This window comes from Telopea speciosissima, chromosome 10 (assembly GCF_018873765.1).
Source record: "Telopea speciosissima isolate NSW1024214 ecotype Mountain lineage chromosome 10, Tspe_v1, whole genome shotgun sequence".
Taxonomy (NCBI): Eukaryota; Viridiplantae; Streptophyta; class Magnoliopsida; order Proteales; family Proteaceae; genus Telopea; species Telopea speciosissima.
In genome coordinates, this window is record NC_057925.1 from 3,993,927 (window position 1) to 4,066,015 (window position 72,089).

Consider the following 72,089-nt stretch of genomic DNA (forward strand, 5'->3'; position numbering starts at 1 on the left):
TGAAATTTTCTCTTCTTTTCCTATTTTTGGCTTAAGTTCTTAGTTTTGATTTCAAGTTCTTAGTTTTGATTTCATAAGTCTAGTTTAATGGTTGTAATAGTTTTAGTTTAAAGCTTCCTAGTCTAAGTTCCTATGTTGATGACAAGACATGGAGATTTAGAAGAGGAAGCCATGGTGAGTTTATTCAAGTATTCAAGCACATCAAGGTATCTCATTCTCTAAACCCTTAATCTCATTCTCCCTTTCCTATATCTCTCTCTATCTTCTTCTTCTTCTCCCTCTATTTCTTTTATTTTTTTTATATGGTTGTGGTATGTGGATGCACTTTTATTCCCTTATTTCTTTTTATGTGATTATGAAGTGTGGCTGCGTTTTTGTTATTCCTTTCAATTCGCTTTAGTTTGATAGGTTAGATGCTCATGTGTTAGGACGCCAATTTAATCCCTTAATTTTGTTAGATGCTTATGAGTTAGGATGCATTAATTTTTATTAGTTTAATTAGTTTAATTTAACACTTTAATTTGGTCCACTTTGCATTACTTTTAAGTTAATTAAATAGAGTGGCGTATATCTCCTCGTGTTCGACCCGTAACTACGATTGACCCGTACGCTTGCGGTATTATTTTAACTCAAACAAGTTTTTGGCGCCGTTGCCGGGGAGATTATTGACCACTTTATTTTTTTGATTTTTAAGTAATTCGAAATGCTTTAGTTTTTTCTCTTTCTCCTCTTTCTTTTTTTTCTTTTTTTTTTTTTTTTTAAAAAAAAAAAAATAATAAAAATTTGAAAACCTCCTCTTGTTTCTTTTCTGTTTCAATAGTGTGCGCCCAATCTAAAGTCCTTCATATGCCCAAACCCAGCCAATCTTGGTGCCCCTTGATTCATTGGGTGGTTTGGATTGGCATGTGGCTTATCTTTGGAGGTGACCACTCTTGATAATAGGAAAGCGACATAGTGAGAACGTTGGAAACATAAACGTATAGTAGTCCTCCACCCTACATCAGAATCCATTTGGAGTCGCCCGTAGGTGGCTCGTGAAGACTATACGGGTTCCCTTGCTGTCAACCTATATGGCAACCTTACAGCTTTGGAACCATTGTTTCGATTTCTGAGGGATAGATGCACTGTCTACCTTGGGCTCCCTCTTGTTTTTAGTTTTTTTTTTTTTCTAGTATTTTATTTTTCTTTAAACTTTTTTTTATGGGAGACCTCAATTTGGGATAGGTGATTAATTTAGAATAATGGGAGATACACTTCCTTATAAGACTTTGGGGGAAAGATGGACCTATGCTAAGGCAACCATGATTTTGGAGGAAATGTTTAAACAGGTTAGGGAAGCCAAAAGTAGTGAGATAGAGAACAATTTTGCACCACCCCAGTACAATTTTGCTCCCCAATCCAACTATGGACTTTCGGGAAATTTTGATTGGTCACATCCCCAGACTATCCATGTTATGGAAGGATGCCCTAATCTTTATGGGGGTAGCAATGATGATGAGAATGTGAGTCCTCAATTTCAATATAATTCTTTTGGCACTTATAATCACGGGTGGAGTGATCATCCCTATTTCTCGTGGGATCAATGGAATAACCAAGCTGGACCACCCAATTTCCAATATCATGGTCAGTATGGTCCTCCAATGCCCAACCCTCCATTGAATCTCAATGGGCCACCTCTCCTTGAACCATACCACCAACCCCCTGAATTTCAGAACATGGGTGAGGAGGCCAGACTGAATGAACTTGAGAAATACATAGATCTTCTCACAACAAGCCAAAATACTATGGAGAAGCAACTCTCTCAACTGATCACCATGGTGCAAGAGGAGGAAACGGGTACATTACCTAGTCAGCCTGAACCGCCCCATCCCCAGTTTAATGATATTGAAAGTCCACCACCCCAATTTGAGGTTAATGAGAGTCACTCCCAACAAGATGCTTTTCATGACAATTTATTTGTTGAGATTGAGTCTCCTAAAGATATTAGTGAAGCGAGATTTGATGAGCTACCTCGGGAAGCCCAACTTTTTTCTGAAATTTATGAGTTTAGTGAGCCTAGTGTTTTTATTGATTTAGAATCAGATTTTCATGATAACATAGAAACCCAGGAAATTCGATCTCCCCCTCTCTCTTTGGAAAACTTAGATAATTGTCATTTTGAGGATTTCATTGTCTCACATGTTGATTTGTCCAAACCTCCGAGGTTTGACGATTTTATTGAGGAGGACAATGTTAGTCATAATGCCTTTCAAGGTTATTTCCATGATCCTTATTTGGCAAACCAAGTTATGCAAAGAGCGGATAGTTGTATTACCAGGATTGATTTGAGTAAACCTCCAATTTTTGATGATTATTTAGATGAGGTTATTCATAATCATTTTTATGCTTATTGTGATCCATTTTTGATTGGTTTTTCAAAGAATGATAGGTGTTCTATATTGCAAACGGGAGAGGAGGGACGGATTTATGGCCTGAGTTTTAATGCCTTCATTTTCCACTGTCCCATGAGGATAGATTTTTCTATTGGATATTTCTCAGTTGTTCTTAACTTCCATATTATTTCTCGCTTTACTAAAATTCATGGTCGAGTGTTTTCTGGGTCTGAAGCTATTTCTCCATTTACTGGCCATGGATTGAGATTTATGTTGCTGCTCCTAGTACTTTTTGTAGAGCTCATGACTCTTCATGATCCTCTTTGTTGATTATATCCGGTAAGCCCCTTCATCTCCTCCCTTATCCTTATTCTTTCTTTTATGCATGCATTGAGGACACTGCATGAATTAAGTGTGGGGGGGATGTTGGGCTTAATTGGTGAATTTTGATTATGACAATAGTTTGGTTTTGTGCATATGTCTCTTTGATTGCAAAGCGAGAGAAAGAGGGAATTAGGTGTCCTAGCATGCGAAATAATAAAAAATCCCTTTTCAAGGACGGTAATTGGTTTGTATCCGGTTAGAGGGATTGAATTGAAAAATATGAGTGTTATTTCATTTGATAGCTAGATTCCTCTATGTGTTTTATGGACCCTTTGATCTTTTGGCTAGTAGTTGAGACCAATTTGTTTGTGGCAAGGCAAGGCATGAAAGTGGAAGTGAATGAAAAAAAGAAAAAGAAAAAAAACAAGGAATAGAAAAGAAAGTGGAATTCCTTGGGATTAGACAGGGCACTGTGCCTCATGAAGCAGGGTGACTTGATCGAAATTCCTTGGAAGAAAACTCAAAAAAAAAAAAAACTCTTGCATCAATGTCTCAATGTCTTATGGATATATGCAAAAAGCGAAGCTACCAAGTATTGGGTGTCTGGTGTATGCTCCACCATGTCATTCAGAGAACAGTAGTGGAGTAGAAATAGAGTTTGTGGTTGAGAAAGAAAAAAACTTTTGCCTTAATGCCTGAAAAAAAAAAAAAAAAAAGTATGGTCAACAATACTCAATGCCTAAGTCTTTGGTTCCATCGATGCTAAGGGGGGTTTACTTGAAGGTGAGTAATGTTCAGAAAATATGAGGAGATCCCTTGAACTTGATGCATGCTTGTTACTTGAATTGATGTGGGGTGATAAAATTCAAGTGTGGGGGAACCTTTGACTCCTTGATCTTTAGTTGAACACTTTTTGGGATTATGTACACTGTCCTACTTATGCCATGATTAAAATTTACAGCACTCATTTACAATTGAATTTTGGGAGTATATTCACTGCAAACACCCACGAGACACAACTTGTCCACTAGGGGTAACCTAGGGGTTCAAAGGCTTGTTGCACATGCTAAGTGCAACCGTGATTCCTACGAAAGTGAGTTAGGATTTTCTGCATTCTAGATTAGTTTTTCTTTTGCTTTACTTGAGGACAAGTAACGTTCAAGTGTGGGGGAATCTGATGAGCACATTTATGTGTGAAATCTTAGGGCATAAAGCATACATTTTACCATATTGGACAGAGTTACTCGGTGCTTTCTTATGCTTTTCAGGTTTTAGGTGAATTCTTGTGAAAATGGAGGAGATGATGCTAAGGAAATGTTTTTAACGTGTTTAAATGTGTTAATGGCTTGGATGCATAGCCCATCGAGTCGGCTTCGCAACGGTTTAAACGGCACATGATTCCGAGTTGAAACGAAGAAGTTACGGCCTTTCCGTAACGAAGCACGAAAATGGTCTATAGGGGTTTATTTGTAATTATTGACAGTCGACTGGGGACAAAGTGAAGCGAAAGTTCAGATTGCAGGGGCCTTAACAGAATTATTAGAAGTTACATTTCTTGTACCCGAAAGATTCCATTTGGAGGGCTTTGGACAGTCCAACTTCAACTTGAGATATCTTGGGCTCCCGAACTCCAAATTGGACGAAATTTGGGTCTATTTTGGGTGATTTTTCGCAAGGAACACAATGGTGAGGCCTATATAAGCACCCCATGCTCCACGTTTCCTGAAGGATAGAATGGGTATTTTATTTATTCTTGAAGGAATCCTAGTCATCACCCTTACTCTCTCTCTCCTCCAACTTCTCAAGGGCACTTCTGAAATTCTACTTGGGATAGACTTATTTTGAAAGATATTCTCACCTATGGAAAGTTGAAAAATCAAAGATGCTTTGATTTTATTGCTTGGAGAAGATATCTACAAGAAAGGAAATAAGACTTGTTAGAATTGGAAGTTTACTTTTCAGAAATAGAAGGTCCATGTAAACAATCTTCTCTTCTTCTTCTTTCTATTTTTTCTTTTTCTTAGGATTCAAGGCATTGTAAAAGAGGAAGGAGAAGAGAATATTCTCTTTTCTTAGGGAATATTTCTCCTACACTTCCCTCTTCTCCCTTCTCTTCTCTTCCCCTATAAATACCCATTGCCCTTTGGGTTGTAAGAAGTTAGTAGTTTTTAGTTCAGTTTTTAGCTAGTTTCTAGTTCAATTTTAATTCAGTTTTTTAGTGTAATTTTTATCTCATTCACTTAGTGAAATTTTCTCTTCTTTTTCCTATTTTTGGCTTAAGTTCTTAGTTTTGATTTCAAGTTCTTAGTTTTGATTTCATAAGTCTAGTTTAATGGTTGTAATAGTTTTAGTTTAAAGCTTCCTAGTCTAAGTTCCTATGTTGATGACAAGACATGGAGATTTAGAAGAGGAAGCCATGGTGAGTTTATTCAAGTATTCAAGCACATCAAGGTATCTCATTCTCTAAACCCTTAATCTCATTCTCCCTTTCCTATATCTCTCTCTATCTTCTTCTTCTTCTCCCTCTATTTCTTTTATTTTTTTTATATGGTTGTGGTATGTGGATGCACTTTTATTCCCTTATTTCTTTTTATGTGATTATGAAGTGTGGCTGCGTTTTTGTTATTCCTTTCAATTCGCTTTAGTTTGATAGGTTAGATGCTCATGTGTTAGGACGCCAATTTAATCCCTTAATTTTGTTAGATGCTTATGAGTTAGGATGCATTAATTTTTATTAGTTTAATTAGTTTAATTTAACACTTTAATTTGGTCCACTTTGCATTACTTTTAAGTTAATTAAATAGAGTGGCGTATATCTCCTCGTGTTCGACCCGTAACTACGATTGACCCGTACGCTTGCGGTATTATTTTAACTCAAACAGAAAGGTTTGCTCTAAGACACGTACTTCCGTGCAGATTCTAAGGTCTGAGAATGAATGGGAATAGTGTTAGAAGTACATAGGTGGGTCCCATAAAAGATCCCTACAAATGAATGTGATTTGGGCCAAGACAGTAGGAACGGAGCCAGATAGGTGAATCCGGTCGTGGATCCGCCCAGGCCATGCCCTAAAAATATATGGAACGGACTCACGGGCGGATGCGGAACGTGAGTCCGCTCATAATTCAGTTCCAACCCTGAGACACGCCCGAGAGCAATTTATGTAAAACCCATGCCCAAAAATACGGGCTAATTTTGAAATTTTGTTGAAGGTCCAAAACCTGAGGTCAATGGCACCAGTACCTTGTGGAGCGTTGAACGAATGGTCAAGAAAAATAACATAATGTAATGCCCGCATCTTTGTATTAAAATTTTTCCCATTAACTTTGGTTTCTAACTAGTGCATCACTGGCCTAACCTGGAGATCGATAAACAATAAAACAACTTAAATTTGTAATATAGGGGCATTAGGGTAATTATATCAACTCATAAAAAATTAAGTTTTGACAACGTGAAATAATTCTTAGGATCAATAAATTATTGAGAAGAACCTTAAAACGAAACCTATACAACTAACGAAAGTCAATTCCACGTTTCCTACACAAAATTTTGATCAAAACAGTAAGAACAAAAGGATAAAGTAATTTATTCTTCAAAAGATAGCAAATTAAAGTCTTAGCCCAATTGGTTGTTACTTTGGCTATTTAAGTGGGAGGTTGAAGGTTCAAATCCCCAACTATGTATACTTTTACATATACATAAAAATTTAAATAAGTTAAATAAAAGACATGTGGTGAGGTGGAAATTCAATTTTAAAAATAAATATGTATGTGGGGCCCACCTAAAGTGGTAGCCACGTGGCACACTCAAGCAGTGACATATGTTGCATGTTGAACATGCATACAATAGTTGGAGGCCACATGGCATCCCATGTGGAAGGATCTTATTGGTGAGAATTAAGAAATCAAATTAATAAATAGGTGGCAAGTTGGGATAGGCTAGATATAATTGAAATAAAACATAAGACAAATGGGTAATCAAGTCTTTTCAGTTTATAAGGGTACCTTAGTCAAAGAAGAAGACTAATCACTATTGGTGAAAAATGGAGGCAAGGAAGGGTAGGATTGGAATTTCATAGGTTTGGGACTTAAAGACATTTCATTTAAAGTATGGGGGCATTGATGTCCTTACACATTTAGAAGGGTACCCAAAATACTAAATAAAGAAAATATAATATATTGGCTATACAAGGATAAAGAAGGGATAAAATTATCTTTTCATAAATCAAATCTAAACAAAAAAATAAAAAAATAAAATAAAGTATAAAAGGGAACCCATCTTCGTTGGTTTTAGTTTAGCAAAACTAAAAAGAAGAGACAAAGAAGAGAAAGAGAAGCAGAAGAAAGAAAAGAAGAGAGGAAGAAGAGAAAGAGAAAGAGAAAGAGAAGAAGAAGAAGAAGGAGCCTTGCTCACCTCTTGCGCTCAAGACTCAAGGTAAGCACCACTAGAATCCAACCTTCTCATCTCATAAACTTCCTTATAAAATTCTGTTTTGGGAAAACAGTTACAGAATTGAACCCAAACTCCTACCTTACATGCTACCGTGTATGAAATGCTTAAATTGGTAGCTAGGATGCATGATCCTCTTGCATAAACTCCCCCTCCTACCTCCTACCTTCTTCTCAAACTTGGAATGTATTTGAACTTAAGTTCCAGTCATGATTTGGCTAACCATCGTGTTAAACTATGAATGTAAGCCATGATTTGCAAGATAGAGCCGCGGATCCATACATGCATGTTAAATTCCAACAAAAATATCAAATTCTGCTACTCTACAGATTGACCTTCTCTTAGTTAAAATGATATAAATCCACCATCTGAACTTCATTTATCTTGGTTCCAATTTTTTTAGAAACTACACTCATAGGGATGCATTTTGTTGGAAGACACCATTACCTAGTTATGTCTCTAAGTTAGTTAAAACTTCATTTCAAGTTGCCGTCAAAATCGGATCCTGCTGTCTTGACAGATTGACCTTTGCATAATAAAAATAGCATATCTTCATAATCCAACCTTCATTTTCTTTGGTTCTAGTTTTGCTAGAAACTAGATTCATAGAGCTTCTGCTTTTCTTGGTTAAACCGTCTCTTACAATCAAAGTTGTTGCAAGGCATGTTGAAATGGGATTTTTATCAGGACCAATGTAATTTTTTCCTCCACTTTGTCCTTCTAAAGAAGTTCTTTTGGGCTGCAGAACATGTAAAACTTGTTATTGTAGCTCTAGATAGGAGACAAAATCCCACTAGAGGCCAAGCAATAGGATCTAATACTGCTGGTTTGGCTGGGCAGAATTAGGGTTTTTAGGTTAAATTCTAGGGTTAGGTATGGGGAATGGGGTAAGTTATATCTGATTTTAATAGGCAGGCTTAGGGGAAGCTATTAAAAGAGACTCTAACAAATTTTGAATCAAAATTCAATTTCCAGAATTTTTAGGGTTAGGGTTTGGGTTTTAGGGAAACAGCCAAGTAGTCAAAACTAGGGTTTATAATGGGAATCTGACCCAGGGGTTAGGGTCGAGTGTTCAGGTGTGTAGGAGGGAGTTTCGAATGTAATATGGACAGATTCTGATGGGTGGTTAGCTCTAGACAGAAATTAGGCTATTTAGGGTTTTTTTTTGTGGTTTTAATGGTGGTAGGGGAATCTAGGGTTTTGGTGGATATTTGAGACTGCAGGTCTGGTCGAGTGGAGGGGTTGGTATGAGGTGGCTGTGGTCTGATTTTTATGAAAAACAGATGAAGGATGAAGGCTGGACAGGTTCTAGATGAATTAGGGTATATGGGATTCAAACTAAAAATAGAATGGGAATTGATTGGGAGGGAGGATGAATGGAAAACAGAATTTAATCATTCAAACTTACTGCAGGAGTCCACCGGCAGCAGCTTGAAATTTGAAGGAACCTCCCGATCTTCTCGATGCAAGGAGTCGCAGAAGTCCACCCACCCTATCCACCTTGAGATCCACAAGGATATGCACTCACAAAGGAGCAGGAGCAGCAGCAGTAAGTCTTTTTTTTTAATTCAAAATTCAATGTGGGGGAGCCTCCAAGTCCTAATACAAATTAAAGTCTTCTCCTTCACAAAATCGTGGAAGGGAGATGTTTAAATCTAAAACTAATAATTTAAAACAGTAAAAAACCTATTTAACCCTACTAACTTGAGTTAAAAGATATCTAACTTAAAACAACTAATTTAAAAGAAGATTCCATATTAGCCAATAGGATTTAAGGACCTATTAACCAATAGGAACACTTCACTTAAATTAGACCAATTGAACCAATTGGGTGCAACCAATTATAAACCGGTTCAATCTAAAAACAGGAAAATAAACGAAGTATGGAGAATAACCAGCAAATAAACCTACTCTACGGCTCCCTAATCAAGCCCTAAGTTCAGGACTTCTTCTTCTTCCTACTTGGAACTGCATGAGATTTGAGTGAGGGAGAAAGAGGGCGAGCCAGAGGCTACAAATAGGCATCCGACATTTAACTCAGATTTCAGTTCGTAAACTCTAAATACGGAACCCAAAACTCAATTTCCTGAACCCACATTGTTTGATTCGATGTTCAGTTAAGAGCGATAGAACCTGAAGCTACTACGACTGATAGGACTTTTACCATATTTTGATTTGAAGCTTTAGGATTAAATAGCAGACTCAAAGTTCTCTGAAACCCAACCAACCATAACCGAAATCAATAAGACAACAACCATGAATGAAATAAAAATTTACTAAAGTCAATACTGGCAGAATCTACAAGACCAGGTTTGAGTTCAAGTCAATATCTTATATCAGCAAGGTTTAATGAAGATAGGACACTGGGGTTTGGCTCACCCTACGACAGAGAATTTACTGAGATTGATCAATTTCTTCTTAGTCGGTAAGGGCGTTAGTAGCAGGAAATAAATAATAAACAGAGTAATAGTAATACAATGAAGAAAAATTGAAAGAAATTGAATTTTAGAGGTGGATTAAAAGAAGAAGATGCATTAAGCAAAGAATAATGAAGAAACCTGACCTGGAATAGAAGAATATGTTATAAACGATGAGCAGTGTAGAATGAAGAAAATCCTGACCAAATCCTTGGCACGCAGCAACGTACGAAACCCAACAAAAAAAATCTATTATTCTACTCTAAACCCAACTCAGAATACAATGCCTGCTTGGAATGATAGCAAAGACCGATCGAAATTGATCGAATAGACCAAAACTAGAAAATCAATAAAATTTGATATTTTTATATTTTTTTCTATTTATATATGAAAAATTAAGATTGAACTGATAAAAAACCGATAAGAGATTGATAGGTGACCATTAAGGATCCGTTTGGTTGTAAGGGGGATTAAAGGGCAGGGAAGTGAAATTTTCATGCTTAAAAAAAGAATTTTTGTAATCATTATCTCATGTGACAATATCACTAACTCCAAATCATTCTATATATGGTTATTAGTTCCTAAACCCTAAATATGGAACCCAAAACTCAATTTCGTGAACCCACATTGTTCGATCCAATTCCAGTTCCCAAAACCCTGCAAATAGGCATCCTTGCAGCAAACCCATTTCAGATCGTTAACCTTAAATATGGATGAAATTAGATTCTAGGCATGGAGAGGGAGTGGGCAAGCGAGAAGCTGCTGGGAGGGGGGACCTCAGGTTTGCAAAATCGGGAGTAGCAGGCACCAAGGTTTCAGTCATAAGGGTCACGCACGAGAGAGAGGGAGACGATCTTGATTTCAATGCTGCTTGTGACAACTCTTAAAGCAAGCTCTGAAGAAGACAACTGTGAGAGTTGAGGTGGGATTTATAGGGGTTGAGGGTATTTTATAGGGAATACAGGCCTTAAGTAGAGTTGATGTGGGATTTATAGGGCTTGTTTGAAAATGTTTCTGTTGTTTTTGTGCTGAGAAACAGCAGAAACAGTTTTTTCCATTTCTGTGCAGAGGAACAGCTTTTGTAGCGTTTGGTAAACCTGTTCTGGAAGCATTTGCAGAACACAATTGAAACAGTAATGGTGTTTGATAAAATCTGTTTCCAAAAACATTTTCTTATACTGTTACTATAGTTGTCATGGCGTCACGGCGATCCAAGTCGGTGGAGGGGTGTCACGTCGATATATCGACATGTTGTCCGCCATGGCGTTGCCATGGTGATCATGTCGACCATGTTTTATTTTTTATTTTCTCTATTTTAAAAGTCATTTAGTATGCTATGATAGATATCCTATAACATAAAAAATCAACATGAAAGTGTACTACTAATATACTATGGTTTAATTCATGAAAGTGTAATATCCATTAGTGTATATGAAAGTATGAAAACATAGATTACGCTATCAAATAATTGAAAGCAATAGTCTCTGTGTGTGTATGTGCGGTTGTGTGCAAAGTAAGAAGAATAAAAAAAAAAAAAAAACACCTTCTTTGTGACTGTACATGCCATAGTTGTCACGGCGTCACGGCGATCCAAGTCGGTGGAGGGGTGTCACATCGATATATCGACATGTCGCCCGCCATAACGCCATGGAGATCATGTCGACCATGTTTTATTTTTTATTTTCTCTATTTTTATTGTCATTTAGTATGCTATAATATATATCCTATAATATAAAAAATCAACATGAAAGTGTAGTACTAATATACTATGGTTTAATTCATGAAAGTGTAATATCCATTAGTGTATATGAAAGTATGAAAACATAGATTAGCCTATCAAATAATTGAAAGCAATAGTCTCTTTGTGTGTTTATGTTTGGCTGTGTGCAAGGTAAGAAGAAGAAAAAATAAAAAAAAACACCTTCTCTGTGACTGTGCAAGCCTGCAACTGCAAGGCAAGAAGAAAAAAAAAAAAAACAGAGAGAACTACTGGTTGTAATAAATCCCCCCCCCTTTCTGTCTCTCGACTCTCTCCCTGTCTCTGTGTGTGTATGTGTGGCTGTGTGCAAGGCAAGAAGAAAAAAAAAACACCTTCTCTGTCTATGAGCAAGCCTGCAACTGCAAGGCAAGAAGAAGAAACATAAAATCGAGAGGTCTATGATTGTTTGTAAGCCTGTAACTGCAAGGCAAGAAGAAGAAAAAAGAAAAAAGAAAAAACTGAGAGGACTGCGACTGTGTGCAAGCCTGCAACTGCAAGGCAAGAAGAAGAAAAAAGAAAAAAAAAAACTTGAGAGGTCTGTGACTGTGTGCAAGCCTGCAATTGCAAGGCAAGAAGAAGAAAAAAGAAAAAAAAAACTGAGGTCTGTGACTGTGTGCAAACCTGCAACTGCAAGGCAAGAAGAAGAACTGAAGAAGAAGAAGTTAAGAAGACGAAGAAGTGAGAAGAAGAAGAAGAACTGAAGGAGAGAGTTGCCGGAAGTGAGGAAGACGAAGAAGAAGAAGAATAAGAAGAATAAGAAGAACTGAAGAAGAAGGATCGAGTTGCTGGAGGACTGGGAGGAGATTGGAGAAGAAGAAGAACCAAATAAAAAAAAATAAAAATTACTTACCTGGAGGTTGCCGGAGGGGTTCGAACTTGCCGAGAGTTGCAGGAACTGAAGCTTCAGTTCTTCTTCTTCTTCTCACTTCTACGTCTTCTTCAGTTCTTTTTCTTCTCACTTCTTCGTCTTCTTAACTCCTTCAGTCTTTGTGTCTCTGTCTCACGAATTCTCTCCTCTGTCTCGACCTTTCACTTTGCGATTTCTAAAATCTCCCAAATTCCAATTCCAATTAGTAATAGTGTTTCAAAATTAGGGTATAGTACTATAGTGTACTGTTTAATGGTTTTAATTTTTTTTATGTTAATGTGTCCAATACAAATCAAGGAAACAGCATTTAAGCTCTTAAATGGTTTAAAAAAAAAAAAAATTTAAAACCTAAGTTTTATACACTAATATCGACTGATATGCCGATATATCGTGGTATGGTGTCCATGGCGATGCCATGGAGGCCATATCGGGCGATATTTGTACATCATCCATGTCGAAGTTTGATATACTTGCTTCTCCAGTTCCAGGACGCCACGCCATGACAACTATGGTGCAAGCCTGCAACTACAAGGCAAGAAGAAGGAAAAAAAAAAAAACAGAGCGAACTACTGACTGTAATAAATCCCTCCCCCCCCCCCCCTTCTGTCTCTTGACTCTCTTCCTCTCTCTGTGTGTGTATGTGTGGCTGTGTGCAAGGCAAGAAGAAGAAAAAAAAAACACCTTCTCTGTCTATGTGCAAGCCTGCAACTGCAAGGCAAGAAGAAGAAACAAAAAACTGAGAGGTCTATGATTGTGTGCAAGCCTGCAACTGCAAGGCAAGAAGAAGAAAAAAGGAAAAAAAAAAACTGAGAGGTCTATGATTGTGTGCAAGCCTGCAACTGCAAGGCAAGAAGAGGAAAAAAGAAAAAAAAAAAACTGAGAGGTCTATGATTGAGTGCAAGCCTGCAACTGCAAGGCAAGAAGAAGAAAAAAGAAAAGAAAAAAACTGAGAGGTCTGTGATTGTGTGCAAGCCTACAACTGCAAGGCAAGAAGAAGAAAAAAGAAAAAAAAAGCTGAGAGGTCTGTGACTGTGTGCAAGCCAGCAACTGCAAGGCAAGAAGAAGAAAAAAAAAAAAAAAAACTGAGGTCTGTGACTGTGTGCAAGCCTGCAAATGCAAGGCAAGAAGAAGAACTGAAGAAGAAGAAGTTAAGAAGACGAAGAAGTGAGAAGAAGAAGAAGAACTAAAGGAGAGAGTTGCCGGAAGTGAAGAAGACGAAGAAGTGAGAAGAAGAAGAAGGAGAAGAAGAACTGAAGAAGAAGGATCGAGTTGCCGAAGGACTGGGAGGAGATTGGAGAAGAAGAAGAAGAGCCAAATAAAAAAAAATAAAAAATTACTTACTTGGAGGTTGTCGGAGGGGTTCGAACTTGCCGAGAGTTGCAGGAACTGAAGCTTCAGTTCTTCTTCTTTCTCTCACTTCTACGTCTTCTTCAGTTCTTCTTCTTCTTCTTCTCACTTCTTGAAGCTTTAGTTCTTCTTTCTCTCACTTCTACGTCTTCTTCAGTTCTTCTTCTTCTTCTTCTCACTTCTTCGTCTTCTTAACTCCTTCAGTCTCTGTGTCTCTGTCTCACGAACTCTCTCCTCTGTCTCGACCTTTCACTTTGCGATTTCTAAAATCTCCCAAATTCCAATTCCAATTTCAATTAGTAATAGTGTTTCAAAATTAAGGTATAGTACTAGTGTACTGTTTAATGGTTTTAATTTTTTTATGTTAATGTGTCCAATACAAATCAAGGAAAAAGCAATAATATCGACCGATATGCCGATATATCGTGGTATGGTGTCCATGGCGACGCCATGGAGGCCATATTGGGCGATATTTGTACATCATCCATGTCGAAGCTCGATATGCTTGCTTCTCTAGCGCCAAGACGCCATGACAACTATGACTGTTACCAATAATTACATAATTGCCCTACTACTTTTCTAAAACAAAGACCAAAACTGCCTCAACAACCTCCCCCACAAGGTCCTCTTTGACCCAGCTCACTTACAACCCCAACACCCCCCCCCAGGGTGAAAAAAAGAAAGGGTAAATTACACATCACCCTTGGTTTTCAAACGAAACTCAAATCACCCCTTGTATTAGACCCCAATATGACAAATTAGTCCCTACTATTAGTTTTATGCTGTTAAGTGATGATGTCAGCCAGTTAAGTAAATTTAAATCCCTAAATTACCCTTGACCAGTGTTGATTTACAATTTTACCCATGTAACTAAAAACCCCAAATTCATCCTCTTCCTCACACCTGCAACTCAATCTCAAGCAGAAGTTCACAGAGAGAAGAAAAATCCCCAAATCTGAACTTCTCCTCTTTTCTTCCGAAAAACTCAAAGCAACTCAAATCCATCAACACTCAAATCTCCAAATCCATCAACACTCAACACTCAAATCTCCTCTGTATACAAAAAAACCCCAAACCCATCAATACTCAAATCTCCTCTGTATACAAAAAATCCCCAAATCTGAACTTCTCCTCTTATATACCTGAACTAAAATCCCCACTATATATAAGCTATCGATTCCACGAAACCAATTTCTTTTGTTATCAATCGTGTTTGATCATTCACCCAAAAAAAAAAATCGTGTTTGATCAGTTTCTCACTTCTTCTAGAGTTTTAATTTTCGAACAGTTAAACAGTGAATCAGGAGAGGAGTGAGGACGATTGATGAGTTTGAGGTGTACGAGCAGAATCTGCACCAGAGCTCTTCAAGGCCTGAAAGACCAGCAGAGATCTCAAGGAACGATGACTGGATTCAAGTTCCATAGTGGGAAACCCATATTAGATGGAACCAGAAAAATGAAACGAAACGAAACGAAACTAAACAATGGGTGAAGCTCCTAGACTCTCGCGCAGTGGGTTTCTTTAATTAATTCGAATTTCCATAAAAATACCTTTCCAGATGTCAGAAGTTAAAGCTCTTGCGCAGTGGCGGTGCTGCCAGCGGAGTTGCAGGAAAGGGGTGGTATTTTAGGTTGAAGATGAAGGGTAGTATTGTCAATTTAATTTAATGTTTTAGTACAAGGGTAAAATAGTCCTTCCACACCAATAACTAACAGCAGACTAACACCGTTACTGTAGAGGAGGACATGAGTATTTTCAAAAACAAGGGGGTGACGTGTAATTTACCAAAAAAAAAAAAAAAAGACCAGAACTACCCCCTTTCGTAGTTAGATCTGCATTTTTATTTATAACTGAAGATCTAAGGCCTGAAACCCAATCTCTCTCTGAACTAGACAGCGACCATATGGTCCAATTTCATTTCCATACTGCTTTGTGCTTCCTTTTAGCACAGAGCCTAATCGCAAGAAGAAAACAAAGTAGATGAAAGAGGAAGACCTAGGACTATGGTTTCCCACCAATGGAGCAGAATCCCACTGTCCAATGACCCAGGCTTCACATGTAATTACAGTTTTAGATGCATCCATATTAAAGTTGTCACATTGAGTTATAATTGAATAAAGGCTGTAGGTTCTAACCACTTGTTGCAAAAAAGCTAATATTTTAGGACAGGCTCAGAGGGTTCTAAAAGTCATATCCTTGATCAATGATACAGTCATTTAAACAGTAATAAACTAATAATCACAGAAAGAAAGTCAGAAATGGGCTTTTTACTCTGAACTTCCTAGGAATAAAAGAATAACAGAATGGAGATAGCATGTTCTACATTAACAAAGAATATCAAAGTTGATGCTTGATGTCATCTATAACATTCACATCCAACAATGGAGATAGCCTGCTCTACATTAATAATTATTGGAAACAATGGAGATAGCCTGTTCTCATCTGGACTAAGAACTTGATTAAAATCACTCAACAGGGACAGGGACAGGGACAGGGACAGAGACAGATAAGAGGAAATCAAAAAGCTCATGCCAAAATAGAACTGTCACACTCATACAGAGGAGCATCCAAGGCAACCACACACCAAGGATTATCATAGTGTGGATCCAAAAGCGTTATGGAAACAAATCTCAATCCAATATGCATTGATACAATAGCCAAAAATAGAAACATCCAACATCAAATTCCCCCCCACCATAACCTCAAGATCCGATGCCAGGGATAAAAGCAACTGAAGAACAACCTCTAAGAGGCTTCGGTGAAGATCTCCAATCTAAAATATTACATTAGTCTCCAAGAAAAGAAAAAACAAATCAGGTTTATGTTTAAGAAAATCATAATTGAACACAACCCAGGAAAAATGAGACCTTAAGCCCCTAACATTCGAATCAAATCTTCTTGAGATCATTCCCAAATATGCCACAGAACACATTAGAGAAGCAGAACCATAAAATAGAAGGAAATATAAAGAGCACACACAAGGAAAGAAAAGCAATAGTACAAACAACAAACCTAAGCTCACTAACAAGAGCACGCCAATTTAAGAAAATCAATTGAAAAGAGGTAGCAAGGAACACAGTCACCAAGACAATAAGCAAAGTACGCAAAGCTGAAAGAAACAAAATATAGATTACAAGTCTTCGATGTCAATGTTGATTGTCAAGAAATCAACTCCTCTGACCCAAAGTAGAAGTAAGGGGAAACTTTACTGGTGAAGAGGTATGTCCGAAACAAAGCACCAGAATCACAACTTGGCAGTATGAATCGCAAAGAGTTGAACCTAGACCGATAATATTGTAAGGCCAGATTACAATTAACCTAACCCCAATATTACCCACAACAGTGCCTAACAATCCCAACAATAGGAATCAACAATCAGGGGCGAAATCCTTCAGTTATTTTGTAGGGTTTACTGATGAGAGAAGAATGAGAGAGAGAGAGAGAGAAAGAGAGAGAGGCGAATGTTGCAGATAAGAGAGGGTACCTGGACGGTGGAGGTAGACACAATAGCGGTGAGCTCCACAGACGGGGTGACGGATAGTTGCTGAGATCGGAGGAATCAAAGTAGCAGCAGGTTTCCTTAGAGATAACCAGAACCATGAACGAGAGAGAGAGGTTTTGTACCTGGACGGTGGAGGGACAGCAGCGGTGAGCTCCGGTTGGCACGACGAGAGTTTGGCAGGATCCTTCGCCGTTCTTGAGAGCTTGAGGACAATGAGAGCTTGGAAGATTTTCTCTCGAGGATGAGAGAAATGGGGAGTGTGTTTTATTGGGCACACTTCTCCCAATTTGTGCCAAGAAACGTAAGAACAAGTCGGACTTGTTCCGGATGGGAGTGGTTGAAGCTTTATGGAAGAACCAATGAAAATAAAAGAGAGAAGTGGGAACAGGAACAACGCAGTTTCAGGGGTGGGAAGGAGGGAAATGTACATTGAAATGTTTTGCTTGACATTCTAACAATTATTAGGGGTATTTTAGTAACATAAATTTTCTAGGGATTTTCAGATTTTCGTTTTTGTTCTAACTCTTCGGATTAAAAGAAGGAAAATTACCAAACTGGTAAAACGAATTGAACCTAGCGAATTGTAGACTGTCAGATTAGAATCTGAAAGTTTTCTGGGAAAGTTTGAAACGATTGTAAGGCTCATGCGGTGATTGTAACGAGGTTCATCTTTTCTTCTTTTCTGTTTTTTTTGGGAAATAATCTACTGTTCTTTTTCGACTGGTATGAATTCTTTTTTTGGATCCGGATCCTCTACTTCCGCCTTGCCCCTACTGCCATGCGCCCTACACACAGTAAGATGTAAAAGATCGTCTTATCCCCGCTCGGACAAGGTGCTCAAGCAAGGTAAGGCGGTCTTTTCGTGCCTTGCTGTGTGTGGGGCGCACACGACAGTACGGGTAAGGCAGAAATAGGACCCCGATGCTCTTTTTTTGACAAAAAATATGGCATGGATTCTTTTAAGAAATAAACAAACAGGGGAAAGGTTTCATATACGGCCATGCATGATGCATGATCGTGTTTACAACCGTTGGATGAGCATGATCGTGTAAAGTACACGACCCCTCATCCTCATCCAACGCTTGCGGGCACAGTTGTGCATCATGCATGGCCATACACGAAACTTTTTGCCAAATGAAAATTTGACGAAGTTGATAGGAAACTCTCTCGTGCACGTATATCAACTATTGATTCATGGATTTAAATCCTCTCCAATTCCCCAATGGTGCAGTACGGTGTAGTTCAGGGTGGAGAGGTTGACACTTAGTAGGCGTGACATCCAATAGTCCGAGCTCACTGATCAAGTTTTTTTTTTCTCAAGCTCGGCACCGTTGGATGTTCCGTCTGCCAGGTGTCGACCTCTCCAGCCTGAACTGCACTACACTACACTACACCATCGGGGAATTGGAGAGGATTCTTTTCCCATTGATTCATATAGATAGATTGAAAACAAGTGTTTTTTTATTTTTTTTTTAAAACTTGAATCCGCCTTATATGGATTATGGATTGATACAACTGACCCATATCAGATGGACAGTGATTGATCCTTGCACCAATATCAATGGTTTTGAAAACGGTACCGGGATTGATATTCATCTCAACTGATATCGCTAATGATATGGATTGGTTGTATTGGGCTGAAGATTTTGCCTTCAAGAAGGCTGTCAGGCTACGTGGCGCATACACCCACACAAGGAACACAAAATGATGGCCTCACCTTTCGGACCTTTATCTGCTCCATTTCCTGGGCAGGTCCATTTCCCCAAGTTCCTCTACTAGAGGGGGCGGAAATGACCACCCTACCCCTGTCCGAACACATTGCCCGGATGGGATCCACCCCCCTCTATTAGAGGAACTTGGCGAAATGGAGCGGGCAGGAAATGGAGCAATAAAAATACCTCACCTCCCATTAAATAAAGATATTCATTCCTGTTAAATGCCCCTCTGCATGCTCATATGCCTGATATCGATATGGATAGGATAAATGGATCAATCCATACACCTGACATTGGGGTTTTTAAGAATTGGGAATTGGATCAATGAATCGGCTAACACCAATCCCGATTTCTATCGTTCCTAATAAATATTGCGTGAATTAGAATCAGACCGATTGAATTGGATCTGAATCAGCCAATTCATAGTCTTTTTCTTTGTAATTGACCTTGAATCGGATCGATCCATGAGCCGATTCTCGATTCTAATTCTATTTTCACTATAAAATAGCTTAAAATAGTTCGATCAGACTTATTCAGGCCAATTCGGATCTGATTGGAATCAGAATTGGTTCAAAAGTCTGAACAATTTCATGCTCGATTACATATTGTTTCCTCCCTTTCCTACAAGGTCGGCCTTTTAGAGGAAGCGGTTCCAGCATGGTATAACAGAACACAATGGGATGTAATGCTTGAGCGAGTAATGATCACACTAAGCATTACATCCCATCGTGTTCTGTTAACATGGTATCAAAGCAGGCAGGGGTCACGGTATCGAGTCCCCTTGGGAGTGGGCAGGTGTTAAAAAATTATTTATCCATATAAGGTTAGCCTTTTAGAGGAAGCGGTTCCAACAGTTTGATATACTGGTTCATTTGTGGTTCAGCCAAGAATATAATTTAGTTCCATATGATTCGGCTTATGGATGATGAGGTCAGCTTCCATTAGAGCACTTGAGATCAACCATGGACTACTGTACTAGATCTTATATGATGTCATATTGGAGTCATCAAACACTTATATAATGTCATCACATATAATGAAGCTTATAGTTTCAGCAGTTTCGTTTTTGAGAAATACATTTAATATGGGATTGCATAATCTTATGGAGTTAAAAAAAAAGAAAAAGAAAGAAAAGGATGGTTGGTGGCTTGTATGGGCTAACAATTAAATTCGATTTGGAAGCCACATTGTTGGACTGAGTGTAAATGGATTTCACGTGTCTTGTTGTCCAAGATTTGGAAGAAGTCAATGGTTACAAGGATTCTTCAGGTTCGGCTACAACAAGGAGTGTAAATGGAAGTAGGAGTCCTAGTGGTAGAATAATTCTTAGAAGCTTGCGCAAAATCTGAAATCCAGGTGTTCTTTTTAAATCTATACCTGGCTAATTTGGCTATATCCGATTCCAGTGTGGAGTTTTATTGTGCGTGAAGACTTCTTGTTGCGTGGAATCTAAAGGAGAGTTTAAGGAATCTCTAGTGGACTGTTGGGAACCTTGCGGTTTTATTGGTTTTATCTACTGGGGAACCATATAATTCATCTTAGAGTTCGACTGCTATTAGAAGAAGCATGCGATGAAAAACAGTATCCATCTACAAATTCTGTGATCTTTAAGATTTCTGATAAGCTGGAATTTAAGAGCCCAAGATTAGGAGAACTCTTGAGTTGCTGCCGACCTTTTTATTTGTTTCATAGGAACCTTGTGCCCAATAGATTCTCTTTTTGCCTTCACCTACTACAGAATCGGGGGAAAAGGATAGAGGAAGATCAGAGCTGTGAGAGAGAGGTTTGAGAATCCAGCCATTCTAAAAAAAAAAAAAAAGAGAAACGTGAGAGAGATATATCAAGAAATTGTGCAAAGAGAGAGAAGGACAGAGATCACAGAGATCGTGAAAGAGAACAAGAGGCAGAGATCGTGGAAAAGAGGAAGAGAGGAAGAAAGAAAAGAAGAAGAGAAGGAGAAAAAGAGAGGAAGGACTAGGAGAAAGAGGAAGGACGGAGATCTGTCCGCCATTAGAGCACTTTCAAAATTTTCTTTAGAAATTCGATTTTCAGCAAACCAGTGAGTTAACATCTATACTTTGTGCTTATTTTATATTAAAATAAGGCCTGAAACCCAATCTCTCTCTGAACTAGACAGCGACCATATGATCCAGTTGCATTTCCATACTGCTTTGTGCTTCCTTTTATCACAGAGCCTAATCGCAAGAAGAAAACAGAGTAGATGAGCGCGGTTATTTATTTAAACTGCCCCATGCTATCCTTTTCTTACCTGGGTATCTTTAATTACCTAGGACTTTCTCCCTTGTGGCTCTTCCTTTTTGCTCTTCTTGATTGTTCTCTTGAACTTTTGTGGGTTATCCTCATTTTGTCTAAATTAGGCTTTAGGATAAATTTTATTGTGTATGTTTGTTGTTTGGGGAGTAAATGGTATTGGGGAGAATGTAATGGAAACAGGAAATAGCTTACATTTATATTTTGTTGTAGTTATGAGGTTAATTATATCTTGCTGTTCTTGAAGCAGGAGCACGGAAAGCTGGCTGAAGAATAGAGGACCTCAACATACTGAATTAATCGGCTTCAAGATAACTGAATGAACTCTTCCGAAGATGCTTAAATCAGTCACTTCTCTGTTTGTACGGCCAAATTTTATCAGCGACCATGTCAGAGGTTGATAGGCTGCTTATTAAGAAAGTTGCAGATCGATACCTGAAGCGTGAGGTTCTTGGTGAAGGTACCTATGGTGTTGTTTACAAGGCCATTGATACCAAGGTGATGACTAGCTTTCTTTGTTTCCAGTTATCTTGTGGCTTTAATTTGGGGTTCTGGACCATTTAAAAGAAGATATGCGGTCCTGTGGAAAAAGTTCTTGCAGCTCCTGAGGTTTTTTTTTTTTTTTTTTGCTTCTATTTGTTATAGTTGTCCTTATAGTTTAACAGACTTGTTGAACTGAACGAAATCTGCACATACATTTCTCTCCAATAACAAAACAAACACAGATTCTGTCTTTACTCGGGGGGGAAAAAAACAAAAGAGGAGAAAGGAAGAATGAGATCCTTTACAATTAAAGCTATAATGTACATTTGGTTTTTGACTCATGGCTTATGTTCGGTCTGTGCAGACAGGGCAGACAGTTGCCATTAAGAAAATCCGGCTGGGGAAGTACAAGGAGGGTGTAAATTTTACTGCTCTTAGGGAGATTAAACTGCTTAAAGAGCTCAAGGATCCCAATATAATTAAGTTGATCGATGCTTTCCCTCACAAGGGAAACCTTCACCTTGTGTTTGAGTTCATGGAGAGTGACCTTGAAGCCGTCATTCGAGATAGGAATATTGTTCTTTCTCCTGCTGACATCAAGTCTTACATGCAGATGACATTAAAAGGGCTTGCCCATTGCCACAAGAAATGGGTTCTGCACAGGTATGCTTCAGAATTGCTTTGTTAATGGCTTGAGATCATCTAGGTGCTCCTTACCTGCATGCTTTCATCTGTGGTACATAGTAACATTTTGTTGTTTTACAGGGATATGAAACCAAATAACTTACTTATAGGTGCTGACGGGCAGCTTAAGCTAGCAGACTTTGGTTTGGCGCGTATATTTGGAAGCCCAGACCGCAAATTCACCCACCAGGTATATCTATGGAATTTGCCTTTGTGGCAATATGCACCCTAACAATGGAAAGTTTTCCTTGAAATCTTGTTAAGAAAAAAATTGAGGCATGGTGGATTCAGGAATTCCATATAGAACTTGGCCACTGAATCAACAAACTTTGGAACGGGAAAGCTATTGCTTATTTCTTCTGTTATTATTTGTCTCTAAAGCTGCATTGAACTACACTGAGCTATCAAATTTATCTTGTAATGAATATTAAATCATCTTGCCATTGGTAGTAAGTTTGTTGATTCATTAATGTAGCTATATCTTACTTATCAATTTACAGTTTTTAGGATAAAGATAAATCTTATTTTCCCTGCATGATTCTTTCATTATACTTCAGTATTTATGTCATTTCGAAAAATTTAAGTTACCACTAATTCAGAGCTTCCAATTCCTGTGTAGGTTTTTGCTCGATGGTATAGGGCACCTGAATTATTGTTTGGCACTAAGCAATATGGGTCTGGGGTGGATGTTTGGGCTGCAGCTTGTATATTTGCTGAACTTCTCCTCCGCCGTCCCTTTCTACAGGTGATGCCAGGTTCTCATGGCTATTATTTGTTGCTAATTCTTTCCAGATTAGTGGGGGTATGAGTTTGCAATGTTTAGATATATTTTGTGATTGATTACTGTGTTATTCATCCTCTTTTGAAATAATTGTCCAGAAACCTTCAATTTTGGTTTATCAGCTCTCTCTCTTACTCGTACATACACTTTATATTATTTTTTCTTTTCCATTTTAGGAATCTTATTGTGTTCCCTTCGAATAATTCTTATGAGGGAAACTTTCTATTGTTCCATCTCTCATCTCTGTTTTAGTTGATCTGCAGAAAAATTAGATCTGGACTTGAATGGACATTTCTGACCTCTTCAAAAACCTTTAACCAATGGACTCCCAATGCAATTAAGTGGACATTTATTCTTTGGTGGGATTTCTGCACATTACCTTGTTTACTTTTTTTTGGCTTTCTTTTCTTTTCTTTTCTTCTCACTCATTTATGGGTTTGTTATGCTAGGAGGAAATTCAATAAATTTTAAAAATCTCGACATAAATTTTATTTTTTTTAAGAATTCTCATATGCCATTTTGTTACCAAATTGATTATTTTTTCCACAAGCATTCTAATAGAATTTCCTAAATTTTTCTTCCAAATTTGCTCAAATTCTTCTGTAGTGCTTGAATTGCACTTTTCCTAACATTTTTTTTAGGGAAAATAGAAGTTTGGGAACATCTATTGCCACTGTTACATGAGAATTGGCTTATTTATACATTATGCATGTGCTTGTTATTTATCTATGTGGTCTCATAAAATGTCCCCTAAGTGATCAAAATAACTCAAAGCTTAATTGATGGATTTAGCTGTTTTAGGAGTAAAAGTAATTCAACGCCCAAAAATTATTCAACGTCCAAAAATTTTGAATTTCTTCTCTTTGTAACTTGGAAATTATTGAATATAGGTATTCTTTATCTATTATTTTGGTGCTTCTCTCTATTCTTACTTCACTAAATGATGACAATTTGTCTTTAATTCATTAAGAAATCCTACTTGCCTTAGGAATTGAGGTTTGACTCCTACTTTAATTTTTGGTTAAGGCTCTCTTTGGCATAGTTATATTTGTTTTTATAACCTATTTAGTTTGAATAACCAATTATGATAATAGCTTATGGATTATAAACAATAATCGTTTGGTTACTAGTAGACATAGTAGATTATATAATGAAAAATAGGTTTGGTCTTTCTGGTGCAGAATATATTATGTGACATTGAGTGCTTTATTAAAGATGTGTTTTGTGGGAGTACATCTATATTTGAACCAAGGTTTTAGAACTCGGTTTCGCCCAATTCACGAAACCGAGTTCTGTCGAGATCTCGGTGAGTTGGTGTATTTTTTTTCCGTCATGACTCGGTGGTGGTTTCGGTGGCCATATGGCCAAGATAGGTCCTAAAACTTGACATACTCCCTATTTTAGGCCTTCTAAACACAATGGAAACATTATTTTTTACAAATTCAAGCCCAAAATGGTACTTTGACTTCTGACCTAGGTTGGTAGTCTATGGCGTAGGTGAGCTTTACCCTAGGCTATTCCACACAATTTTTAGACCACAAATAATTAAAGTAATGGTGTAAAACAACTTAATTAAGCATTAGGAATTAAAAGAAATCAAACCATAAACCATTTAATGCATTAGGCATCATATTCATAATTATACATGGTTTGTTAATAATTGTTAGAAACTTAGAAAGAGACCTACCCGGTGCTGGAAGGTCGGAAGGAGAAGTGTTATAAGCTTTGAATGGAAGCCCCGGTAAACGACGACAGTAACTATAACTGTCCTAAGGTAGCGAAATTCCTTGTCGCATAAGTAGCGATCTGCACGAATAGTGTAACGACTGCCCTGCTGTCTCCGACATGGACCTGGTGAAATTGAATTCTCCGTGAAGATGCGGAGTACCAACGGCTAGACAGTAAGACCCCGTGCACCTTGAGTCCTTGACTATAGCTTCCCAATGACAACCTTGATCGAATGTGTAGGATAGGTGGGAGGTGGTGACACACAATGACCAATCTTGAAAGACCACTCTTTCGTCTAAGGATGCCTAACCGTTGCACCGATCATTCGGGGGGGGGGACACTGCGAGAGATTATATAAATACAAGTGTAACATGTATAAAGTTGAGTTACAAACAATGAGTATATGATGCAGGACATTTGGGGGCTGCTCCTACTAGTCCTAGCCCAGGCCCAATTAGATACTGGAAGGGATACTGATGCGGACCCGGGTTGGAATAACCCTTATTGGGTTGCTTAAGGGCCCACCCAAGAAAAGAAGAACTCAAATCCAAAGTTGAATGACAAACTAGTAGATAAATCAAGATTTATAGAGAGTAATGGCAGAATTGTAATTAATCTGAAGTTGTAAAGGAGTGGGAGAACTGTAATTTAGTGGAGTCAACTAGAAAAGAGAATGGGCTAATAACGTGTTAATGGGAGGGGTATTCTTGGAATTAGACAAATAAATGGGGATAAACAGAATAGCATCAGAGAATATCGGGGGTTTTATGTAAATAATATGAGTTGTCCTTACTTGCGATTTTCAAGACTTATTATGTCTTCTTCAACCTTGCAACACACGATAGAAAGAGAGAGGGTGAACTGGAATCGTTCCAGTAAAGGAACTCCTCCTTACAAAGACGATTCTCCCTGCAATTTCTGGAACAAAATTGCAGCGCCAAGGTCTGCCAATCCCAATGAGAAATAGCCCCAAAATTCTGCTGGCAACTGGTGAGATCGAAAATCATTGGTGAGATCGAAAATCAGATCTGGCGGATGTCTTAGTTGTGGAGTACTTCGAAAATTTGAATCTCACAGAAAGAGACATTTCTGGATATGAAACTTCCAGGTATGGATCGCTCAAGAGAAAAGAACTTGTGGATCAAATCTCAGAACCAGTCGATGTGTGTGTAAGGATCCAATGATGGCTTTCCAGAATCTGGTAGTACTGCCCAGAAAGAAAAATAACTCAGAAACCAAGGCTAAAATTGGAGATTTAGGGAAGCAGGGAGTGGGTCTAAGGTTGGGGAAGGGACAGAAAATTAAAGAAGAAGAAATCGAAGAGGTTAAAGAGAAATTAAAATCCTAATCCTTGTCGAAATCTTAGAGTCGACTCTATCTTAACCTAAAAGAAAATTTCAATTCTAGTTGGACTGTAAAACTAAAACAACTTTGATTCAAACCCTACTTGTATCTACGGCTGAAATAAAAAAAATTAATTCCGAATTTATCTAACGCATAATTGCATCATATACCATCTCAGGCCCAGGCCCAAGCCCAAGCCCTGCCAGCCCTGCATTTAGTTTTCATTTCAGTTTATTTTTTAGAAGCAGTTTCTTTTTTTTGCATGTATTTATGTTTTCATTTTTAGTGGTAGTGTGGTGGGCAGTTATAACCACCCCACAGCATGTATGTAGACATTTATTTTCTTTAAAAGGGCTATTGCAGCCTCTTTGAGGGGGATGAATGATGGAATAGAGGAAAAAACAGAATTCTGAATCTTCTTCTTCGCCCTCCCCTTCTTCTATCGGGTTTCTCTTTGTTTAATTCTTATTCCTCTTTAAATATCAAATATTGCTACTACATCTCGTCTTTCTTTTTCTCGCTGTTCTTGTAATCCTCCCCATCATTTTTGGTATCAGAGCCCGACCTGGATGGATCTCTCTCTTTTTTTTTTCTTCTTCTTTTATTGCGTGGCTAAAGCTTTCCTCACCACCTCTCTCTTGGATTCATCTCCCTTTTATTCTCTCTTCCCCTCTTATCTTTCATCTCCTATCTAATTTCTCTTATCTTGTTCCCTTCCCTGTTTTGGAAACCCCAAACTAGAACTCCAAAATACGCATATACAACTACCTTATCTTAACATCCATTGAACCCTTTTACCCACACGATTGCAACAACCAATCATTCCATATTATTCAATCTTGTCCCAAGTTGGAATGACGAACAACGCTGGAGATGCTGCAATAGTAATTCAACATTCCACTCATCATTATTGAGAGGACGGGCGGTTTCAAGATTTCATCTCCTCTTATCGTGAATACCTGGAGCTTTTGAACAGCATGGATGGACATCACATGACTGGTTTCCCGGGTTTATCCAAACTCAAGGTCGAGTTTTTTTTAAAGCAAGGGAGAGTTGATGCAGGATATTTGGGGGCTGCTCCTACTAGTCCTAGCCCAGGTCCAATTAGATACTCCAAGGGAGGCCCAAGCCCTACCAACCCTGCATTTAGTTTTTATTTCAGTTATTGCAGTGTAGTTAGTTTTATTTCAGTTTATTGTATAAGAGCAGTTTCTTTTTTTTTTTTGGCATGTATTTCGGTTTTCTTTTTTTGGTGGTTGGTAGTGTGGGGGGCAGTTATAACCAAGGTACTAAAACTTAGGTCTCGGTACCAACTCGGCTCTTGGAAAAACCGAGTCGAGTCAAGATCTCGCCGAGTTGGTGCATTTTTTTTTCCGACTCAAAGCCTCGACTCGGTGGGTTTTAGACCTAGTTTGGGTCTAAAACTTGGTATTCAGCCTATTTTAGGCCATTTAAACACAATGGCACTATCAGATTTTGCAAAAACAAAGTCCAAATATGAGTTTCAATTCAGACCATATGTTGGTAGGCGATGACGTACTAAAATACCCTATTCTACACATAATTTAGTAATAGAAAGCAAGCAAAACATTCAAGTAATAGCTAAACAACTTAAATAAGAATTAGAAATGTTAAAGTGATACATCAAGCTGTTTAACAGTGTTACAACTATCATCACATAAAATGACTTTGAATCAAGTATTCAGTCCTCACTAGTATCACATAGTCTTCCCATGACATAGTGTTGTTGTAATGTTGCATATAGTGCTCCACAGCAAGCATATAAGAGTTCTGTCGAGTTAGGTAAGTAAATACATAGTAGATGGGTCATTTCCATGGGTCAACCTGAGATCTCGCTGAGATATGTCGAGTTCTGTCGAGTTAGGTAAGTAAATACATAGCAGATGGGTCATTTCCATGGGTCAACCCGAGATCTCGATTCGAGATCCGAGATCTTGTATTATTTTTTATCGTATCCCATCTCGTCTCGGTTTCTCAAAAAACCAAGAAACTCGTCGAGATCTCGCGAGTTCTCGAACTATGGTTATAACCACCCCACAAGAAGTATGTAGACATTTGTTTTCTTTAAAAGGGCTACTGCAGCCTCTTTGAGGGGGATGAATGATGCAATAGGGAAAAAAAAGAATTCTGAATATTCTTCTTCTTCTTCCCCCCCACCCTTTCTTCTATGTGGTTTCTCTCTCTTTAATTCTTTTTCTTCTTTAAATCCCAAATTCTGCCGTTGTGTCTCGTCTTTATTCTTCTCCCTGTTCTTGTAATCCACCTCATCAATAGACCATATGTTTTTTGCAAGAAAATTATTTTATTATATAGAAAAATAAATTGGCCTCCGTCAATCCAAAGATCGGTGGACATTGTATCACATATAAAAACTACACAGTTAACTAGGGGTGTCAAAAAAAACCCGGCCAGCCTGAGCCCACCATGAACCCGGATAGGGCCAGGCTGGGCTTGGGTTTAACATAGGGTTTGGCTGGGTTTACTACTTTCATCGCCTTGGCAGGGCTGGGTTGTGCCCGGCCTTGTACTAATAATATATATATATATATATATATATATATATATATATATATATATATATATATATATATGTTGGGACTACACGACTGCAGACTGCCGATTGGTACAATCCATAGTTGTCATGGCGTTGCCATATTGTCGCCATGGCGTCCTGGCACTGGAGGTCTGTGCATATCGACCTATGCCATGGCGTCCGGTCTCTCTTTCCCTCTTCGATTTCTTCTTCTGTAATTTTTTGTTTCTTACCCAACCTTAGACCCACTCCCTGCTTCCCAAAATCTCCTATTTTAGCCTTGGTTTAGTAACCTGCCACTAAGACATCCGCCAGATCTGATTTCAGATCTCACCATTCGGTTGCCAGTAGAATTTTGGGGCTATTTCTCGTTGGGATCTGCAGACCTTGGTGCTGCGATTTTGTTCCAGAAATTGCAGGGAGAATCGTCTTCATAAGGAGTTTCCTCTGCTGGAACTACTCCAGTTCACCACCTCTCTGCCTCTCTTTCTATCGTGTTATTGCAAGGTTGAAGAAGACATTAAGTCTTTAAAATTGCAAGTAAGGACAACTTATATTATTTATATAAAACCCCTTATATTCTCTATTGCTATTCTGTGTAACCCATTCAATTTTCTCTTTAATTCCATTAAATTACAGTTCTGCCACTCCTTTACAACTTCAGATTAATTACAATTCTGCCATTGCTCTTATAAATCTTGATTTATCTACTAGTTTGCCATTCAACTTTGCCATTCAAATTTGGATTTAATAACAATTCTGCCATGGTCGACATGATCGCCATGGCGGGTGACGTGTCGATATATCGATCAGACACCCCTCCACCGACTTGGATCGCCATGACGCCGTGACAACTATGGTACAATCTCTATCACTCTATTCTCTCTCTTTCTCTCTCTCTCTCGACGTGTGTATATATATATATATACATCCTTGCTCTAGAGCGATCTAAACCCTAGAAGCCCAGACTTGAAAGCGATCTCTGCGAGGAATTATAAATAAAACTCAGCAAAGAACCGAGATCTTGCATTTTTTCTATATCATCTGTGGTCTTGACTCGCTAGGCCACGAAACCAAGATATTTTTGAGATCATCGCCGAGATCTTGTACCATGATTTGAACATAGGGACCCACATGACGGTGAGATCTACTGCAAATTATACAATACAGGTACCTCCAATTGTTAAATTAATAAGAAATTATAAAAATGCGACTCCATCGATAAGTTTTTTTTTAATTGTCATACCAAAGTAAAATTTCAATTAAGAAACATAAGCTCATCAATATGGTCTTTAAGAAAACCATATCAAAAAGTTAAATGAAATTTATAAACACACAATTGACACAATTGTTCATCATCAATCATGGTAAGCTTCTTCAATTTGATGTGCAATTCATTTTCGATATGCTTCCCATTGTTGTGTACGATTTACCACATTTGCAATATATGATCTCATCATCATCACTATCACTATCATACTCATGTTCGTCATCATGTTTGGGTGGACTTCTGCTGGTCCAACAGGTTCAAGAACTCATCTGATATCTCCTCTATATCATACCACTTGTTTTCTAATAAAATTGTGTATGGCTATGCATGCAAGCACAATCAAAACTTGTGTCTTGAAACTAAATGGAGGCATCATTTTTAAAATGGGAAAACACTTCTTTAAGATGTCAAAAGATCGCTCAATAAAGGTCCTTAAAGATGAGAGTGTAAAATTAAATTAGCTCCTCTACACCTTGTGGTTGTCTACGCTTAAAATCCTGTTGATGATATCGAACATTTTGAAAGGAGCCATATACCCATGCATGTGTTTATCCAGAATCAACAAGATTGTATTTTCTTACAAAATTAAAACTAGCAGTTAAATTTTCAACAGGTTCAACTCGCATATAAAAATTTTAATAACAACTACAAGAATTAGAATATAAAGATCACATGATGGCGGATGAGGGAAATTCAAACGAGGAGTGTTAATGGCTTCCTGTAATATTCGGTTGTCATGTGTCTTGCCTTCCCAACCAGCCCAAAGGAAAGTGAAGCACATGTCAAATGAACATGCAGCACATAGATTTTGGATAACTTCATTTTTTTTAATCAGGTCTATATGGTACTTGTTTTGCAAGTGGAATTGATGCATTTTAGTGTGTTCCATATATTGCACCGTAGTTCATCTTCATTATGCAAGAGGGCATTCTTTAAGTGCTTCCCGTGGATATGTTTTTGTTACATAATTATCTAAAATTATTTAACCTTTAACTAAAAATTTAAGTTCGATAAGCTATGTGTTGAGTTAATACCTTTATGAAAGCATTCCAATGTTCTTCACTAGGTGGATCCACTGTTTCTAAAGACGGGTTCCACCCCCAACCTCTAGTTCTATTTTTCAAATACACCCTTGCAACCCACATGGCTTTCAGAAGGTTCCATCTATTCTTGAGTTGTTGCATTTTTAAATGCTTTTCACATTTTTTATTTTATTTGTTAAAGTCATGATTATGTAAACCATGATAGGAATCCTTCCTATCATGGATCTCTCTCTATTTCTCGGCTCTCTCTCTCTCTCTCTCTCTCTCTCTCGATGTCTATATCTCCCTTATCTCATCTACTTCTATTTTCTTTTCTATTTATTTAGTCTCCTAGTTGAGTTGTAATTCTAGGACTCGATTTCTCTTTCCTACTCTGAATAGGAAAGCCTATTGTACTAATGTTTACAATATAGTTAAGAGTTGAGAGGGGGAGCAACCCATCGATTCTTATTCTCTCATGCTGTCTCCTCACTCGGTTTTCTTTGCTGGTGTTCTCCTCTGATTTCGTTACGTGGTATCAGAGCAGAACTGATCTCTGGTTTATCTCTCATCTTCTAGTTCATAGTTCTCTCCTTCAGGCATTCTTGATATTGGTTGCAGCTACCATAAAGCTGCCTGCTACTTCAACCTACCCTAGTTATTAATATGTGAAGCAAAACTATTATATCTACTGCACTGTTTGACAAGTTTTATCGAGTTAAAGATCAGATGTTTTTCTACTGGTTACATATCATTCTATGCTGGCTGCAACAGCCTACTGAATCACCATCTGATTTTGCTGTTCTTGGAGAAGATTATAGTCGTTCAGAGGAAGACTCGATCCAAGCATTGGTGATAATTTCTTTTTTGATCTTCTTCAACCAAACAACTCCTCACCTGCAACTGCTCTGTTTTTAGGTGAAAAAATCTGACCTCTTAATGCAGACCCAGGGGGGATCTGCTATGGTGGGCTTCAAAGAGTGAATAATAGAAGAATTAGAGTTGCAGGGGAGAGAAGAAATCGCATTAGAAGAAGGGGGGGGGGAAGAAGAGTGCACACGCACACAGCCCTCATGCTACTCAAACCATGAACTCAATTCATTCTTCAAATCTGTCTCCAACGATGGGGAATTACGTCATATACAAAGAGAAATAAAAGACTCCTACTTACTTCATAAAACTTAGACTAACTAAAATAGAAACTCAATATAACTCAGATTGGAAATTTCCCCATTAGTCTAATAGCTACCCCAAAAATAAAAGATTACATATCTTTCCCAAATAAAATAAATTCTAAATATCCTACTCAACCAAAACATGGTTGGGAACCGGTTCATCTTGGTTTGGATACCCAACTGGGTTTGGGTCGGTCCAAGGTAGTGTATCTGCATCAATTCCCCCGGTGTTGAGAAAAAACTCGACCTCGAGTTTTGTAGAATGGTAGAAATAAAAGCTCACGAGCAGGGGTTATCGGTTCCATGTCTGCAACTTGAAGAAAATCCAAATTATGAAGCTTTGGGGGTGCATCCATGTCTGGAAAATCGTGGGGAAGAACGAACTCATGATGTGGAATTGCTTTCACTACACTAGAATCCGTCGTTACTTGATCCACGATCTGTACATCTTCTGTTGCCACCACTTTTGGCAGCTCTGGTTGAGGCTTTATAATTGGTGCTGCCTCTTTTGGCCTGGAACAAAAATTATCAACTAACCCATGAAGAATGAATGTCTGGGGCATGCGAGAAGGATGTAGGGTGCACAAGTTTCCATCACGATCAATGATGCTTTTTCTTTCTTCTAGCCATTCGCGACCCAATTTAATAACACGCTGAGGAGATTCAAATACTTCACAATGAGCACCATCACAATAATAAGAAACGGAAAATTCGACGAATACATAATCCTCATAGTGAATAATGATCTGGTCGTTCTTGGATAACATCTCTACCACAGATCGTGAGACAAAATTGGTGCTTTGCCCTTCATCATTAAATAACATAGCAAGCTTTCCATTGGGCAAATACACTTTAAATTTGAACATAAAAGGGTCCATGGGCAGGTTTGTAATTAAAAGAATCTTAAAGGTTTACCAAAGTAGACTAGAGAAAGGGTATGATGGGAATCTAGAAGAAGATAAGAAGGGAGAGTGTCACGTTAAAAGGGAGCTAGGGAGGGGCAATATTGGAAAAAATGGGATTAAAAGGAGTAACTTATCATGTGATGTGGGAGGGTGAGAATCTGGAAGACGTGGACTTGGCTTGTACCGCTGGTAACCAGAACAGACGTGCATTGTCTTCTGTCTGCATGACATATGAATGCCACATCATAGTGGTCGGGAAGAAACAAGAGTAGTTTCTTCTCAAGCAGGTCAAGATATCTGAGATTTTCGAGATTTCGTCGAAATTTTCGAAAAACTGCAGGTTTTAAGTTTCATATATAATCTCATCTCGAGGAGCTCGAGATTCTCGAGATATTCGAGATCTTGCCAAGATTTTGAACTATGGGATTAGGTCTTTTTGACCTACTAATTATCTGTTACCGTAAATCACTCAAATTTGAGGGTGAAAGCTTCTCTATTTTTCGGGAGAACACTGCTGCTGCTATCTCAATTTTTTACTGCTGAGCTCAACTCCCATTGTTACATTATTGTTTTGGTTGATGATTCCTTTGATACCTGTACTACCTACTTGCATGATGGCTGATTCCAAGACTCCAATGGATTCTATTCATGTTCAAATCACCAACATTAAATTGAATGGTGTATCCAACTATATGCTTTGGTCTCAAGTTGTTCTTGTCTATATTCATGCCAAAGGCAAGATGAAATACCTAACTGAAAGATCCTTCTAAAGTTGATATCAAATATTCTGCTTCTATCACAGCACATGAGGATGGATTTTAATCCTCTCCAATTCCTAAAGTTGTGCAGTGTGGCAGTGCTAGGTGGAGATATCGACACCTGGCAGCTCGGATATCCAACGGTTTGAGCTCAACATAAGTCAATGAGCTCGGACCATTGGATGTCCGAGCTGCCACGTGTCGGCATCTCCACCTAGCACTGCCGCACTGCACAACTTTAGGGAATTGGAGAGGGTTATTTTCCCATGAGGATTGGATGCGTGAAAGTTCTACACTTAAGATTTGGTTTGGAATAGTATTGATCCTACCATTGCAGCTAATGTCATGTTTCAGACTATTGCAAAGTGTGTGCAATGATTTGAAAGAAAACTTTTCCCAGGAGGAAAATATTTCTCGTACTTATGAATTGTATGAGAAAATATTCAATTGCAAACAAGGTGATAAGTCATTGAATGAATATTTCAGTGGTTACAAAGGGATCATTAAAGAACTTCAGGTGCACCAAGCACTCACCACTGATCTAGACCAACTAAAGCTTCAGCGTGCTGAATTTCATGATGTCAGGTTCCTAGCTGGATTGCATCATGATTATCAATCAGTCAAAAGTCAGCTCCTGGCTTGTGAAAAGGTACCCTCTCTGAATGAGACATTCTCTCTGTCTTCAACATTACATATATTGCCTCCAAGGTGGATACTTCACCACCTCTCAATGAAAGTTCTGCCTTTACTGCTAGTAGAGGCCGTGGTTCATTTGGACGAGGCCATGGTCAGCGTAGAGGCCGTGGACCTAGTGGTCGTGGCACCGGTGGACAAACTGTTGATAAAGGTTCTCGTCATTGTTCTTATTGTGGGGAAGCAAAACCATACTATAGAGACATGTTGGGCCAAACATGGACGTCCTGAATGGGCTAACGAATTGATTAACACTGCTATGACTGACCGTACTACTGAGCAAGCATCTACTGGAGACACATCATCTGCATCTTCATCCAATGTTTCTGTGCCCCGTGATGACTACAATCAGATTCTCAAACGACTACAACAACTTGAGGCAGCTACTACTTCCACAACCAATCTAACCCATACAGGTAATACTGCTTTATTCACTACTACTCCTCCCTGGATCATTGACTCTGGAGCTTCTTCTCATGTAACTGGTAAGACCAATTTATTTTCATCCTTTAACCTTCATCGACATTCTCTAGTTATTCTTGTTGATGGTTCCTACTCAAGTGACAGGTCATGGCATTGTTTTTCCTACATCTTCCATGACATTGTCATATGTTCTTCATGTTCCCTGTTTACCATTAAGTCTTTTATCTGTCGGTAAACTTACTAAAGTTGTTAATTGTTCTATTATTTTTAATCCTTCCTATTGTGTCTTTCAGAACCTTCAGACAAGGAAGACGATTGGTGGCGGGCAAGGTTTAAAGTATCGATATCGTATCAGAAAAGGGATTTAAGAGATGTATCATATCGTATCGTATCGGAGAGACGCAAGATACACAAAAAATACACATGAAAATGTTAACGATATATGCCAAGTACAGTGTTGAAAGCATAACAACAACAACAGCAAACTCAACCTTATCCCAACTTAATGGGGGTTTGCTACATGGATCCAATTAAAACAATGTACGGAAAAATGAGGTCTACACAAAAAAAAGGGGGATGGGAAATGGGATGAGAAATGAGAAATGGCAAATGACAAATGAAAGATGAAACTAAGAGGAAGGAGGTACAACCCAGCAAGTTAGGAGAATTGCAGCTAAATGGGGTCTTTTACATGGATCCTTGCCCTCCAATAGGCTTTATTGGAGGGCATACTTGGTACACGGCCTAGTGATGTAGATGACAAGTTAATATGTACCTGCATGAACAAGCCCCCAAACCAGCCCAGCAAGGTTGTGGGATTCGACTGTTGTGAGAGGCAGCTTGGTCTGATGACGTGGCAGGTTTTTGTTGGTTCGATGGAGCATCACCTAAGGCAACCCCAGCCTAGAGAGAAGCATGCAGAAGATAAGAGACCAAGATAGAAATTTAAAACAAAAAGTTACTGTTCACATGAACAATGATTTGGGGGCAAATAAGGACAAGCTGGTGGAGAGTGAATGCAACTTTGAAGACTTTCTAATTTATTTAGTTTCTATTTTAGTGTGTAAAGAATCCCAGAACCTGTGACTAGTGAGAAGATAGAAAGAGATGAAGAAGATTAGAGAACAATGGGAGAAAAGGCTATACGATAGAATGTTTATTCTACCGTACTAGCCAACATATATTTATATTAGACCAAAATAGAAATACAAAAGGAATATAACTCTTACCTAGTTAAGCTTAAAACCTAAAACAAGAAACGTACTTAGATTAGGAAACTAACAATTAAAGACATAAACTAATAAAGGAAACCAAGATAGGGGGACTCCCCCTATCGTGTTACATATCTCTTAACACTCCCCCTCAAGCTGGAGTATACACATATCAGAAGAAAGCTCCAGCTTGGACCTACAAGAACAGATATGAAAGGCAGCACCAGTCTTGAACGCATGAGGTCATAGACGCCAGTGAGCTCAAAGTAGCACTTCAATCAATTATCATTAATCCATCAACAATAGCAACCCAAACAAATCCAATCAGCAACAACATCACGCCAACACCAAAAGCTGTTCCCAAGGAAGACAACAAAATGTAGCACCCAACGGCTACATCACACATCACTTCCAATGAAGGTAACAAAATGCAACTAGTAACCAACTCAAACAAAGACAAATAAAAGTGCAACTCCAATGGTTACACAAAATCCCATAAAAGTGTGCAACTCCATGGTTACACAAAATCCCATAAAAGTGCAGCTCCAATGACTACACAAAGGTCCATAAAAGTGCAGCTCCAGTGGCTACACGAAAATCCATAAAAGTGCAGCTCCAGTGGCTACACAAAAATCCATATAAGTGTAGCTCCAGTGGCTACACAAAAGTCCATCTCGAGGAAGGCACTCCAACAAATAATCAAGTCCCGAACACGGAAAAAAAAGGTCTTGGATAAAATTGCTTGCAGTAGACATCTTCAATCTCCCCTTCACATGTAGCATTACACTTAAACAAATAATTCAGAGAATATTCCACCAATACATAGCAGTAATAAATATCATCCCATAACAAATAAGATCCCAATAATCTTCAATCAAGAGCAGCCACATATAATTGCCAATAAGAGAAACACCCCTCACGATAGCAACTAAAAATCCAAACCAATGCGATCTGGGGTCCACCAAAGCAAGATAATGGCAAATTTGTAAGTAATCTATCAATCCCAATGTAATCCCAATCTTAAAACCCAACTATTGATCCACTTAAGAGAGGTCAAACACAAGTACAAGGAAGTAGTGGTAATCTGGTAATTAACCAGAATTTTCAAGTGGCTCTTGGGTAGATAAATAGTGGAATGGCAGAATGGTAAGGAATGGCTTAGCTGTAATTAACCAAATAGTGGAGGGTCAAATGATATATGAAAGCAAAGGACATAGAGGGAATTAATATTTATAGATGGGGGACATACTTGGAAGGCATGGTAAAATATGGACATAAGGAGATTAAGTAAAGAAGTGAGGGGCTAAAGAGGAAAACTAAGAAGTGAGGGGCTAAAGAGGAAAACTAACTTTAAAAAGATATGGACATAAGGATACTTCTTCTCCTTGACAGTCACGGAACCAGCAAAGCAAAAATATGGCAGGAAAACCAACTCAAAAAGAAACCCATTCGTAATAAAAAAAACCTGAAAATCGAAGAATAGCAGTGGTCTCCCATCTTCAGTTTGAACCAGAGGCGGAACCTGGGAATCGATCATACCAATATCACTTCAGAAGGCTCTGGTAGTTCAAATCGATACCAACTCATAAAAGGAAACCCATTCTGAAATATCGGATCTCCTCTTCGCGCAATCAGCACCCCATTTGCGAGAAAAGAGAAGCAGATTCCTCAAAAAACCAGGGATGGGTCTTCTTCCTTCGTAGACTAGCAGTCGAAAACAGGGAAACAGAAACAAATCGACAGCAGCAATCAAAGCAGAAAATCGATTCTCGAAGGTAGGCCATCAATAGTCGAAGCCATATCAAGTAGAAGTCGATTAGAAAGAGAAGCAAATCCCAACAATATACCAGATGCAACGATACAAATCAAATATGAAATTTGAATCGCAGGCAGCAACATCAGCATCGATAGGAGCACTACAAGTGCAAATAGATTCAGCAAATCAATACCCAGATAAGCAAACAAAGCAGCAATTGACTCCAGGAGACAGCATATACTCCATCGACCAAACCTTCGAACCAACAAATATCAAAAACCATAACAGGGACCGCAATAATCGAAGAACCAATGAACCCTTCAACATCAAATAGAAGGGGTTTCAACAATATCAAAACGCCATCAACAATCGACTACCATATTCAGCGATTTCAGAACACCCAAAATCATTACTAGAAACCAGACAATCCATGTGGCAGAATAAACACCACGACCAACAAACCTTCAAACCAAACATGTATGATTCATCATACGAAACCCTAGTTCTTCTTCTTCTTCTTTTATGAACTAGGGTTTCCTTCAAACCAAAAACTTAAAACGACTCTCAAAACAGCTATGATGGAGAGAATTAATATTGGTTACAACAGCTCTGATACCATGTAAAGAATCCCAGAACCTGTAACCAGTGAGAAGATAGAAAGAGACGAAGAAGATTAGAGAACAATGGGAGAAAAGGCTATACGATAGAATGTTTATTCTACCGTACCAGCCAACATATATTTATATTAGGCCAAAATAGAATTACAAAAGGAATATAACTCTTACCTAGTTAAGCCTAAAACCTAAAACAAGAAACTTACTTAGACTAGGAAACTAACAATTAAAGACATAAACTAATAAAGGAAACCACGATAGGGGGACTCCCCCTATCGTGTTTCATATCTCTTATTAGTGTCCTTCCTTTTGTTTTAGAAGGCTGAAATATAAGCCTTCGTAATTCTAGTTAGTTTTTTGTTTTCAATAAGTTGCCATTGTCACTGGTTGCTAGGTTTAGTAGTTTCTATTTCCTAATTTATATTTTCAGTTAGTTTCTTTTATAGGAAGTTTCTATTTTCTACCTTCTATTTTGTAAGCTTGCCTAAGCTATTAATAGCCCCCTATTGTCAGGATCAGAATTGGAGAATAGAATTTGTAACCAAGCTTGCCATCGGTTATGGGAGAAATTCCATGTTTCAATAGCTGAGATATATGTGGGTGAGAGACCCAGGCTGAGAGAGCCATTCCTTACCCCCTTCTTGTCTTTATCTTCTTCTCCTTTCTTCTTATGCTTTAAGTTCTCCATTCATATGTAATAGAAAACAACAATAAAAAAGGAGAGTTTTAGTTATTTAATTTGTTCCTTATCGTGTTGATCCTAGCTGCAATCGATCTACCACTGGTTTCCCTGGTTCGAGGTCGACTCTTGCATTAATCTCCTTTACATCTTCTTCAACCTCCAACCCATCTCCATTAAACCTGCAACTCAACTTAACCTTTCATCTTCCATTCCTTTAAAGGCCTTACAACCCTTAAACCTAACCACTTTTAGTCCTCATCCCTTTCACAATACACCCGCCCCCTTCCCTCACCTATCCCTTAAAACCGTGGTGTGTTTTGAAGTTTACTGTTCACCTCCCAACAGCCTGCAACTTCTCTCTTCATCCAAGATCTGAATCTGATCTTGAAACCTTGTCTTCTCCCTTTATCCTATCCCTAACCTCCCTATAAACTAGATCTGATCTCTATATTATGGATCTGAACTTTCCGTCTACGCCAAACCTACTTGTTTTGTAATATTTTTTCTTATCTAGTAGATCTAGGAAATTGTCCTTGTTATATTTGCGTAGAAATCATGATCAACAGACTCGGAGTCTCCTAGTTTGATGCATTACTTTGATATTGATTAGGAAAAAGATGTCTGATTCCAATATGAGTTCATCTGGATCTGATCGGATGAATTCAAATATATTTATATTGGATCTAACTTGAATCCTTTCTTTCAAGATTCTTGTTTGCGAGGGGCTCCCATGCTACCTGCCTCTCTTGAGTTTGTAAATTTTACTACTTGGGTGGATAAGGGTTTGATGATCTCTGATTTCTCCTCAAGTTATTACCTAATGATGACCTAGAATTTTTATGACTTATTTTTATGAGATGATGGTGATATTGGATTATGTAGCTATGGTTTATATCTTCTTCCAACTCTCGTGAAATATGCAACATGGTAGGGCCTACCACTTCCATAGATGTGAAGTCTTTCTCCTTTTTCTTTTCAATTTCCCTTTCATTGTATGAGGAGAGTGGCTTGCAGCTGGCCTCTTAGGGGGTTCTGATTTCCAGATTTTCAGTTTGTATGGTGGGGCATAGTGCTGACAACTTCGTTTGGTTCCCATGCATTTAATAGTCTTTCAAATATCTCAATAAGCATTTAGTGTGGCAGATGGTTTTAAGTTGATTCCTAGTTTGAACTTATAAGCTTTTAAAGTTTGGTCTGGAGAAAAATGGCTTCTTGTTTATTCTTCTGTCTTACTCGTGAAACATTATTTGTCCTAGTGTCAGAATTGAAGAGATGATAAGAAGCCTCTGAAGTCTTGTATTATGTTTTTGGTCCAGTTATGCAGCTTTGATTTACACTGTAGCTCTTCATGGCATTAGAATCTATGCCTCAATTGCACTTACAGTAGGAATTGTACCTTGATGCGACATCTGTCCCTCTGAAATTATTGCAGAGTATTCTTTCAAATCTATAAATGTTTGCGTTTATCTTATTGTGTTGTGTCTTTACATGTGTTAATGCATGTCAAAGTTTAATGTGGATTGTTCTCATGTATTTCCTGCCTGGGTGTGCATAAATCCAAGTAGTCATTTCTGACATCATTCTTTAACTCATCAAAGGTTGAATGGGTTTGATGATGTTTTGATTGCAGGGGTCAAGTGATATTGATCAATTAGGAAAGATCTTTGCAGCTTTTGGGACCCCAAAGGCTTCCCAGTGGCCTGACATGATTTACCTTCCAGATTATGTAGAATACCAATTTGTTCCTGCTCCTCCATTGCACACATTGTTTCCAGTGGCAAGTGACGATACTCTAGATCTATTATCAAAGATGTTCACCTATGACCCAAAAGCAAGAATTTCTGTTCAGCAGGCATTGGAGCACAGGTTTGTTTCTTGGGAGTATTCAAAGGGTGATGATTCTGGTTGATACTCTGTTCTCAAACCTGTTTTCTCATTTAGGTATTTTTCATCTATACCTGCACCAACAAAACCAGCTCTGCTTCCATGGCCTGCCCGTAAGGGAGAATCTAAGCCTTCAGATTATAATCCACATGATGGTCCAATTGTCTTATCTCCCCCGAGAAAATCAAGGAGAGTCATGGTCCAACGTGAGGGGCTTGATGGAAATACATATCAAACTGATAAAGGTGATCACCATGCAAATGAAGCAACAGATGGGATTTCAGGAAGGAGTGAAACTATGCCAATGTCGATAGATTTTTCTGTTTTTGGATCAAGACCTCCTCCCAGACCAACACTGAACAGGTAATGTAAAAAATCCATCTTTTTATCTCCATTACATATAGCTTTCGGTTCAGGATTATGGTTGATCTAATTCATCTCTTGTAGAAGACATGCAATTCCAGCCATTGGCTGAACCTAATCCAAAAGGGCCATTATCCAGTGCTGGTCCCACATATAGGAGGGGTCCGTGCCAACTCTGGTCATCCTCAAGACTCGAACTTGGGATTTTCGCTGGCAGACCAAATTTTTTACCATTGCTTTAAGCAATGGCCCCCAATTGGCTGACCATAACCACCCAATCAAATCTCTATGTTAGGGTCAAGAATAAGGGGAAAAACATTCAGGGATTATTGAAACCAGTCTCTGAATAAAAGGACTCCTTTGCTCCGGCCGATAATTCACCTCAGCCTCCTCGCTACTGAATACAAAATTGGATTTTTACAAATTTAAACCTTGTTTTCTTTGTTTGTTCGTGCGTGAACATTCTTCAGCTACAACAAAACAGAAGAAGAGCCATTGGGCGCACGAACTAAATTGTAGAATACGAAATTGGAATTTGTATAAATCCAACTTTAGGGGTGTGACAACCACTGTGGTTGCCTTTGACCATACCTTTATGCCTACATTTATATCTATGGACGAAGAAGACAGGAGAGTGAGAGTTTTATGGTTAATCTTACTCTGAAAACATCTCACACCCATTGACTCCATATTAAATATCTGTGGTTATGTTCGATTCTTAGTGATAACTTTAGTGAAAAGGTTTGTTTCGAATAGGTTTTTGCATCAAGCTATGTTATCCCACTCAATTGATCCATCGTTATTGCCCAGAGAAGTAATTGGTAGGGATGACAGGATTTGAACCCGTGAAATTTTTTATCCAAAACAAAGGCGTTATCAAGCTGCATTAAATCCCCTTTTTCTTTTTTTACAGTCTAGTATACAACACAATCGCCAAAGTCCTCACTCTGGCTCTACCCGAAGCCCTAAAGCTTCGGAATGAATATCAAGCTTCTAAATCTCAGTTTCGAGGCCCGTTTCGGTCAAGCCCGAAACCGATATGTGTCGGATCTCGTTTTCGAGGTTCCGACATTGAGTTTCGACCCTTGGCCTCCTTGGGTTGAAACCTAGGGTGGAAACTTGGATCTCAATCATGTGTTTCGTTTTGACCAGACCTGAAACTGAGACAACTATGGAGATTTCAGTCAGTTTCGACCAAGATTTAATTCCATGATGACTAGAGCCCCGAGGAGTAAATTTCAATTAGGAGCCATTTGTTTGACGGGGAGGATGGGGTGGGAATGTTGCGGGATTGGGTCCCCTAGTGTGGTGGAATGGGAAACAAGGGTGGGATATTTACTTTTCCCATGAAAATCTGGTGGGACTTTGGATAGGATAGGGGTTGGATTTTCTAGTGCCACGTCAGCAGGCAACTCATTTAATATTGTTCCCCGAGCTTTTGTTAAGTTCACCACCTCAGCTTAACCAAACAAGGTTGGGGTGGGATTTTGAGGTGCCACGTCAGCATTTTTCCACCCCAATTCTCCCACCCACCCAAGTACCCGTCAAACAAACGGCCTCTTAGTTTTTCAGCAACGTTTAATGCCTGTGAAATTCCACCAATCCTATATCATCCTTCCATTCCTCGTTTCTCTCTCCAATTCTGAAAGACTTGTCGTTTAGAAGCTGACTAGTCGACCCAAAGAACATCCAAATAAATTCTGAAGAACACGCTATATTGTGCATAATCCATGATAAGCCATTTGGTTGATACTGATTGCTGAAGTAATGCAACTGTTGGTTTTTATTATGCATCAGCCTCACTTAGGCTGTGTTAGGTATGCATTCTTGGAATAGATTTTGGGTCTAGAATGCATTCTGAATCCTAAGTGTGTCTCTTAAATAGAATGTTGCATTGATGTAAATCTACTGTATGCATATTGATTTTTTATTCTTCTCACCCTGGCAGTGCTGATAGAACGCATTTAAAGAGAAAATTAGATCTTGAATTTCCTACATCCTGAAGGAGGAATGATCCATGCCATAGTTTGGACTGAGGATGCATCAGTTATTTCACATGTTAATGGTTCCAAGTTTTTTTTCTGTCTCCATCATTGGAAAACTGTGAACCGGTGGTGGAAATGAGACCGAGTGGAGTATGTGCTCTGCTGCTATTCAACTTTTGGAGAGTAGCTAAAATATTTGGAGTCAATTTTTTTAATAATTCTTGCGGAATTGTATACTAGCACATTCGGGATCAAGCTATTTAGGGTTTTGTTTCCATTAATGCCATAAATCGAGGTACAAGTAAAAGGATAGAATTTCTGTTTGGAGTTGGGAATATCTGCAGTTTCATGTGTTTGTGTTGTTGCATTCTGTTTCTGGGGTGACTGGCAAACCAAAGCTTGGAAAGTGTGTTTTGTAAACCTGATAAACAATTTTGGAAAAGCTTTTCTTCTGCTTTTATTGGTTATGAGGAACTTATTTTACTGACCCTCTGTTTAGAGCTAGAACTTTGAATTCTTAATGCTTCCAACAAAGTGTAGATGTCCAGAATCTTTGCATTTAATTATGTGGATTACATTCCTAATGGTGACCAACAAAGTGACAAGAAGAGGAACCCGTGATACTGAGGTGGCTGTAGCGGAGGTAGCCACGTAAGCACTAGAGAGAGTAAACTCTCTAAGGTCCAGCAAACATGAGTGAGATAATAAGCAAACAGCATTGCAGGAAGTTAATACATATCAAAGGCTCTGCCTGCCACAACTGCTTCTTCAACTCTTCCCCTCATCTCCCTTATGGCTTCCAACTCCTTTTGCTTGAGAGCAAGGAATCAATGGAGACCCACCCAATACCCTGTCTTTGTTCTCTGTTCATTGCCTCTGTTTTGAACTTTGTTATCTCCTCTCCATAATAATCTGAACTTCTGTAGACTTGACTTCCCTCTACCTCTTTTGTTTTAAAAAACGACCAGAGTTTCCTGGACGGTTTAATGTAGGAGCTTGGAGAATTCTTTTAGTTCCACTGGACGGTGGAGACTGGACACAAACAGCCACATTTGATTTCATGCATGTAGCAATCCAGCCTTCACCATTGTGCCATTTTGCCCTGTCTTCTATAGATTCCATACCAAGCCAAGCAGCCAACATGGTGTGAGACAATTGATTAGAAGGTTGGTGTAGGAAAATGAAAATTTTGGGTTTAATTCAATTTGCAATTCTGAGAAAAGTGACTAAAAATAGATAAAATCCAATGGCGGGCCAGGGTTTCCCACGCCATCATCTCCCATATCACACTAGTTAGTATGTGGGAATTTGTTTTGACAATAGGGGTGGGGTGGTGCAAAGTTGAGGAGAGAGAAAATATCAGAATAAAGTGTTAGTCATGTGAGAAGGTTATGAAAAAATCCCAAACCTGGTATTTAACTTTCAAAAAAACAAAATATCGTTAATCAAAATTAATTACAAGATAAGTAGGTTTAAAATTTGTTTTACATTTTGTAGTTTTGATTTTGAAAATATTTACTTAATCCCCATAGTTAGTTATTGTTTATGGTTTCAAAAAATAAACAAAAATAAACTACCTAAAATACCTTAATATCTCATGTTCTCTCTCCGGTTTTTTTTTTTCTTCTTTTTTTTTTAAATTTTTATTCAATTATTTTATTTTTAATCACATTTTGTGGGACCCATCATAACAACCTCCTTTCTCCTCAGAAGGCCCCACCATCCCCACCGTTGCAATCCTGCAACACCCGTTCCTAGCTCCCTCTCCCTTTCCTGTTCTCAGTCTCCCCTTCCCTGCAAACTAACCCCCCCCCCCCCCCCCCCCACTCTGTGATTCATGACAATACAAATTTGGTAATCTTAAATCATATTCCATTCGTTATATAAAAATGTACAGAGACACCTTCATTTCTCTATACAGTCAAAGATTTAGTTACTTTGTGATTTTGTCTTTCAATCATTCCAATTCAAATACTTTTTATCACGTTTGGATGGATTCTGGAATTCTGAAGAAATCATAGATTACAGTTCCCTTATCTCTGAGATCCGCACAAAACCACATACTCCGTGATTTACTAATAATCACCCTCATGAATCTGCTCGAGAAACCAAGAAATTCCAAAATCACTGGTAGAATTCACCCAAATGTGACGTTCAACCACCCAATTCTGGATCTGACATAGATCCCAAATCTGAATTCCATCAAACCGGACTGCAGATATGATTAAAAAATGGAGACAGATGATGAGAGCACGATGGGGTAGGGTTGCAAGGTATGGGAGGCTCAGAGTGGGAGAGGGAGAGGGAGGGGTGTTACAAATTGAGGTTGAATTTCAGGGTTGCAGCCGCGAGGATGGTGCGGCCTTGAGGAGAAAGAAGGAGGATGTGGTGAATCCCACAAAATATAATTAAAAATAAGAAAAAAAATAAAAAATGGAGAAAAGATTAGGGTATCTTAGGAAGTTTAAATTTTATTTTTTCTTGAACCATAAGCAATAATTAACTATGGGGATTAAGTAAATATTTTCAAAATCAAAACTTCTAAATGTAAAACAATTTTTAAACTTACTTATCTTGTAATTAACTAAATGATGCCCTCTAGGGCTGCATGCTTTGTTGGGGGTTGGGGGGGGGGGGAGTTGTACTTCAAGTAGGGGTGTAAACGGATCGGATTCGGCTCGAATAGTGTTATATCCGCATCCGATTAGTTTTCAGACGGATTCGGATTGTACTAAACAGATACATACACGGATACGGGTCGGATATTTTATTCGTTTACATGAAAATATAGCTTTTTGGATAGCTATAGCGTTTCCGTATCCACTAGGGCTCCAATAGGGTCGAGTTGGGCCGGGTTTTATAGAACCCTAGCCCAACCCTAAGTCCACTTAGCTGGGCCCAGACCAGACCCAACCTTGACTCAGGACCAAAAAGATCCAACCCTGACCCGCCCTCAGGGTCGGGCTGGGCTGATCCTGATTGGCCCTGATCATGGGGAATAGGAAAGAAATGCATGGGCTGCAATGGACCGGAGAGAACATTATCAATTTTACATAAAATAACACTATAATAAAATGTATTATATCATTTATTGTCTTCATATATAATATATTATATAAAAAAATGTGGGTGACATTTAAAGTTTATAATGTATATATTATATCAATATATATTTTATAGTATAGCTTAAATTAGGGTGGGGCCGGGCCAGGCCAAGCTTAGCCTGAGGCCTATACCCTGACCCGACCCGACCCTGACTCAAGGTCAGAAATTTCCATCCCTGACCTGCCCTCAGGGCCAAATATCTCAACCCAAGCCCTGCTCGGGCTCAGGGCGGGCCACGACGGGTTCGGGTCAACAGGGCCAAACTTACACCCCTAGACTATTCACATCCGTTTAGCTTTCGGACGGATTCGGATAATGCTAAACGTATACGAACATGAATATAGAAACGAATTTCGGCTATTCATTTACACCCATAACTTCAAGTCATTTTCAAAGTCGAAAATGTGAAGGGGCCAACAATGTCTTGGAATAAAGTCCAATTAAATGTTGCCCTCTAGGACTGCATGCTTTGATTCCTTATCCAAACATGTCCTCGGGGACCTATTTCAAGGAGAGAATGGATCATCTGCACGTACCAACAGATACATATGAGAGTCAAATCACATTTTAATTTTGTTTCTATAAAAACCCCTCCTCTTATAAATGGCAAAAGTAAGACAGATGGTTGACTCTCACATGTACGTTCACATATTAGTACATGCGGATGAACCGAACTCATTTCAAGGGACCCTCTCCTCAACATCACTCTTACAAAGTTGGGAACCAAATAATTAATTTATTTTTTAAGAAAATGATTTACAAATTATTGGTTGTTTATGAATAACGTGAAACACTCCCTCGTGCACGCCTATGGCTTGGTGTGAAAGATGTTAATATATTACGTTTTTGAATCATTTGTGAGAATATTGAATTATGGGAATAAGTGTTTTTTTTAAACTAATTAGTTTTATATTTGAATTTTTATTAAGCGATTTATGAATTTTCTAAATTTTTTTTTTTTGGTAAAAATTTTCTAATTATTGAATGGACAGACTAACATGAGTTTCAATTACTCAAACTACACTGCAAAATTCAAACTACACTGCAAAATTAAAAGGGAAATTTACTTGGACACCCTTAGACTATTGTCTGTTTTCTTATTACACCCAATATTTCAAATAATTATTTGACACCCCGAAAACTTGACGGTGTTGATCTGCAGTTAATGATTGAATGGAAGAATCCATTTTACGCTTATGAAGTTAAATGACCAATTTTTTCATTTTGCCCTTATAAAGTTAAATGACCTACTTACCCTTCATCTTCTTCATCTTCTTCATCTTCTTCCTGCTGTACCCTACAAAGGAGGATAACGAGAAGCAGCGAAGCTCCAAACAAAGCCGAGTACTATGAATATCCTCCCTTCCCACACGTTTTAACTCGCACAATCAAAGGGTCTAGAATAGCCCAAAACATGTGCACTCAACGGCCCCACATCCTCCCCATCTCGATCTTTATCCGCATCTGCATCTCTGATTCCTTCTGACTACATCTCTGAGACATTTCTCTCTCGTCAACGCCCACCATCTCTCTACAGAGTGTTGGATTTTGCGTTTTCAAAATGTTTGCTTTTTGAAAAAGTTAAGTTTCAAAATGTGAAAACTCCTTCCCTCCATATTTGTTATTTGGAAACACTTGTCTGACTCTTAGTTAGTAAGTTTGAGAACGGCAATTGAACGGGAACGGATACGTACGGTAATTAAACGGACTAGACGGTAATAATACTTTTAAAAAATCCGACTTCATAAAATGCATACGATAATAATACAGTAACGTGTTTAATACGAATATAATACGACATAGACGGTAATAATACTTTTTTAAAAACGGACATATATTCATTATATAACATGCATTCATCACCTAATAAACAAAATAATATCATGATTTTATGAACTAAAATAAACACAATAATATAATATGCTATATAACATCTCTAAGATTATCATTTAACATACCAAAATATCAATAATCTACAAGAAATGAATGTAGATTGTCCAAAATGAGATGAGCAAGTTGATTACCTTATCATTAAATCATTCTTCCAACATTACATTTCTTATTATCTACAATGAGATAACCATATATTTTTAACTAGATGTGTTCTTGTGAAAGGGGATGAGTTCCCACTTCCCACTAATTAACCAACACAAGACAAGAGGGAGAGTTCCAGATATGGATCTCCACTGTACACGTTAGCTACAAGAGATAGAAAAATAAGAATAAAATAGAATAGAGATTGAGCCGTTCTCGCCAATATCATACCGCATTCATTTGCTTCACTACCACCATCAAAGTTCATAGACCGGAGAAACAAGAGGAGAGTACAAGACTTAAGTGCCGCTTTGTTGAACGAAGATGGGAGGATGATTGGAGATGGAGGGCGGCACTGTTGCGCTACGGTTGGATGTTCAACGCAAATCGAAAGGGACGAAAGGGAAAGTGAAATCGTTTCCCTAAATTCTAATCTTTTGGGTATTTTTTTATTTTAAAAAACGTATAATACATGTATTATACGAGTATAATACTCGCTTGATTAAAAACACATTTTTTTATAAAAATATGGGAAAATACGGGGATGAGAGTATTATATGTTTAAAAATTTGGGTACACGTATAATACACGTATTTACTAACTAAGGTGTGACTTGATCTTTGTCTCATGTGTGAGGTTGGGGTTCAAGGTTTGTTTTTTCACATATGCAAACGTCGAGCTGGGTTGTGATCGAGGCATGGCAGGCACGGGTACGGGTGTGGATGCAAGTGCGATAAAAATATTCTTTTTGATATGGAGTAAGTTTTGGCTCCATATGGTAATTTTAAGTAATTACAAACACACCCTTACATTATATCTAAATGTACATGTTACATTATACCTATACGTACTTGACACACACCCATCTGGATTGGTATATACCTTTACGTATTCAATACATATCCATTCAAGTTAATACATGAATCAGTGTATTTTAATACAGATTCATGGACAGGCATACCTGTACATGTACAGGTACTTGTGGCCTATAAATACAGAAGGCATTTGGCCTTCAAAACACACAAAAACGTTCCCAGTTCTCTTTCTTTCTCTCTTTATTTTGTTTTATCTCTTTCTTCTTCTTTTGGGTTACTGAGTATTACCTTCGGATACTCTGTATTCGTTATCACTATTGGGGTGCTGCCATTAGTGTTTGAAGTTGTTTTATCTTGGAGATAAGAATGCCAAGGTCAACCCAGTTCTGCACAAATAGGGGGCGTTCAAACACCTTATGGAGAGTACATTTTTGTACAACTCAACTTGTGTTCGTGTTTGCTGCTTTGAGAGATACAAAAAGAAAATCATCTTCGTACTGTAAGTTGTTTTATTTCTGTTTGTTATTTGATATTTCATTCGGATATATTTCATACATATATATGTTAGCAGATAATATCCGATTGCTGTTGTATAGACAGTAAGATTATGTTGATTGATCTGTTGATTGATCTTAATTGATTCCATTGTATATATGGGGTAGTGTTGTTGTTGATTGTACTGGTTTTCATAATTTAGAGGATTCTTGATCGTGATCCTTGGGGTTGAGGGGGTGGTAGCTTGTATTATTTATTGTGGATATTTCTCCATGAAATGCAAGGAATGTGGGAGTGTTCTTGGTGGATGTAGGTCATAACATAGACCGAACCACGTTAATTCGATTGTTCTTCTTCTTGTGTGTGCTTCTCCCACCTTAGATTCTCTGGTTCTATCATGGTATCAAAGCCCAGGCTCAGTTTTAAAATTTTTTTTTTCCTTCTTCTTCTGGATCAGTGTTGTCTCTCTAGTCAATCTTCCTTGTGTTGTATCCTGTTCTCTCCGACTTCTCCTCTATCATGGAGCACAAAGTGAGCATTGTGCACATTTGGTTCAATGGTTCGAACTATTTTCTGTGGGAGTTCCAGCTTTGGAATCATATTCAAGGGCAGGGCTTGTGGGGTCTTATTGATGGAACCGATCCCAAACCTTCTCCCACCGATGACAAGACCTACAAGGTGTGGCTGACTAACAATGCCAAGGTCATTTCTTGGCTTATCAATTCGGTTGAACCATCCATTGCCATCAATCTCCGTCCTTATGATACTTCCAAAGAGATGTGGGAGTATTTGGCTCGCGTGTATAAGCAATCCAATGAGGCACGCAGGTTTGGCTGCTTTTGTTCAGGGCGGCAAATCCATCCAAGAGTACTATTCTGACTTTATGAACATGTGGATGGAGTATTCCTTGATTGTTTATAATGGGGTATCATCGACCTCTCTCTCGGATATCCAGGCTATTCATGTCATGTCACAGCGCAATCAGTTTCTAATGAAATTGCGTCTAGAGTTCGAATCTATTCGAGCAAGCCTTCTCAACCATGTGCCATCACCTGACCTTGATACATGTCTTCAAGAACTCCTTCGAGAGGAGCAACGTCTTCTCTCTCATTCCCTGCTTGATCCACAGCACGTGGAGGTGTCTCCTCCTAATGTGGCTTTCTTGGCCACCCGAGATTCGCAGAAATCTCAGCATAGTGATTTGAGCAAAGTCCAATCCTATTCTTGCAAAGAATTTGGGCACTATGCAACTAAATGCCAGAAAATGTGCCGCTATTGTAAGAAGCCTGACCACAATATCTCTGGATGCCCGACTCGCCCTCCACGTAGCAATGTCAAAGCCTATCAGGCTACCACCTCTGAAAAGGCATCACCTACTGCTGATTCCGTGGTGGCTACAACTCCTCCTGCCTCATCTCTTGCTCCAGATGCAATTCAAAAGATGATTCAGTCCGCCGTCTCTTCGGCTTTTACTGCCATGGGGTTTACAAGTATTCCTTACTCTATGCCTCATACTTAGATATTAGACTCTGGTGCATCCAACCATATGACCTGGTCTCCACAAAGCTTCAAGAAGTTTACACCATCTAACCAGTGTCCAGCTATTCACACGGCCAATGGCCATACTGTTCCCGCTTCTGGCATGGGACAAATTTCTCTTGCACCCTCCATGGATCTTCATAATGTTTTATTGGTACCATCTCTTTCAGATAATTTACTCTCTGTTGACCAATTGGTGGATAACAATTGCAGTGTATCCTTTTCTCGTGCTGGTTGTGTGATATAGGATCAGGGCACTGGGAAGCTAATCGGGAAGGGGCGTAAAAATGGCCGGCTGTTTACCTTGGACGGTGTCCCATCTTCTTCTATCTCTGCATTTTTTGTTTCTCTTTCAACAAATAAACAAACTTTGTGTACTCTTTGGCACCGTCGGTTGGGCCATCCCAATGTTAAAAAATTGTTTTTTATGTTAAACTCGGATTCCTGTCCCCAGCATAGTCGTTTAACACCTCAAGATGCTGCTTTTTCTTGTTCTAGTTGTTTGATGGGCAAAAGCAAAGTTTTACCATTTCCATTGCATATTTCTAAATCTATTGCAATTTTTGACCTTGTGCCCACTGATGTCTGGGGTATGGCCCCGGTTATCTCTCGACAGGGCTACAAATATTTTCTTATATTTGTAGATGACTATAGTCTCTTTACTTGGGTGTATTTTTTGCGGGCTAAATCTGAGGTTTATTCCAAGCTGCTCCAATTTCTCGCTATGATTGAGACCCAATTTGGTACTAAATAAAAAACCCTTCACTCTGACTCAGGGGGGGAATATATGTTTAACCCTTTTCAATCTCAGTTGCGAGATAGAGGGATCATTTCCCAAGGATCTTGCCCCGATACACCTCAGCAAAATGGGGTTGCCGAGCGTAAGAACCGTCATATTCTTGAGACTATTCGGACCTTGTTCTTGGAATCCAGTGTGCCTTCTAATTTTTGGCCTAAAACCGTTCAAACAGCGATATACCTCATTAATCGTCATGTCTCTGAAACTATAGCCAATGACACTCCTTATTTCCGCCTATACGGCTCTCATCCTCAGTATGACAATCTCAGGACATTTGGGTGCTTTTGCTATGTCCATCTTCCGTCTCATGAACGTACCAAATTCACGGTTCAATCTTCCGCATGTGCTTTTTTGGATTACGTTGCTGAACAAAAGGGGTTTCTTTGCTTTGATCCTAAGGTTAATTAGATACGGGCTTCTCGAAATGTCATATTTATTGAAAACACTTTATTTTTTCCCAATTTTAACCCACCTTCATCTCAGTCCTCGATTCTTCCTCTTTATTCTTCTCCACCCTTCCCGGTTAACCCGGACACGCCTCCTACAGATCGTGCTCTCCCGGCCCTAGACACACTTGCACTGGTGCCCACAGATACACCCTTGGCTCTGCCAGCCATGCCCGAGATTGCCCCTGCTGTGGCTGATCCTGTTCGTCGTTCCACCAGAATTATGAAGAAACCTGATCGCCTAATTACTTCATCATTTGCAACTTTGGATACTGTTCCTGTGCCTTATTCTTATTCGCAGGCTATAAAGCATGAGTGTTGGCGGCAAGCCATGAATGATGAGATACAAGCTCTTGCAGAGAACAACACCTGGGATCTGATTCCCTGTCCTCCAGGTGTCAAACCCATTGGGTGCAAGTGGGTTTTCTCAGTAAAGTTCAAGTCTGATGAGTCCCTAGAACGCTATAAGGCGCGTCTTGTTGCTTTGGGGAACCGTCAGGAACACGGCATCAATTATGATGAGACTTTTGCGCTAGTTGCTAAAATGACTATGGTTCGTCTCTTATTGGCATTGGCATCCTCTCATCAATGGCACATATATCAAATGGACGTAAAAAACACATTCTTACACGGGGACCTTAAAGAAACCATTTACATGCGTCCTCCCCAAGGCCTTGATAGTGAATCCAATTCGGTGTGTCGCCTTAATAGGTCTTTATACGGCCTTAAGCAAGCACCACGGGCGTGGTTTGAAAAGTTCCGCACTACTCTCATTCAGGCTGGGTATTCTTAGAGTCAATATGACCACTCTCTATTTCTTAGGCAATCCTCGACAAGCCTCACTCTTCTATTGGTCTATGTTGATGATATTCTAATATCTAGTGACAATATACAGGGCATTTCCAAAATCAAAGATACTCTAAGACATTCCTTCCACATGAAAGATTTGGGGGAGGTGACATATTTTCTTGGGCTTGAGGTTAATAAGTCTTCTTAGGGAATATTCATCAATCAACAAAAATATGTCCGTGATCTAATTGCCCTTGGTCGTATGGATGCTGCCCAGGCGGTATCTACTCCACTTGAGGTGAACGTTAAGTATCGAAAGGATGATGGGGATCCGGTCTCAGATCCTACGCTCTATCGACATCTTGTGGGCAGCCTCATCTATCTCACCACGATTGCTCTGATATTGGCCATGCGGTCATATTGCTAGTCAATTCATGGCCGACCCACGGCAGCCTCACTTGAATGCGGTATTTCAGATACTTTGCTACTTACTGGGCACTGCTGACTGCGGTCTCTTTTATCCTGCGGTTTCCAAAAATGATATTCGGGCTTATGCAGATGCGGATTGGGCCGGGTGTCCTAACACTCGTCGCTCCACCACTGGCTGGTGTGTGTTTTTTGGGTCCTCTTTCATATCCTGGCGATGTAAGAAACATGATCATGTATCAAAGTCCTCTACGGAGGCCGAATACAGGGCCATGTCTTCTGCTTGCTCTGAAATACAATGGTTACGTGGTTTGCTTTCAGAAATTGGGTTTGCGCCCACCGGCCCGACTGCTTTGTACGCCGATAATACTAGTGCCATTCAGATTGCTACCAATCCTATATTTCACAAACGTACAAAACACATCGAGATTGCTTGTCACGCCATTTGGGACGAAGTTCAGCGCGGCACCCTCAGTCTGCCTCATATCTCCTCCTCTTTACAATTAACAGATTTTTTTACCAAGCCCTTGACTCAAGCTCGTCATGATTTCCTGGTCAACAAGTTGATGCTGTGTGATCCCCCCCAGCACCAATTGGAGGGGAGGTGTTAGCGGATAATATCCGATTGCTGTTGTATAGATAGTAAGATTATGTTGATTGATCTGTTGGTTGAACTTAATTGATTCCATTGTATATATGGGGTAGGGCTGTGGTTGATTGTACTGGTTTTCCTAATTTAGAGGATTCTTGATCGTGATCCTTGGGGTTGAGGGGGTGGTAGCTTGTATTATTTATTGTGGATATTTCTCCATGAAATGCAAGGAATGTGGGAGTGGTCGTGGTGGATGTAGGTCATAACATAGACTGAACCACGTTAATTCGATTGTTCTTCTTCTTGTGTGTGTTTCTCTCACCTTAGATTCTCTGGTTCTATCAATATATACATATATACGTTTGTGTATATATTTCAGATTATGTCTTGTCTTATACTGATTGCCTAGAATCCTATTTCTAACAAGGAGTACAGTCTAAATCTCGAGATCCTTTTGATCCTTTGTTCTTATTTTCTCTCTCTCACGCACAGAGAATCAGTGTGTGTGGTATGGTTCGGTTTAAACCATTTAATCAAACGGTCTCAATTTTGAAACCCTAATTGAACCGTTTATTAAACGTTTTCACGGTTTCGATTTTAATGGTTCGGTTTGGTTTCGGTAAATGGTTTTTGTTTGATTTTGGCACATTTATGTACATCTAAGAGTGTTAAACGGTCCGGTTCGTTTTAAAACGTTTAATTAAACGGTCTCAATGTTGAAACAATAATCGAAACTTTTATTAAATGTTTTCACGGTTTTGATTTTAATGGTTCGGTTTGGTTTTCGGTAAACTGTTTTTGTTTGATTTCGACACATTTATGTACATCTAAGAGTGTTAAACGGTCCGGTTAGATTTAAATCGTTTAATTAAATGGCCTCAATTTTGAAACCATAATCGAACCGTTTATTAAATGTTTTCACGTTTTCGATTTTAATGGTTCGGTTTGATTTCAGTAAACGATTTTTGTTTGATTTCGGCACATTTATGTACATCTAAGAGTTTTAAACGGTCCAGTTTGATTTAAATCGTTTAATTAAACGGTCTCAATGTTGAAACAATAATCAAACCATTTATTAAACAGTTTTGTGGTTTCGGTTTAAACAGTTTCTATTTGATTTTGGCATATTTATATATGTACAAGAGTGTTAAACGGTCCAGTTCAATTTAAACCGTTTAATTAAACGTACTCAATGTTGAAACCATAACTGGTTCATTTATTAAACGGTTCGGTTCAGTATTAATTAACTCGGAAACTAATACAGTATTAGATCGGTATGTACAAGGATTGGCCATATTAGACAAATTTGCCCCTGATCTTCCTTTAAAAATAAATTTTTTGATAGATTTACCCCTTGTCCATACCGTGTCACTGATACGATATCGGGATATTGTATCGGCAAGGTGCAAAACCGGTACGGTACTTTGAACCATGGTTTCTTTCTCACTTTGGCTTCAATTTATATGAGATAAGAATGACAACCTTGGCTTCATTCAAATGGAAAATCTCAAGCCCAATCCCAAGAGATCATCTTCAAGGAGCAAGAGAGAGCGATTGAGTGCAATCTCCATGAAGGAGCAAGAGAGAGAGAGATTGAGAGACTTGGATCAGCCTCAAATAAGGAACGAAAGTATTTACCAGAGGGGCTTATAAACCCCTAAAATATTAGGTCAGATCCTCTACAGGAGTAAATATTACTACTGCCAAAACTGCCCAAAAACAGGGCATACTCCAGATTTAAAATTAACCAGAAAATCGCAAATCATGTGAGCTGCAATTGGAGAACTATTGAGAGATGAAATCTGCAGGTATTGTGCTCAGATTCATGATGCTAATTGATGCTTTCACTCTCAATTCATGTTGTAAAAGAGGAATGGAAAACACCTGATGAGAACGAGAGAGAAGAGGAAAAACAAAAATAAAAGGAGAAAAAAGAAAGATCTACGGGAAATATCTTACCATTAACAAAATGAGGGAGAAGCACCAATTGAAATCTTTCAAATCAAAATGAGGGAGAAGCACCTGCGGCGGGGTGAGGCTAGGTTCTCCGGCGTAGGGGTGGGGCCTGGGGGGTTCTTGGTCGTGCATTAGAGTGTCATCCAATTGAAATCTTTGAAATCAAAATGAGGGAGAAGCACCTACGGCGGGGTGAGGCTAGGTTCTCCGGCGGCGTCTCCGGCAAGCGATCGAGTGAGGGAGAAGCACCTACGTGAGAGAGAGGAGAGATCTGCGGGAAAGAGGCAAAAGGAGAACTGTAATTGCAATCGTGTATTAGAGAGGTAGTGTAGGTTGTTAAATGACAGAAATATCCTTTTAAATTATAAATATGAGATTTTAATAAAATAATGAAATGTCCAAATTATCCTACTTAATGATACTTATTTGTTTTATTTTTTATTATATAATAATCTTTCCACCCATGGAGGGCACTCAGTTTACCCACCATACTAGGGTTCAAAAACCCCTATAGGGGGTTTTGGTATATTCCCAAAATACCCTCCCAATATCCTCTCCTGCTCCACAGTGAATGGGATCGCATTCACCGTGGTTGGAGGAAAACTCGATCCTTTTTTCAAAAATAAATAGATGGAGCCCTGGCAAAATTTGAATTATTTGATTGTTCACATTCTTTGGAGAACAAATTAATTATTAAAGGTGAGCATTCTCTGTGGGGAGTGTGCCCCTATGTCTAAACACAAGGGTATAAAAAATGACCACTATGCCCCCTGATCTCTCTGGTCGATGCCTATGCTCTCTCTCATTGAGCGGGAGGCCGATGTAGGGGCCACACTCCCGAACAGGCTCTTTTTCCCCAATTATTCAATAGGTCTATGTTTTGGCTGACTAAAAAACTGGTTAACATGACAGAGCAGTTATTCAGAAATCTTATGAGAATACTCTCACTCAGTAGATTTGTGCATAATAGAGAAATTGCACTTGGCCATTTGGACTTCCAGGATCCAAACAGAGCCTAGAAATTCTAAGGATTATGCCTTTATGTGATGTAACCTAGGGCCATTCTAGGTTCTTAAAATAGTCTCCCACTTGCAAAATTAAAAAACTAAAGTGGTCCAAGAAAGGAGCTTCTAGCTAACACTGCTCTTTCTTTTAAACAAATTATAATTACAATTTATTTTTTTATTTTTTTGGGGGAGGGGGGGAGGGGAGTGGAATAATTAAGTAACCCTTACTCCATCTTATTCTATTCTAGAATAGAATAAATGGATACTACCTCACTCATTAGGAATATAAACATACCCCCTAAACCAATCATATTGCGCTTGTAAGCATAAAATTCAATTAAGTGGGCAGAAGGATAAAGACAAGATTCATTTCCTAAGTTTATGAAAACAACCAAAACTATAGGAGGAAGGATCTTTCTAAGAAATTTGGTGACATCAGGATGAACAGACCTTTGTCTCTCCTTATAAGGGGTATTTGACTATTTGGTACATATACCCTACAGATTGTGGGTATATGACCTAGGGGAGTTTGAAACTTTCATACTCTTTCAAGCCCTAAAGCTATAAAAGTAATACATAATAAAGGTGAGTTCTGATCCAATCATAAAGAAACACACGGCAAAGATGGGCTTTCTTGAGACCAAACAATATCCCCCATAACCCAACCTAAGTGTTGTTCAATTATTTGTGTCAAACTACTCTAAATAGAATTCTAACCTTAACCAAACATGTACTAAGATCTGATTTTCCAACTGTAATCCAAGGTTAGGAATCTAATGAAGAATTTGAAATTAAGAAAGTGGAAGGAAATCCTAAATTTGGAAGCTTATTTGGAACGAGTAGTTTTCACTTTTCAATTCAGAGTGTGGTTTTCTTTCTTTGACTCTTTTTGTAATTTCCTTTCATGGTTTTGAAGACCCATAACTAAAAGAAGAGTGGAAGAGAAGCTCCCTTAGGACGGGTTTTTTTGTGCACATTGTGGTCCAATTCTCATTTTTCTCATATTCATCAAGGTTTGAAAAGATGGAAACCCAGTTTCCATATAAGATATGAACCGACCCACCTCAAAATTTTACGTGAATCTAAGATCGCACACAGGAAAGCTCACGAAACACCACTTGGGGATCCAACCTCTTGGCATTTTTCAAAACAATTGATGTGGAACTTTAGTCCCACATCGGTTATGAAGAAGGAGATTATATGGGTTATAAGTGTTAGTGTGCTACTATCACATGTTATATTTAGAAAAGATTTTACGATGCACTTATGAGGAAGGCAACCGTCCGAACGTGAGCGTGTGCAGGTGCATGATGGCCCACAAAATCGGTGATTATTGTCCCTGCAATTTGTTGTAACCCGGTGCAGAAGGACAAAACGGTTTTGTTCGACTCAGGCATTCTCACCATCCTCTCCATTTCTGTTTTCATTTTCTAACACAACCTAAAACCTTGAAGCATTAAAAAGAGATAGTCAAAAGGGTATTAAAGCACACCCAAGGTGTTGTTGCATTATATCTTTATAACTCCCAACATCTCAACACACTCTCTCACGTATAGCTTCAAAGACTAGTTTGTTAGGTAGAGGAACTCATAAGCATATGTGGACTGGGCTACTGAAACATTTGGTTAAAGACCATTAATCAACTTATGAAAGTCAATAAATGAAGTATCAAAGACTTTACCCCTAACAGTTGATTCATAGCCTTCTATTATTATTTTTTTCTCATTGTGGACATAAAAGAAAAGATCTTCTGTTATTACGTCGAAATGAAAAAGAAAACATAGAAAACAAGACAAAGGAATTAGTCAAAACCAAAACAAGATTGGTAGTCCTTTGATGATTGCGGCTGCTTTATTTGTTATGGTTTGGTCAGCCTTTTTGGCAATAGAGTGGAGTTTTGAGCGACTAGTCTCACAATATATGGTGTAAGCCTCGAGCCTGTTTGGTATGCATTCTTAAAATGAATTTTAGGTGAATTTCGTATTTTTGAATGATAAAAATAATGTTTTTATCGTCCAAGAATGCAAAATTCACCTAGAATATATTCCAATAATGCATACCAAACACAGCCTAAGGGTGTCAATCCGTTCGGTTCAATTTTTTTGTGCAACACGTGGTAGAATAAAACACCTTGGTCATTGATGAAAATTCAAAGACTGAGTTTACCTTCATCCATGGTTAAGAAAGAATCCCTTTCATGGTAGGTATTTAAAACCTTCAATTGAACCCAAGAAAGATATTTGTGACCATCAATAGAATCTAAAATTCAATCATAAGGTCACATCACCAATGGAGAAGAAATTATTCCATTACATGTGAAGGAAGTGGTCAATGGTGATCCAATAATGGAGCTTCAAATAGGTCTCTCTCTCTCTTGATTTGTGTATAATATAGAAATTGTATTAAGTCATTTGGACTTCTAGGATCCAAATTGAGCCTAAAAAATTCTGAGGATTATGCCTTTATGTGATGTAACCTAGGGCCATTCCAGGTTCTTAAAAGGTTTTCCCACTTTTTGTTTTTTGTGTGGTAAAGAGGTTTTCCCACTTTCAAAATTTCAAAACGAGTGGTCAATGGTGGTCCAAGAATGGAGCTTCTAGCATTGCTATCCCTTTTAAACAATGGGTGATATATTAGAATCCAGATTCTTGATCCTCAAAGTGAATAAGCAACCTTTACTCCATCTTATTCTATTCTAGAATAGATTAAGTGGATATTACCCTACTTGTTAGGAGTATAAACATGCTCCCATAAGCCAATCATATCACACTTGTAAGCATAAAATACATTTAAGCAGTTAACTTAAATCAAATTAATATGTAGAACAATAGAAAGGAAGGAATAATTCATTGGAGAGAGATTCAGTGGGCAGAAGGATAAAGACAGGATTCAATTCCAAGATATGAAAACAACCAAAACCATAGGAGGAAGGATCTTTCTAGATAGATTTTGTCTCTAAGGTACATATTACCAACATTTTGAACCCTTGATTACTATTTCTTTTCCATTAGCTATTCTTATACATATCTTATTCTTAAAGTTCACATATTAGATTTGATAATAATAATTAAATATTATAAAGACATTGTAAGGCATCATAGCGACCATCTATTGTGGAAAAACTATTTATAGAGAATTTTTTTCATCAATGGTGATTTGATATTGTGATTGGACTCTTCGAATGTTAAGTCATATCATCAATTTTCGTCATTTACTATCAAAGATTCAGAGTACCATTCCTCAATCGAATTATTAGGGTCAGAACCCATAGGTGAAGGGATTCTCTCTTCACCCTGATAGAGAACCTGATGGTATTCATCATTTAAAACCTCACAAAGAAACAAAAACCATTGAAAACCTAAGTAGGGAAGTTATTCTTCCTCCAATTCTCCCTCCCCCCAATCTCTCAATAATAAAAAAATAAAAAAAACCTAAATGGAAATGCCCATAACTCTATTAATTAAATCGCCTAATCATAGACTCATGGGATCCCAACATTGCAATAAAAAAAAAAAAGTGTGACGAGAGTTTTTTTTTTTTTTTTTGTTGGTACGAGTATGACAAGGGAGTTTGAGGATATGATATGCCAAACAATGGCAAAAGAATTCAAGCAAGTAGAGGTGTGGGTAGATAGTACTTTTCTTTACTCTTTGTTAATGCAGGAAACTCCATAGGGATGGCCTTGGGACTTATTTGAGGAAAATTATCTTCTTCAGTTTTCTGCCCGGTTCAGTTCCCCAGTTCCTTTAATAATGGGTGGTGGACCTCATCCGGACAGAGTGTTTGAACAGGGGTAAGGTGGTCATTCCAACCCTCCATATTAGGGGAACTGGGGAACTGGGCCGGGCAGAAAACTGGAGGTGATAAAGATCCCTTATTTGAAGTTCTCTTGAATATTTCTGTTATGATGTCTAAATTGGATGTTTCTTATAACTTCTAAAGACAAGTATATGGTTAAAGAGAATTAATCAACTTATGAAAGTCATTAAATGAACTATCAAAGACTTTACCCCTAACAAACAAAAATAATAATAAAATATAATTGATCCATACCCTTTTTTTTTCTCATTTGGGACATATAGAAAGGACCTTCTGTCATTAGGTAGAAATAAAAAAGTAAACATAGAAAACAAGGCAAAAGGGATTAGTCAAAACCAAAACATGACTGGGAAATGCAGACTTAGTCCTTTGAGGACTAAATGAGGAAGAAAGGAATAGGAATGGAGTTGGCATTTTGAGCGATTAGTCTCTCACAAAGTCACAAATATGGTGCAATTAAACCTCGAGTCTATTGACCCTTATGCAGAGGTGGTGTGTGGGTCAGTGGGTTGGACCAAGTCCTACCCAGTTGACCTTGTGATTCTGATAGAGTTTCCATGACCCGAGCAGATTAGGTAGGACCAGTGGGAAAATAATCCTCTCCTATTTCTTAAAAGTGTGCAGGGCGGCAGTTCCGGGGGAGATGTCTGACGCTTGATAATTCGGACATCCAATGGTGCCAAACTCGACAAGAAGAAAAAATAGAAGTCAATGAATTCGAACAGTTTGATGTCCGAGGCACCGAGCTGCTAGGTGTTGACATCACCACCTTGACCTGCCACACTACACATTTTTAGGAATTGGAGAGGATTAAAGTCTAGGACCTGAGTGGATTCACACGTCCTTCACTACTTAGGTGAATCATGTATTGGCACCTAAATCCATGGTTTTAGGTGTCAGTTGTATCGGTATTGGCCGACACTGATATCGATACTTAGTCAATATCAGATCAGTGCACAGTATGAACATAGGGGTTTAATGGTCAAAATACCTTATGGTACTAGTAACTTTGGGGGTAAACCTATCTGATACGTCCGTTACCGACCGATAACATCCCCATATCCGATCTGATACTGATACCCGATACTAATCTGCCAATATCCGACACCATGCCCAAACCACTTTGCCATAAAGAAATCTATTCGAATGATCACAATAATGACATCAAAACCAGGGTTGTTTTTTGTTATTTTGAAAGAAAAAAAAAGAATTTATTTTGATCGTTTTTGTGACGATTGAATGTATTTTGTTCAAACTCTTTTTTAGGGTTTTTTCCGTCACCATGCTTAATGAAGTATCACACTTCACTATTTGTCACATGATAACACATGGGTTAGTTTATAGAGGACCAAGCAAGCATCTCATTAGTACAATTTCAGCTTAAAATGAGTAGAGAAAGGGACTAAAATTACAAAAGATGTAATTATGTATTTTATATTTATCTCCATTTGATGGCATTTTGATAATTTTACTAAAACTTTGAATCAGATTTTGAAAACTGGACTAAAATTTAATCAGTCAGATATCCTATTAATACTCAGTGGGAAATTCCAACTTTGCCCTCTTCTTCCCCAAATTTGAAATTGCCTCCATCGTTGACCTTCAAATCCATCGCTGACCTGCAACTCCACCACACAGGTATTCATTTATGCATCTATGTCTTCTCCCTCTATTCTTTCTCGGATTTTTTCCCCTGCTCTCATTCATTCGCTATTAACCCTAAAAAATATGCTAACCCAAACTTTGAATCTTGACCTAACATGGTCTTCGTCGTGTTCTCCGCAAAGGTTGCAGCGAGAATTGCAGCATCAGACCTTGCTTGCAATGGATCAAAAACCCAGAATCCCAAGCACATGCCACTGTCTTCCTCGCCAAGTTCTATGGCCGTGCTGGGCTCATGAATCTCATTAATGCCGGACCTGAACACCTTCGTCCTGGTAACTACCCCCTACGGCTGCTGGAATTTGTTTCCCTATGGAGAAGAAATCTGAAAACCTTTCTAAATTCAATCTCACAGTTTCAATGATAGAAAGCCTGATCTGCACCTCGGAAATGTGCTCTGGTGGTTCAAATCTCCTTTGAAGTAGCGGGAGTAACAGAGCAGGGGAAGGTGGGGGGGGGGGAAAGGAATGATAAGCTCAAACCCCTAATAGGGGTATATTAGTCATTTTAAGTCGTGAATTACCATTACCATACCACTTAACGGGAATAATATAACGGAGTGGGACTGACTGTAATAACTAACCAAACCTTAGGGGATGTGGCTGTATAATTTAGAAACACAGGGGATCATTCTGTATTTAATACAAACCTCAAGGGGTGGCATTGTAATTTTCCCTTATAAAAACTAATTTTTTAATATTAAAATGATGGAGGCCTTTTGGCAAAATTTGAATTGTGTTTTTTTTTTGGTAAGAAAATTTGAATTGTTTGATTATTCTCATTCCCTGGAAAACACATTAATTATTCAATAGGTCTATTTTTTTTATTTTTTTTTGTCTGACTGAAAAACTGGTTAACATGGCAGACCAATTATAATATAGAAATTGGACTAGGTCATTTGGATTTCCTAGTTTTTTTGATAAAGTGTCATTTGGACTTCCAGGATCCATCCAAGCTCAACCTATAAAATTCAAAGGATTTTGCCTTTATTTGATGTTACCTAGGGCTAGGGCTATTATCATAAAAAATAAAAAGTGATATAACCTAGGGCCATTCTAGGTTCTTAAAAGGTTTTCCCACTTGCAAAAGTTCAAAACAAGTGGTCAATTGTTGTCCAAGAAAGGAGATTCTAGAACTGCTCTTTCTTTTAAACAATTAATAAGTATAATTTTTTGGGGGTTGCCTATCATCAAACCAATGGGTGATATATTAGAATTCAGATTTCTGATCCTCAAAGTGAATAAGCAACCTTTACTCAATCTTATTCTATTCTAGAATAGAATAAGTGGATATTACCTTACTGATTAAGAATATAAACATGCTTCCATAAGCCAATCATATCGCGTTTGCACATGGGGGTGGGTGCAATGACCACCCCCATGTGCCTGGGCGCAGCCTGCGCTGCGGGACAAAGAATAGGATCCCTATAATAACTAAATATTAAGATAATACATGAACAACCTGTAAAGAGAATCTCTTCATTCATGGTGAGTTGATGTTATGATTGATCTCTTGGAATGGTGAGTCTCATCATTAATTCTTGTTCTTATTATTGAATTTTCAAAATAACTTGTCTCTCTCCAATAAGAGTTAGATCCCATGGATGAAGAGATTCTCTCTTCACCCTAGGGGAGAATCCAACTAGGAATTAATGGGATTTATCATTGAAAACCTCATATTGAAACAAAGATTGTAAAGTTATTCCTTCCTCCAATCCTTCCCACCCATCACCTCCCAAGAAAAAGAAAAAAAAAAAAAAAACCTAAAAGGAAATGATCATATAAGAGGACTGGACAAAAGATGCCACCAAATTTGACAAAAAACTTATCTAAATAATTGTTATCATATATCAATTAAATTGCCTAATCATAGACATATGGGACTCCCAACCCCCATCCTGCCAAAAAATAAAAGATGTGTGACAAGATGGTTTGCGGGTATGGTATGCCAACTTAGGGATATCAAACCAATAAGGTGTTTGGTCTACAAAAATAAAAATTTGTAATGGTTGGAATTTTGTTGTTTTACTTGAATAAAAATTTTACTATGTTTAAAGTCTGGCTTTTTAGGGACTGTGTTGGTATCAAAGGCAAGAAACGACATGTATGATTTGCATAAAATAATGGAAAAAGAATTCAGGCAGTAGATGTGTTTTGGATAATGCTGTTCTTTGCGCACACACACACACACAAAAAAAAGTTTTTTCACTCTCTATTCTATGACAAAATCATTTCTTAGGCAAGGTTTCAAAAAGCGGAATCGGAGATCTTTAGTGTCAATTCCTATTCGAATCGATCGAAATTGGTCAAAATTGGCCCGAAACAAAACCGAATCGACAGTAATGAACCAAATCAATCACTACCAATTCTTATCAAATCGACCAATTCAAACAATCTGTATCAAATTTTAAATTTATGCTCCTAAGTGAATTGGTAGATCAATAACATTCTGAAGTGCCAAAAAGTGTTGGTTTCACCCATGCCTTTACCATAATGGATATGGTAACATCTGGATGGACAAGAATGTGTCTCTCTATAAGGGGTGTTTGGTACATAAACATGTGAGAATTATGAACTAGGAGAATTTGAAACTTTCATATTCTTTCAAGCCCTAAAGATATAAAAAATAATACATAATAATGGTGAGTTCTGATCCAATCATCAAGAACTACTTGGCACAGAGGGGCCTTCTTGAGACCAAACAATATCCCCCATACCCCAACCTAAGAGTTGTTCTAGTATTTGTGTCAAACTACTAAAAATAGAATACTAACCCTAACCAAACATCTACTAAGATATGATTTCCCAATTGTAATCCAAGGTTAGGAATCTAATGAAGAATTAGAAATTAAGAAATTGAAAAGAAACCCTAAATTTGGCATCTTATTTGGAATGGGTAGTTTTCACTTTTCATTTCAGAGTGGGGTTTTCTTTCTTTGATATATTCTTTTTGTTATTTCCTTTCATGGTTTTGAAGACCCAAAACTAAAAGAAGATTGGAAGAGAAGCTCTCTTATGATAGTCATTAAATGAAGTATCAAAGACTTTGCCTCCGGATGTGCCGCCGAATGTGCCCTGCCGCCCCGTCGATACTGCAAAGGATTTTAATTCAAGACTTTACCCCCAAAAGAAAGGATCTTCTGTCATTATGTAGAAATGAATAATTAAACATAGAAAACAAGACCAAAAAAAATATTCAAAACCAAAACTTGACTGGGAAATTGCAGGCTTAGTCCTTTTGAGGACTAAATGAGGAAGAAATGAATAGGAAAGGAGTTAGAATTGTGAGCGACTACTACTCTCACAATATATGGTGCAAACCCCGAAAACCCCGATTCTATTGACCCTAATGCAGAGGTGGGGTGTGGGTCGGTGGGTTTGACCAAGTCTTACCCAGTTGACCTTGTGATTCTGATAGGGTTTCCAGTTTCCACGACCCGAGCAGGTTAGGTGGGATCAGAGTGGCTTCACACGGCCTTCACCTTCTGAATCCGGATCAGCTACCCACATGGGTTCAGATCTGTCCCCACCCGTCGCCATGTGGGAAGCAGATCTGAACTCTTCACTTCTTAGGTGAATCATGTATTGAAACCTAAACGGCATGGTTTTAGGTATCGGTTTCAGATCGGTGGTATCAGTATTGGCCGACATTGATATCGATACTTTGTCAATATTGGATCGGTGCACAGTATAAACATAGGGGTATAATGATCAAAATCCCTATGGTATTAGTATCTTTGAAGGTAAACCTATCTGATATGTTCGTTTTTTGACCGATACCATCCCCATATCCGATCCGATACTTAAAACCATGCCCAAACTGCTTTTGCCACAAAAGAAATCTATTTGAATGAATTTTTTTTTCTTGTTAAATATTTTTTTGATAGAACCGAGGTACAATAATGACAACAAAACTAGGAGTGTTTTTGCTTATTTGAAAAAATTGAGTTTATTTTGATCATTTATACGAGGATTAAATGTATTTTGATCAAACTTTTTTTAGGGTTTTTTTTTGATCACTATGCCTAATGAAGTATCACGGTTCACTATTTGACGCATGATAACACATGAGTTAGTCTATGTAATAAAGGACCAAGTAAACATCTCCATTTTATGGTATTTTGATAATTTTACTAAAATTTTGAATCAGATTTCGAGCACCTTTCCTTGCTTAATTTGGATCAAAATTTGACCATTGAGACGTATGTGAGGTCCTTTATAACATGGACTAACCCATGTACTGCAAATGACAAATAGTGAAATGATATACTTCACTAGCCATAGTTACACCTAGAAAGACTATTTTTTTAATAATAAACTGATAGAGTCCTTTTAGCGAATTTTGAATTATTTGATTATTCAATATGTCTATTCTTTTTCTGACTAAAAAACTGATTAACATGGCAGACCAGATATTCAAAAATTTTATGAGAACTCTCTCTCTCTCTCTCTCTCTCTCTCTCTAGATTATGTGTATAATATAGAAATTGGACTAGGTCATTTGGACTTTCAGATCCAAATTGAGCTTAGAAAATTCTAAGGATTTTGCTTTTATGTGAGGTAACCTAGGGCCATTCTAGGCTCTTAAAAGGTTTTTCCCACTTGCAAAAGTTCAAAACAAGTGGTCCAAGAATGGAGCTTCTAGCACTGCTCTTTCTTTTAAACAAATCATTGTTATAATTTTTTACGGGGTGCCTATCAAACCAATGGATGATATATTAGAATTCAGATTCTTGATCCTCAAAGTGAATGAGCAACCTTTACTCAATCTTATTCTATTCTAGAATAGAATAAGTGGATATTACCTTACTGATTAGGAATATAAACATGCTCCTGTAAGCCAATCATATCGTGCTTGTAAGCATAAATTTCATTTAAGCAATTAACTAAAATCAATATGTAGAACAACAGAATAGAAAGAAATCTTTAGAGGGAGATTTAGTGGGCAAAATGATAAAGACAGGATTCAATTCCAAGTTTATGAAAATAATCAAAACTATAGATCTTACTAGATAGATTTGTATTAGGTTCATATAACCAACATTTTGAAGCTCCGAGTACTAATTTTTTTTCCACTAGCTATTCATATACGTATCTTACTCTTAGAGTGCACATATTAGATTTGATAATAATAACTAAATAGGGGCGTTGTTCTCTGTGCCGCAGCAGAAGTTGTGCCTAGGCACATGGGGGTTGGCGTAATGACCACCCTACCCCCTGAGTGGCAAACCCATGTGCCTCGGCACAGCCTGCGTTGTGGCACAGAGAACATTCTCCCAACTAAATATTAAGATGATACATGAACTACATGTAAAGAGAGAATCTCTTCATTCATGGTGAGTTGACGTTATGATTGGACTACTTGAATGACAAGTCTCATCATTATTTCTCATCTTTTTTTATTTTGGATAAAAATGCTCATCCTTATTATTGAATGGCCAAAATAATTTTTCTCACTCCAATAAGAGTTAGATCCCCTGGATGAAGAGATTTTCTCTTCACCCTGGTAGAGCACGTAACTAGAAATTGATGGGATTCATCATTGAAAACCTAACAAGGAAACAAAAACCATTGAAAATCTGGTTGGAAAGTTATTCCTTCCTCCAATCCTCCTCACCCATCACCCCCCCAAAAAAAACAGTAATGATCATACAAGGACTGGAAAAAGAGACTACCAAATTTGACAAAAAAACCTATCTAAATATTTGTTATCATATATTAATTAAATGAAAAATTTATGAAACACCCCTTAAAATTGGGTCAAAACTCAGATCACCCCCTGAAATTTGAAAATACTCAGATCACCCCTTGTATTAGAGCCCAATACTCAGATTACACCCTACCGTTAGTTAACTGATGAAGTCAGCTAGTTAAGTTTTTTTAAATCCCTAAACTACCCTTGACCAGTGTTGATTTACTATTTTACCCTTGCAACTAAAAACCCCAAATCCATCTTCTTCCTCAGACCTGCAACTCAATCTGGAAAGACTTTATGACCTGCAACTAAAACCCTAATTCGATCCTCTTCCATACACCTATAACTCAATTTAAATATCTAATTTGTCACAGCGAAGACAACGAGGAATCTTCAAGCGTAATCTTCTCGCAGCTTGTACATCCAAAGGGGCGATGAGGACGAAGGTAGTGAGGATGAACGAGTGCTGATTTGGAACCACCCCAAAAAAAAAAAAAATCTTCACCACAGATGATTTCCAACCCCTCCCCCCCCCCCCTCTTTTTCGTGTGCTTTAGGATTACATACCAGACTGCTATATCTAGTAAGTGGTAACTCTCAATTAAGATTACCCTTTAGAAATTTCTATGGACTGTAATCTCACAGTGTAATTCTATAGTAGAACAAGCTCATACGGTTTATTTTCATAATTCACCCAAAATGTAAATAAAGAAAATATTTAATTTGGGTTTCCGCCGCCGGTAAGGTTAGAGAGAGGGAGGGGAAAGACGAGCTGTCAGAGTGGAACAAGCCGACGACGGAGGATATCAGTCCTTTTAAGGACTTGCAGAAATCAGCTGATTCGATATACCGAATCTGAATCCAGCATACCGGATCATATTAAACTTTCAGATGTACAATTACCGAGAGCAAATAGAATGCTCTGGATTGGATCCGGCATACCGAATGTGTTCATCCGGTTGTTCCAGTGGCTTTGTTGGTTGACTAAGAGGGTTTTGAGGAGATGAATCTGAGAAATAGAAGGTTTTGATCTATGGGGCTTTTTGAGGAGATGAATCTGAGAAATAGAGGGTTTTGAAGAAAACCCAATTGCGTTGTTGAATCTCGCACGGTCCTCCCGATTGGGAGAAGATTCTTCAAGGGGAAAATTATGCTTGAGATTGAGTTGCAAGTGTGAGTCACCATCGGAAGCAGCTGCCTCACCATTGAGTCACCATCAGAGCAGCTGCCACCCGTTGTCTCTTGGTTTTTTTTTTTTTCCTTCTCTTCGGCGAACTTATGCTTGAGATTGAGTTGCAGGTGTGAGGAAGAGGATGAAATTAGGTTGAAGATGAAGAAAAGGGTAGTATTGTAAATTTAATTCTAATGATTTAGTACAAGGGTAAAATAGTCCTTTTACCCCAATAACTAACAACAGACTAACACCGTTAGTGTTGAGGGGGTGATCTGAGTTTCGACCCATTTTCAGGGGATGTTTCGTAAATTTCCTTAATTAAATTGCCTAATTATAGACCCATGGGACTCCCAAACCCACCCTGCCAAAAAATAAAAGATGCACGATAGTTTGAGGGTATAGTATGCCAATTTAGGGGTGTCAAAAGGTCACTTTGGTTTGGTTTCAATTGGTTTCTGATTTTTAGGTATATACCAGTTACAACGATATCAAACCGATAAGGTGTTTAGTCTATAAATTTTTTTTTTTTGGAGTAGTTGGATTTTTGTTGTTTTAATTAAATCAGAATTTCACTATGTTTAAATTCTGGTTTTTTAGGAATTATGTTGGCATCAAAGGTCAAAAACGTCATGCAAAATTTACGTAAAATAATGGAAAAAGAATTGAGACAGTCAAGGTGTGGATGGATAATGCTGCTCTTTGTTCTTGGTTAACACAAGGAACTCAATAGGGATGACCTTGGGATTTATTTGATGTTCTCTTGAATATTTCTGTTATTATGTCTTAAATGAGTGTTTCTATAACTTGTAAAGACAAGTACATGGTTTATGTACCTTCTAGGAGTGCTGCCATGGCTAGGGAAGGCAAGTTATCTCAGTTTTGTGAAGACAACATAGATTGTCTTAATAAATTTTCTTTATCATAAAAAAAAAAGTGTGGCCCCTTGTGGCTCTTGTCTGGCCCCTCATTGGGTCTCGTATCTGAGTGTCTGGCCCATGGTGGGCCTTGCACATAAAAGCAAAAAAACAAAGAATTTTCTTTTCCCCTTTCATCTATGACAAAATCATTTCTTAGGCAAGATTTTGAAAAGTAGAATCGGAGATCGTCAATATTAATTCCTACAATGTTAATTCCTATTCGAATCGATCAAAATTGATCACAATTGGGCAGAAACAGAGCCGAATCGATAGTGATCAACCAAAACAATCACTACCATTTCTGATCCAAATCGATAAATTTTTTAAATTCATGCTCCTATGTGAGTTGGTAGATTAATAACATTCTGACGTGCCAAAAAATGTTGGGTTTCACCCATGCCTTTACTATAATGGATGTGGTAACATCAAGATGAATAGGAATTTGTCTCTCTATAAGCAGTGTTTGGTACATAAACATGTGAGAATTATGACCGAGGAGAATTTGATACTTTCATTCTCTGTCAAGCCCTAAAACTATAAAAACAATACATAACAATGGTGAGTTCTGATCCAATCATCAAGAACTACATGGCAAAGAGGGGCTTTCTTGAGACCAAACAATATCCCCCATACCCCAACCTAAGAGTTGTACAATTATTTGTGTCAAACTACTAAAAATAGAATTCTAACCCTAACCAAACATCTACTAACATATGATTTGCCAATTGAAAGAAATCCAATGAAGGATTAGAAATTAAGAAAGTGGAAGGAAACCCTAGATTTGGCGTCTTATTTTGGAATGGGTAGTTTTCACTTTTCATTTCAGAGTGGGGTTTTATTTCTTTGTTTCTTTTTGTAATTTTCCTTTCATGGTTTTGAAGACCCAAAACTAAAAGATGAGTGGAAGAGAAGCTCCCTTAGTACGGTTTTTGTGCAAGTTGAATGTGCCAGTTTTCTGGTGTGGAGTGAATTTGAATGCGACCCAAAGGGGGGCCAAGACGGCAAAAACTGGCTTTCTTGAAGACCCATCAGCCTTTCTGTCTCTGGCTAGTCTCTTTCTCTCCCTCCCTCCCTCCCTCCCTCCCTCCATGTCTCTATTATATATGTGAACGCATTGTGTGTTTTTCCTTCTAAGTTTGAAACCAATTCTCATTCTTCTCAGATTCATCAAGGTTTAAAAGACTGAAACCCAATTTCCGTATTCGAAGGAAGGTCGACTCTTGAGCGAGTCTGGCTTGAGAGGCCATCTGGTATCTACCGACTTTTTTTGATAAAAATCTGGTATCTACCGACACACCTCTTAATTTTCTGTACAACCTTTAGAGAGATTCTCTCTGAATACGAGGTATTTTGTTTTGTTTTGGCAGTCCCTGTTGGTTTTAGCTACAAATTGTTGAATCCAAGATCGCACCCAGATTGCAGAGGCTTCTAAATTTTTTTTAAAATGTTCTTGCCTCTTTCTTTTCTTCGAGTGATCCTTTC

The 72,089-nt window shown here is 38.3% G+C and overlaps 2 protein-coding genes across 4 annotated transcripts in view; both read left to right on the forward strand.

Annotated features, from left to right (window-relative positions):
• The first annotated feature begins 21,298 nt into the window (after window positions 1-21,298).
• Window positions 21,299-43,506, forward strand: LOC122644035 (cyclin-dependent kinase D-1-like). Its single transcript, XM_043837630.1, has 7 exons — window positions 21,299-21,521; window positions 21,871-22,169; window positions 22,272-22,380; window positions 22,810-22,935; window positions 40,737-40,972; window positions 41,048-41,353; window positions 43,302-43,506. The coding sequence occupies exons 1-7, from the start codon at window positions 21,411-21,413 to the stop codon at window positions 43,354-43,356; spliced, it is 1,242 nt and encodes a 413-aa protein (XP_043693565.1). The 5' UTR covers window positions 21,299-21,410; the 3' UTR covers window positions 43,357-43,506.
• A 28,392-nt stretch (window positions 43,507-71,898) lies between these two features.
• Window positions 71,899-72,089, forward strand: part of LOC122642857 (guanylate kinase 2-like) — a 3,258-nt gene continuing 3,067 nt past the window's right edge. For all 3 annotated transcript variants that reach the window (XR_006330119.1, XR_006330118.1, XM_043836455.1), the window contains exon 1: window positions 71,899-71,952. The gene's annotated coding sequence lies outside the window, so the exon portion shown is untranslated. The remainder of the gene's footprint in view (window positions 71,953-72,089) is intronic.

Bases quoted from the DNA above. Each gene is read 5' to 3' on its own strand.
- LOC122644035 (XM_043837630.1), top strand. From the start codon at position 21,411: ATGTCAGAGGTTGATAGGCTGCTTATTAAGAAAGTTGCAGATCGATAC. The intron at 21,522-21,870 runs GTGATGACTAGC...CGGTCTGTGCAG, and splicing joins ACAAGGCCATTGATACCAAG to ACAGGGCAGACAGTTGCCAT. The intron at 22,381-22,809 runs GTATATCTATGG...ATTCCTGTGTAG, and splicing joins ACCGCAAATTCACCCACCAG to GTTTTTGCTCGATGGTATAG.